Source organism: Protopterus annectens, chromosome 1.part0, assembly GCF_019279795.1.
Source record: "Protopterus annectens isolate FY-2018-M chromosome 1.part0, PAN1.0, whole genome shotgun sequence".
In the NCBI taxonomy this organism is placed as follows: domain Eukaryota; kingdom Metazoa; phylum Chordata; order Ceratodontiformes; family Protopteridae; genus Protopterus; species Protopterus annectens.
In genome coordinates, this window is record NC_056725.1 from 1,103,245,115 (window position 1) to 1,103,317,203 (window position 72,089).

The following is a 72,089-nucleotide window of genomic DNA, read 5'->3' on the forward strand; positions in this document are numbered from 1 at the left end:
CTCATCCCTGAAATAAAACTGTAGGAACTGCTGGATTTACAAGATAAGTGTTAAACCTGGAGTGTATTGTATAGTAATATGAAGGATTGGCATATTCTTGCATATTGTTACTTGGTAATATAAGAAGGTTTTGGGGGATTCAGATGCCTGAGTGCCATAGTCCTAGGTATCCTAAAACATAGCAGAAGGATAATACACATAAGCATCACATAGCTACAACATAACTGTTCCCTGATAAAACAGAAAAGGTAACATTTCAGTATTACCCACTGCAGAAACATAAAACAGTCTAGAAATATGAAATATGAACAACAGGCTAGATGCCAAAAAGGGAGTGTAACAATAGCAACATCTCCTTGTTTGTGCCATAAGAAAAATGCAGCTTTGCTCCCCACCCCTAAATTGAACAGGCAAATGACACATTTTGCTAACAAACCATCATTGAAATGCTAAAAGTGCTGTCAAATGAAATGTCCCTGAAAAATGTATACAGATTTTACCAAGCACATTCCATTTTAAGGCATTGCCAATCATGTATACCAGTGAAATGCCCTGGTAAACATCTTTGCCATCAGTACACTTCTAATTACTGCATACAGGTAAAAGTGTATCATTTGATAATCAAAATACATATATAAATATTAAACAGATTTTTCTGAATGACATTTCAGCATATACAGTATATAGCTGGAAAATGCAAGTATACCTTCTCTAGTTCAATAATCTTCTGTGCAGATATATGCCGAAGTAATAGTCTCTTTTCTGTGTTCTCCACATAAACAAGTCTCCTCACCTTCAGGTTCCCTAGCTACATGGTTGCCTTTTTATGGTGTAGATTTAGGGCTGTCAGCATGGTTAAGATGGAAACGAGGTGTGACCTCATTAGAATTGCTGAATCCCAAATACTTGGCTCCATGTAAGAAATGCAAACATAACGTAGGCACTTGCTCAGTGTTTGTTGCTAATGGATTGCAACAATGAATGATTACTGGTAGGGAGAATGAAAACACAACAGCAATGCAGACTGCCCTACCTCCAGTAGGTGTGCTAGGTTAGACTTACAAAGTGTATCTAAGTCATTTTATCAAGGTTAGAAATGTAAGTAAGTAGCACACAATTCACAGGTTCTGTTCATTAATATCCACCCTCCCCTTCATTTGTTGACAACTGTATTTTATTACCATGAAATATTCTCACACATTTTAATGCCAAGAATAAAGATTGCCTTATAGACTACATGTCTCAGATTACTGGTCAGACAAGGCAAGCATGTGCAACAAACACAGCGAGGTAAGACACAGCTGCATTTTTTAAATCAATAGTCATAAATGGTTGTGTGATCACTCAGTGCACTACATCCAAAATTAATACATGTACAAATAACTGTTATATGGTTTGTTAGTAACGTGGATGATGTTGCAGTTGGTTGTATGCAGAATCATTTCAGTTCCCTGCTGCAAAGCTGATTGTATAGAAAAGAGAGATGAGGCACCTTTACTGTGTTCTGAAAGTTCATTGAAGTGAGAGTTCAAATCCAGACCGATGTAGAAATAGTTCATATGCACTAACAGACATTTTGTAGTGTTTGTTTTATAGATTGCTTTTCTTCATTTGAATTACTCTCCCCTTTAATTAATTAATGTATTTATTTATTTATTTAACACCAGTGTTTGCACAGTGTGCAGCTTAGTACAACTAAGGGAAATGGAGAAAAATGAATGTCAGGTTTGGCTGTGCTTATCTCATTTGTGCGATGCTTAGCAGTGCACAAACTGGACTAGTGAGCCACAGAGGAGGCAGACAGAATACCTGCAGAACACCTGCAGGCAGGGCATCTGTAAAAGTTCAAAGGTCAAAAACAATGCATTTTTTGCAATTTTTGCTTTCCATCATACAATATCACTAACCAGAGTTGTGCAGTGGTTAGCAAGATTCCCCAAAATCTGCAGTCATAGAACACCTGCTGACAGACAATAACTGGAAACTGATGCATTCAATTAATTCTGTTAGGCACTGAGAAAATAGAGTAAGAAGTGTTGTGCAGTGGTTAACATTAGAATCTTAAGAATGAGTAAGACATTATGGAAATGTTATGTAACTAGTCCAGTGGCAGTAGGTATAAGTGTAAGGTTTGAGTAGAGATGGTCCTGGGTTCTAGTATAGGCTGTGCAACCTATTTCTACTGCTGTGATAGTGTAGTTAATAGCAGTGAACAGAAAAATAAATGTGTCATTTCAACATTCTTGTGGCAGCTGGTGTAAGTGTAGGACTGCCATACACATGGTCCTTGGTTCTAATACAGGATATTTCAGACATTTTTTACTGTTGTTCCACTTCCCAATATATTCAGCCTCACTTGTAACACTTTAGATAGTGGAACTGATATGACTTATATGTATAAGGGATAATACACCCTTATTGTGTTTTAAGATGTATGACTGAAGGTATACTGCCTACTGTAGTTATGTAAGTATACTTCTGCTATTTGGATTTGCATGACCTTCACAATTACATAAGACATATACATGACTGGATGCATATACAAGAATCTTGTCAAGTCACACATATGCATGTGTAACACCTCAAACTGTCAGCTATATTTATGAATGATTCCTGACTGTGTCTGAGCAGCACTTCTTCAGTGGCAAAGATGGAAAATCAATGCTGTGAAAGAAAATGTTTTGTCCCTTATGTCTAGGGTTTGAATCCCACACTTTAAAAATCACATTTCTCAGTGTATAAAACTGAAAACAAATGTACCAGGTCATGACATTTATGTGCCCAGTGCATGTCTGCAAACTTATCTCACCTAACAGTTACCTACCAATTTTTCAGTATATATATATATATATATATATATATATATATATATATATATATATATATATATGTGTGTGTGTGTGTGTGTGTGTGTGGGTCTACTTCAGTAGACTGAAAGACCACATTGTTGACATTTAAAACACAGAGCCCTAAACAATGAAACCACACAACACCAAAATGTAAAAAACCCGACTGCCACAACACCAATGCACACATACAAGTATCCCACACACAGTGCAATAACACACTACCACAAAACACTCCAAACACCCTCAATAATCACAAAAACACACCCCACAACCTCCACTACACCATTTACTCTCATTTGTCTCAAACTAAGCTAAATTAAAAACCTTACCTACTACATTCTCACACAAACAACACAAACTAAAATACAGCTACAACTTCGAAACAGCTGCTTAAAATGGAAGACCCTACACCACCATGATTCACCAAATTAACATATCCCAGGCATCCAAACTAACAAAAGCACATACACAACACCTACCACAAATAAATAAAATTACACTAAGTACAGTTAATCCATTCCTAGTTTTGTGAGGGGGGGGCTGTGCCCCCCCCGCTAATTATATATACTAACTCCGAGATCACACTACAGTGAGGAAAGGGCATATTGTCCTATCCTTATTGTAGCACGATCTGACTTAAACTCCTAACCTGCTGTTTGCACTGACAAGGAAGACTTTCACACATGCTCTGTTCCACTGCTGCACGGAGGTGAAGTGATGATCAAATGGCTCCTTGCTCATGTGAAACGTCGGTGTTCTGCACGTTCATTCATGTGGGCTCGGTATTTTGACTGACAGTAATGTGGTCTTTCGGTCTTCTGAAGTAGACCCATGTATATCTATATATATATATATATATATATATATATATATATATATATATATATATATATATATCCAAGCTACAGCAGCAGACACCCCTCATACTAAGTTCAAGTGTCAGATTAACCTTCATATTTCAAGTATTTATGTCATTACTGCTTGGCACTGCTGCTCTCCATTTAACATCATGCAAAAACAGTTGGCATCATTGCTCCAGTTTGTGCACTACCAGTAAATATGATAAATAGAATTGGAGGGAAAGCATCATTTTCCATTGCTCTAGGTGAAATGTTAGACATGGCTGGAGTTAGTGAGGAATCTGTCAAGTTTAGAGTGCAGAGGTAGGGTGTCCAGGAGTCCAGGATATTTACTGGATTCATGGTAAAGTGCCACAACCAAAGGCTTCTGCTGGGGGACTATTCTGCCTCCCAGTACAAGTCTGAAACATGGAGTAGTTTAGCTCAGGCTGTATCCTGTGCTACTGGCATCCTGCACACTAGATAACAGTGTAGGCATCATTTTAATGACCTGTGTAGGTGTAAAAGGGATACCCTCAACCATTGGTTGACTGAATTTGAGACTGTGGACATCCTACAGTGGTGTCAGTATGATAATAAGAGAGAATTTGTAATAAATAGATAAATGTAGACTAGACTTGTATGCATAATGCTATTCTGTTCTTTTCTGTTCTTTCTGCAACATAGACTTCAACATACGGGCTCATGTTGCTCAACTAGAGAGACTGAGGATAGCAGGTGGTATTTATGAGCACAAGAGAAGTATTATTGTGGCTTTAAAAGTTAAAGATAGATTTTGGGATTTTTTATGCAGTTGCAACAAACTGAGCATGCATATCCTAACTGTAGCAGCAAGTATGCATGCATTAGTTTGTAGTACAAACCAACTTTAGGAGTCAAATATAAGACTTTATTCACAGGTTATGGGTTAAATACCACAAGAAATAAATATACAGTACTGGATTTCTTTCATAAATATTTATATTAATTTAAACTCTATCCAAACGATATAAATGCCCTGCTGTTAACTGTAATCCATATAATTGGAACATGCATATGTGCAATATATATACACATTTCAAAGATTGCTTCAACAATCTGTATTTATAGTGTGTATTTCTTAGTATGCGTACTTAAATGTAATACTTCAGATAAAATAGTGGTCTACTACTGTTAATTCACTGAAAGTCACATATGATGGTATTAATTTTATTTATTTTTTTCACTCATCTCAACCCTTATCTTTCTTTTTTTTATTTTATATTATGTGTCATCAAAAAGTCTCCATGTCATCCACCTGTACCAAATCACTAAATGCTACACACCACAGGGAGGTAGGCCAGCCTCCATGGGTCAGTCTGCCCCCACTCCACCAGCTCCATCACCAATGTCTAGCATGTCTGGGACCCAACCTGGCAGCACTGCATATGCTGCCCCTGCACTACCTGAGCCCTCAGGTAGTACTGCCCTGGCAGCTGATGCAGTAGTAACCTCTGGTAGCAGTGGCAGAGGTGGTGATTTCATCACCTGCTGGGAGATGCCAGGGCTGGTGTGTAAGGTCATGCACCACACCATTGCTGTAAACCTATGCTGGATGGAGAGCTTGGTCTCCCTCGTGGTCTGTAGGAGGAGAAGGTGTCTACTTCTATATCCCAAAAAAGCCACAATACTGAATACTGGATGATCCAGATGAGAAGGACAAAACTCACAATCACAAATCGTGTAAGTATTCCCTGGGAGAGTGAATACTTGCCCAAAACAACAGCAATTTACAGTCCATCAACTAAAACCCACCTAGGTGGGGGTTGTGCCCCCACAACCCCCTAAATATATATACCAACTCTGGGATTGCACTACAGTGGAGAAAGGGCATAATTCCCCCTGTAGACAAGTATTTACTTGCCCTAGGAATACTTACAAGGTTCATGATTTTGAGTTTTGTCATTCGCATCTCAATCTTCTGGTCTTCAGTGTTGTGGCTTTTCAGGATATAGAAGTAGACCCAGAGAAGACATCAAGCACTCCAGCCACCAGTGGAGTAAGGGGACAAGGATGACAGTCCAGTGGGTGAAGACTCAATTCTCACCATCTCCATGTTTGACAGGCATGAGCCTTTGGTGTCCCCTCCCTCACCCGAATCATGGTGTCCACAAAACGTTTGTGCCCCTCACCATCCCTGTCTCTTGTTTTATTTGTTTTGTGTGTTTGCATTTTCTTCCTCACCTACCTAACTTGCCTGCTTCAGAAATGCTACACTCCTTACCCAGCATTCCTCTCTTACTGAATTAAAAAAGAAAAATGGGCACCTGCCCTAAAAAATATATATATATCGGGACATACATAGCTCTCCATTTTGCACATGTATCTTCTTGACACACTTGAGTCTGTCCAATTGGATATACAGCATAATTATGTTGTTGTCACTCCTCTTTCTCTGGAGGTGACAATCCAAATTCAACTAATATTCTGCACATATTATCAATTTTTACTGTTGAAGAAATGGATAGCTATGGTTCTTACCTTCCTCCCTCCTGCACATTCCTGTATTGCTTTCCCTTTGTTCTCCACCCTGTTTGTTTCCATTTCACCACTTTCTTATCTCCCCCATTTTAACATCTATAATCTGATAAAAAAATAAAATCACACATAACACACATAAGTAGTAGAAAAAGCAATGGAACCCTTCACTTTTTGGTCTCTGTGTTTGCATGGAGTTTAGCATCATGCACCAATGCCAAGTGATGGTGAGTGGCTCTGTAATGCTGTAGTTACCTCTGTTCAGTGCTGCTTAACCCTGCTGTGCTATGACAGCACACAGTAATAGATGCTGAATGTACTACAAGGAATAATGCCATTGCATTATTACTATTTATTTAAAAGCATTAGATACACATGGATTCAAATCCAGAATCATCTGGGTTCAAAAAGAAACATGTTAATGCATTTATACCTACTGCTACAGAGTAAGCTAAGCAGTATGTGTGTTGCATACACTCAATACTAACTCTCAGAATTTTAGCAATGCAGCTCATGTTTGCATATTTCTTACCTATAAGCAAACAGGGAAAATTTAATGGAAATGTGTATCTCACTTGCTCAAACAGTTTGCCAACCATTGAGCAAACCCGCTTCTCACTGCTGTGCTATGCTAAGGCAACTCTAGCATGTATTAGTCCTGTTTACTGTCTATTTTACTCTTTATGCCATGAAACTACATGTGGAAACTTAAACTGAACAATATGTCACATATTTACAATGAAGACATGTGTTACCTCCCCCACGTGCACTGCAACCCTGGTGTCTCCACTACGTTTTAACAAATATATCAACTACACTACATATATTAATATCAAATGTTGTGTGATATGTAATGCACAACAATCTGGTAACATGCAGAAGTAGAACTATCTTCACAGTTGAACACGCCTAAACATCCATCAACTGACTCAGAGAGCTACTGACCCATAATCCTAACCAGCCTTATCTGCAAGGCTATAGAAAGATTAAACATGGATCTTATCCACAGGGACATAAGTGACCTTCAACACTCTTAACCCGACCCATATTGATTTTGTCAAGGGTAGATCTTGCTTTTTAAACCTAGTGGACTTCTTTGATAATGTCACCAAAGCCCTGGATGAGGGAAAACAGGACATACCACCTATCTTGATTTAGCTAAGCCCTTTGACATAATCCCCTATTCAGGTATCATAGACAAACTCTCCCATCTGGGGATTAATACATCCATACATTACTAGATGGCTCACTGACAAAATGCACAATGTCAAAGTTGGGGAGTCCACCTCCTCCAGAAAACCATTTATCAATGGAGTACTAGAAGGATCTGTGCTGGGTCCTCTAATGTTGGGAAAATATTTCTCTGAAGTCCAGTTGTAGGTAGATTGTCTGTGACTTGGCAAGTTTGCGGATGACTGTCAACTAGGTGCAATCATTTAGAGTCATTCAACATTATACAAAGGCCTGACACAGACAAATGATTGGTGCCAAACTCATGGACTGAAACTTAACACAAGAAAATTCCTCATTTTTGGAAAAAAAAAAAGTAGCCATGCTAATTATGTTATACACAACACACCTCCAAACTCAAAGTCAGTGGTGTGAGACTTGAGAGCACAGGTTGATGGTAATTTAAACTTCAATCACTATGAGTCCATATTGGTAGGTACTAGGCTATTGGCCCTAGGGCTTATATAAGCCTAGCCAAAAATGTACCCTGGCTTTCCCCACCCCAAAAAAAATATTTTCCTGTGCCCCTGTCGAGCAGAGGCACAGAAGTGATCCCGGGGTGAATTTCCTATCTCCCATCTAATCATCAAGATTTTTCTTGAAGAGTGCTAATGAGGAGCTTTGTTTGATATAGATAGGCAGTTTGTTCCAGAGTATGGGAAGTCTCTGGGACAGGAATCTATCCCTCCAGCATGTTCTGTTTATTGTGGTGACAAGATTTAGGTCCCTAGAGCATGTAGCTTGGAGGGATTGGGATTTCTTTAAGTGGAGCATGTCCAACAGCTCTGGGTTTGACATAGCTTTGTATGTTAGGCAGAGAGTAGGCAATATGCGATGGAGTAAAGCTGGAGTTTTTTGAGATGGTCTGTGCAGGGCATCTGTTTGAGGCTGGTAATCCTCTTTGTGAGGTATTCCTGTGGCCTTTTTCGTTGTTGTAGATGTCTTGTGAGGTACATACCATAAGGGGCATTGTACTCTATAATGGGTCTAATGAGTGGTAAGAAACACATTCTCCATTGCCCACCTCATAACTAAGGGCATCTCATCCAAGACAAGGGAGGTCATAGCTCTGCTGTACTTGACCCTTATCAGACCACAAATTGAGTACAATCCTCCCTTCTCTGTGTATCTCACCAAACACCTGCGGCAACTAGAGAGACCACAGAGGTTTCTCAGCAAGAGAATCCAGGGCTTTCATAACATGACATATATAGAAAGACTGAAAGCCCTGTCACTGTACTCATTATCATGCAGGCTGCTGAAAGGTGACCTGTGTCTGGCCTACAGAGCAGTCTAGGACCCTGCCCTAATGTAAATGATGGAGAGCTGCAAATCAAATGGGAGAAGAATAACTTTCTCCAGGGATCTCAACCTGGCCTGTGACATAAGCAGAACATGCTGGAGAGACATATATATCTCCCAGCAATTGACACTCCTCTGTATTAGGCTCCCACTGCATGTGAAGCAGTGCTCCTCAATGGCCCTATTCAAGTGCAAATTTGAGAACTGGTTGGGTCATTATAAACTGAACCTAGGGGTGGTATCTATGTCTCTTATGGATAGGGCCAGTCAGTGCTGATCAAAAAAATAACTCTACTAACAATGAGCATCTGACTATGCTGAAGGCTTGTAAAGGCCCTAGGACCATTAACTTAGTAACCTCCTAGGAACTTATGAAGCTATGAACCTATGCAGGCCTCCCATTATCTTCTCTCCTACATCCAGTGCTGATGTAATGTACTATAAGTTATCCAGCTGCCTTATAAAAATTAGACCTGTGCAGTAGTACTTGCATAAAGTATTGAGTTCTGTAGTCTGTGTACTTAGATAGGTAGGGGTTCTATTCTCACTGCAGTCAAGTGTGTGTGTGTGTGTGTGTGTGTGTGTGTGTGTGTGTGTGTGTGCATGCTCGTGTGTGTGTGTGTGTGTGTGTGTGTGTGTGTGTGTGCTCATATGTGTGTGTGTGTGTGTGTGTGTGTGTGTGTGTGTGTGTGTGTGTGTGTGTGTGTGTGTGTGTATGTGTGTGTGTGTGTGTGTGTGTGTTTGCATATGTGTGTGCACTTGCTTGACATTACAGAGAGCCTTTTACATCAGCATATGGGACACTGTTATTGCCATATTCTCCTCACCAGACACTGCTCTTGTCATCAGCTATATATGATTTGTGGATGTGCACTATTCCCATTAAGGCGGAGGCCAGGGAAAGGTCACCTTATCCTATACAATACAGATTACAGTGACATGTATTTCAGTCTATCCATATACATCATGGCATGCTTTGTAGGCACTGTGTTTTCTTGGTGAGTAACCCCTGTGGTCTCTCCAGCTGCTGCATGTGTCTGGTGAGACACATGGAAAAGAGAGCATTATACTTTATAGTGGTGTTCTGATAAGGTTCGAGTACAGTGTTGTAATATAATCCTAAAATTGGAATATGATGGTGTGACTCATGATGTGCATAACATAGACTTCCAATGATGTGCATAACATAGGCTTTCAATACCAATGTGGACACTTGGTGGTCGAAGTTCAGATTATGTATGTGTGTTCCCAGTGCTTGCGTCACTGGGTTTCAGCATAGCGGGACTGTTTTCAATGCTGTAATTAGCAGGGAATTCCACTTTGCAGAAGGACAAAATAGAAACACATTTTTGCATTTATTTGTAGACTGTGTGGCTTTGTCACCAGTCATATGTCTATGTTAACCCCTCCTGTATTATGTTATCATCATATGTGGACTCAATGATTCTACCCAGTATGCAAGAATCAGTGAACACAATAAGCAAAAGGTCATATAATTTAGCCTGATCTGTCGAGAGATAGATTCCAAACAGTAAGGGGCCAAGCACAGATCCCTGGAGCATGCCAGAGTTGACAGTTCTACTGGTACAGGTTGATCCACCAACTTTTACAGTATGTGTTCTGTCGGTGAGCCAGTTGTTTACCCATCTAGTGATGCAAGGTTCAATCTTCAGCTAGGAGAGTTTCTCAATGATGCCTGCATGGCGGATTGTGTTCAGTTGAGGATAGTCAGTATGTACTACTGTCATACCTTCATCCAGGCCTATCACACAGAATCAATCGGCTATGACAAAAATCACAGATCACCTATCACATGACTCATCAAATACACCTTCCTGACATGGTTGAATACACACTTCAACACACCCTCCACACAGACTATGTTCCTGTATAATGGTGTATATCAACATGCATCTGTCTGATTTGGGGGGAACAGCACCCGATGTATGAGTGTATAGACACATCCTGACTCTCCTTATATGTGAGGTAGACCAGCATGTCATCATGGACCTTTTCTAAATGGACACTAGTGATATCCTGACTGTATGCAACAGACCTGTGCGAGTTGTTAATGCTACGTTATGTCTGTTACATCTGTTAGATGTCCTCAACGAGGTCATCAAGGGCATGCATGATGACAACACTATCATCCTTTTGAATTTGACAAGCCTAAGGCACTTGACACAAATCCACAATGAGGTATTCACTCAACACTGTCAGATGTGGCCATATACACCTATATCACCAAGTGGGTGGACCACTGTATCACATACAGTACGTGGCATCTAAATATGTTGAAATCTATAAAGTGATCTATACCTCACATCCAGTGCTCAGGTCCATACATCAGGACTGTCTGCTAGGCCCTTTCCTGTTCATTATTTAAGTGACAGACATCTCAGATGTGTGGGCAATCATTGACTCCAACTGTGATATTAGTATAATACAGACAGTATCAACACACACCAAAGACTGCTGCTACAGACATGACAAAACCTGGAATGGCATGAAAACATGGGGGGGGGGACTTGTTATGTCAGGAAAACAAGCACAGAACTCAAGTATAATGTAGATATCACACCATATAATCAGACCAATAGGTATGTGACCTGTATCATGGAATAGATGGTAAGGTGAAACATCCGCCAGCATGTGGTTACAGTGCTGACTACTCACTTGTATGTAACACAACTACTGAGTATGTGAAGGGCATCCACATGACAGACCACAATATCTCCATAGTTCACAGCCTTCATCATACCAATAACTGAGTACAGTGCACTCTTCTTCATGTACTTCCCCTACACATCTTCCAGTGAGGTGAAACTGAAGTGTACCACCTTTGTCACAGTGAGCTGTCACACATTTTATTGTCCATACCTAGGTATTCTTTTTGTGGCATAAACATTACTCTCTGATGGTGTGGAATCCCCCATCAAGTTGTTACACCTGATGCATGTGTGCTACCTGTTCCAGTGATGCACACAGTACATACATAGCTGTTTGACAACATTAATGTCATGTGCAACATTCATGACAGTGTGGATTGTACCATATATATCTGGTATGCAGACTAGTCAACAAGCCTGTATTGATCATAATGTCACATACAGGTATAGCAGTGTCCCTCCTAACACCTCCAGCAGATGTTACGGTGCCAGGACAGTGTGTGTGATTACCCTGATAAGAGTGTGGACATGTCATAATAGTTGTACAAGTGTGTTTGTGCAGAATCATCTCTGTTCACTGTAAATCACATATCTTATGTCAGTGACATGGGATTACTGGTGATATTATTCTGATATTGTCCATTATTGTGCATGCTTCTTTTAATGTTGTCCATGAGCCTTTACCTGTGTCTCACTGGCTGGAGACCTCTGCTGAGATTACACTCATATTCAGGCAAATCTTTTTGCAGAGCTTCACAATATGCACCCTACCCCAATTGTATATAACATCCCTGATAGATATCCTTTGCATTGTTCAGGTAAGTATGCTTATCTCACACAGACATCTTCCCCATTGTTATGTCACCTTGTGTGGCAGTCACATAATACACATTTTCACTGTGCAGTCCCTACTTTATCATATTGATATGTGATTGGTGTTGCTGCTGCAACTATATCCCACTGACATGCCCTTATCTGCTGTACATTAGTTCTTTTCACCTGGCCTCTTGCCCTGTGTTCATTCCTACAATTCATCCGTGTGTCCCTATTCCCCATACAACACACACACAGTCCATGTACTCTTACAGATCATTTACACAACCTCAGTACAGAATGCCAGGAATGAAATTTTACAATACTCTGCACTGTGTAAACTGTCCTGTACTGTGTTTGAACCATGTACATAATTATCATACTTCTCAACTGTCCAGATTTTCACAGAATGTCTAGATTTTTCCTTATATATCTTTTGGTGTGCTTCTTATCAAATTTGTGGATTTCTGCCATATCACCGGGATGATCTTAGGACTGATGTGACTCAATAATTACATGCATTTGAGTTTCAGACTTCAAATCCTTCAGAAAATGAATCTTAACACAAATCTCTTGCTATTCTGACATATTTCTAAATAGCAAATATGTCAAATCTGTCCCTATTTCTGGGTGATTGTCACCCCATTGTGTTGGGCTTTGTCCAGATGTCTTACACTAAGAGACTGAGAGCTAAGAAAACTATAATCTGTTAAGCCCTGATGATTATTGTGGTACTCTGTGCAAAACCGCGGACCTTCTGTGCTCTGACTTAAGCAGGATTGCTACACTTGTTGGCTTACATGATTTCCTGGTTTGCAACACTGTTGCCAGCCATGAAACCACACTTATTTACTTTTGGGTGCACAACATAAATATGCAATGAGTGCTGCTGCTCATCGCGCAACATCATGCACACATGTAAACTCCATGTAAGCTTTGTGCAAAGCCTACACAGAGTTTATTGAATCCTAGGGGTAGTGTATATGAAGATTTAAAACAAATGAAAGTATGGACTAAAACATGAATCCTAGTTGCATAGCTGAGGATTAGCTCTGGATACCGGTTAATACTAATATGAGTTACTCTACATTGTGCAGGGTGTTGTACATTATGTATTCATTACAAAGACTAGAATGGCTCAAGAGAAAAAATACTTGCAACACACAAGAAAGGAACTAATAAGAAATGAACAAATAAACTAAAGCATTTTAAATTGCCACATCATGATACAATTTGGGCAGCTGAAAAAATACTAATGTGGAGCACTGGATTTAATTTTACAATGACATCTGTTGTTCAGCTTGTATGGCTGAGAAATCAGTAAATAGACACAGATGAAAAAAAAAGATTTTTGCCACATTGGATTAAAAGGCATGATGACTCTGCTAAAAAAATACACATACACACACACACACACACACACACACACACACACACACACATACAAAAGTGTGCGTGCACACACACACACACACACACACACACACACACACGCGCGCGCGGGCGCGTGCGCGCGTGTGCACATGCGCACATATGCAAACACACACACACATAAGCACATGGCATACTGAAAAAGAGCATCAAATCAACAAAGATAAACAAATCAACCATGAAATACTCTAATTTTCTTAGCTGAGAAAAATTATCTGTAGTACACTGACTTCAGTTTTATACTGCTATGACCTGGAACAGTTGGAAAAAAAAGATTGATAAAACATTGTATTATGTGTAATAGTGTTGTAGGATCTCCTGGTTTGTGTGGCTGAATGTATAGAAAATTGAGCTTAGCTTTCCTATAGAATTGTACTTTGTGTGGCTAAATAAATGCAGTGACTGCCAACATGGCATTGGCCAAAAGTGACTTTAACAGTAGAAAAGGAAATGAATAAATCTATGAGTTTAACACTAAATAAAATAACATCAGACAATAATCTTCCAAGATACTGAGGTTTGCAGTTGCTTCCAGCATTACTGAATGCATTTTATTTAGATTAGCTGATATTTTTATTTAGTATTTGGCTGTGTAGAATCATAAATGAGATGAAAGTGATAGCAGAGGAAATATCAACACTGAAGGTCTAGCTGTATAGGCAGTAATATATTACATAGCGAGCTGAATCAAAATGAAAAGAAAGTGATGTAATAGGAATAAGAGCAATATAGAAAGAATTGTTCAATTTACCTTTTTAAGAAACAAAAGTGCATTGATCTGAAAATAAGATATAATATGTATAAGTGGAATACTGTATGGCAGTATAATCTTGGATTTAGTATATGCTTCCATTTGTCTACATTTATTCCTAATGTTCTGAGGATGACAAAAGATGCTATTATTCCTTCAGTATTAACTCCTGGTATAAGCATTTGCTGGGTGCAGTCCTGTAGTAGAAGGGAGAACATAACATAGCACATGCATTAGGTAAGATATTCAAAGCTATGCTAAAGCAGGGCTATGCCTTCAACATTTGCTGGATGCATCTCTATGGAATCCTGATTAGTCAAGATACTACTTGTAATAAAAAGTGAGCTTAAAACAAGCATCTGATTACAGAGAGCATACATGTTTGTTAACTGTGACAAGATGCAATACTTTAGGCCGGTGACAAGTTCTTAGAAGCATTAGGCTATACCTGGCATGACACCTGTTTTGTATGTTCTGTTTGCTGTACTTCATTAGAAGGGCAGGCCTTCTTCTCAAAGAAAGATAAGCCATTGTGCAAGAAACATGCCCATGGTGGTAACATTTAATGGACATCAGCGTAATGGAAGAAGAGTCAACAGGAGTGAAAATAGCCATTTTACCTGTTGTTTTATTATGATACAATTATGCAATTTAATATTTATATAGATTTTTAAAGAAAGGAAATACTGATGTCTGGGGAGATTTGTGCCATTCAGAATAATTTGTTTAACTGAAGCACCATGTTGTTGTGAGCTAATGTGTGCTTGCCAGTAGGTATATTTTTCCTGAGTAATTCCTAACCTTAGCTTAGTGGAATGTATCTGTAAAGACATTCTGGGAAACAAAATGTCATGTATCGGGGGACTACAGCAATAATTGTGGTCATCATAAACTTCAAGATTTACCTTTATGCTACTGAGACTGTACTTTTGTTATATGCAGCAAGAAACTATAGTACTTGTGCTCCATGCATCCTCAGCTCATATAACAAGAGTAACCAACTTGTGAGATGCATCCAGATGTGCAGGCAGTTACTGAATTCAGCACTGTTCCATTGTTTATAGACAGGACCTGACACTATATTCATCAGTTTAGACTTGTGGGGATCTGAGTCCTCATAAAGTAAACAGCAGGCACAAGATATGCATCATCCCTGGATAACTGGAGGTGGGAGGTTGGCATAACGGTTAAGGTATTTACCTTATATGAGCACAAGGTGCAGAGTTTGATTCTCACATAGGGCAATTGGCTAGGCTTAAAATGGCCCTAAAGGGTAGCTAGCCTAGTACTAATCTATGAACCTATAATCTATAGTACACCTCACATCATTAATGTATTGTATGTTCCTAGAGCATCACCTGAAGCATGTGAACTCTGCAGTCAAACAAAATGTGCTTGGTGAACTGTGCAAAGGGAAAGGAACATTGCACTATTCTACAACAAAAAAAGTATTACTTTGTAATACCAAACTGAGGGTGCAGACAAGAGAATGAAAATGTAATGTGGTGCACTGTGTAATGAGAAAGCAACGTAGCAGCATTTTGTGATAGCAAGAACTAAGTGGACTGTCACACCCCATACCAGAGTTGTGGAATGAGGTAGTATTCTGACAGTGCAATTCATTGTATAATGTTCTGGAACTAATATAAATATCTGTTGTGCAACGTTAAACAAGACAATCAGGAACTTTTTTGGTGAACTGCATAATGAGAAAGAAAGATAATTCTATTTTGTGGTTAAATACCATTATTTTCTGATAACTGCTTGTGGAGATCTAGGTGGTATATAAGTAAAATATTTTCTTTCACTGTGTAAGAAAAAAGCATTATAATTCTGTGCACTATTCATTGATGCATGATTTGAGAGAGTACATGGAATAGCATGCAGACAATATATTAAATAAACTGCACTAATACATATGCTGTAATGTTAATTTTTTTTCTTGAATTTAGACAGTGGATAGTGAAAGCAGCACTTTTGTGCCCAATAATATAGTAATGCTTGTGGAGATTGGGGAATATTTTGTTATGCCAAGCTGTGGCATTTTTTTTCCTTGCTCATTATGATAATTGAAAAAGATACAGCACATTAAAATGATTACATAAAAAAATCATAGCTATCATTGTACCACTGAATAAAAAAGAAAAAATGAATATAAAGTCTGGTTGTAATATGTTTCTAATGTGAAGTCAAAGCATAATGTAAGAAATACTACCGACAGCGTGGCAGCTGAGAAAGCTACTGTAATGTTGACAATGATGTTGTAATTTGAAATTTAGGGCAATCAGCTGAGCAACCATCATTAATTCCATGTGAGATTATCAGTACACTAAGGAGCCATGTTCAGCTTTTAATAGAGAGTGATTCAAATGAGGCCAAGCTAATCATTGGCTGTGGGTATGCACATTTAGAAAGAAAGGACAAAAAATACTGGAAGTAAAAGAAACCAGAAAATTAAATGACGATTCAAATGGCAGTGTGTTCAATATTCAAAATTAACATTTTACAAGAAATACTTTGTTTATAACCACTATTGCTTTGTGATATGTATGCACAATTGTATCACAAAACTTAAAAAACAGTCAACAAAGACAGAAAAGCAAGTCACTGTCCTGAAAATATTTCAAATTAGATATTGAACCAAGTTTATCATCATTAAAGAGACTTCATTTAAGCAATTAAGCTTGAGACATTTGTTGTCTGTCTAACTCCATTGCTGATTTAATCTTAGTAACAAATGAAACAATTTAGTCAAATTATGTTGTGTATACAAAGACAAAAAGTACAATTTATTGTTTCAAGTCATATCTGCTCAGCAGCCTCCCATGTAAGACACATCTATGTGAAAAGTGATTCAATGGAGTCACAGTATGCAAATGCAAGAGCAGTGTACTACAGATTCAGTGCCAGAATTAAATGGTCCACATAGTTATATAGTTGTAGAATCAATGATTTACATGTTCTTACAGGCACTAATTCATGCAGTGCAAAATGTAAACCTCAGAAAAGGAGTGCATTTGAACAGTAATGTTGGATCACAAAGCAATTCTCAAACAGCGTCTGCTGATTCATTGCAAACTCACCCCTCCATGAGCATTATTGTAACAGCATAGAAAGAGACAAATGGCAACTCATAAAACAATATTCTAACCTAGTGTTAGGATTCAAATTCAACAACCTACTACAACTCCAGACATGTATTCCCGATGCAGCTAAACATCATGAAAAAAATATCCTCATATAACCTGATAAACTACCCATAAGCTACAACAGCTCCCATTACCCCTATAACCAAATTTCACAGTACTACACATGAATTCTCCTCTGAGACATCTATTTTTTGGCAAGCTTTCCCCATCAAACTAAAGGAAACCACTTACTCCAGATTCAGAATTCAACTCATAATGCACCTATTCATCCAAGTCAATTGCGTTTGTTTCAACACAGGACATATCAGCTAACAGCTTACCTCTTTCTCCTTTACACTGCTGTTCTCTCCCAGAATTACTGTAGGCTGACACACTTTAAAAAATAATGTAAAGATTATGCTTGCTCACTATAATGTACATATTCAGTTTTTCTCATGTAACTAATCTTTAATACTCTATTGTTGCTTACATTTCTGTCTTCATTATTTCAGAAATGTTTTAAATTTCACACAGGCTGAGCCTGAAACTGGTCAGTATTGACCAGTACTCTAACCAATTAACAAATACACGCACACATATATATATATATATATATATATATATATATATATATATATATATGGTTCTACCTGACATAATCAAACCACACAACACCGAACCACACATCACCGACACCACATATTGACACAGTCCCATAAAAACCACAAACACACACAACCGAAAACGGTACACAACAACACAAACGAAACCCCACACCACACACCACCCACACAACAAATAAAACAAAACACAACACCCCACACCCACACAACACACACCACACACAATATATATATATATATATATATATATATTCCTGAATAGTATGCTGATTTGTTCAAGGAAGTAAGTTGCATGACATAGATTAAAAATCATTCCAGAGGTGCCAAATCTTTTCCATCAAGAAAAGTGGTAGGACACTGAGGCAAAGAATCATCAGTTATAATATATGCAGGACTTGGGAGTAATAGCCAAACAATCTGTGACCACACAAATGGTCAATAGCATGGTGACTGTCACAATACTGAGAGAATATTCTATGCTAAAAACTATGGCAGAAATGGACTTCCTGATGCTAAGGGAAACTTTGTTTCAGTTCTTTTTTTGTCTGGCAAGGACATTGACTGAAAAAAAATGTCAGATCTGGACATTTCCTCACTGTGTATTTTTGGCAACAGTCCTAGATAGTATAGATTTCTCAGAACGCCCTTTGAAATTTTATTTGCCCCAGTATTTACAGTGTAGAGTAGTTTAAATCACTGTAGGCTTAAAAGATAGAGTTTTAGCTAATGGACTTAACTTCATGCCTCCCAGAAGAGGAGATATAGTTATGGTATGTCACTCAACTCTTTTTTCATGAGTATATATACAAACTGAATTTAACTTTGCTGCAAGCACAACAAGGTAAGGCTTCATTCCTGGTGATGCTATGGGTTTTAAAAAAAACTGAGTTTATACAGTCCACCCTTATCTTCAGAATCAGTGACCTTTTTGAACATTTGTGAGACTGAGATGATTGCTAATGTCATAAGTGATGGCTTAATAACCATGTTTCTTGTTTAAAAAAAGGGTCAGAAATTAAATAATTTAAATAATGCTGCTTAGGTTATGTGATATAGAACATTATATGTGAAGTATAATGTTTGTTAATGTTAATTTGTTAATGCATTTTGATTACTTTTGTATAAATGCAAATCATTGTATAAATCACAAGTGATAATTTAATAAAGGTGTTTAAAAAAGAGACCACCAGGTAAGCTAACCACTGAAAAACAAATGTTATAATCTAACTATTGAGGAGAAGCAAGCGACGCTTAATTTGAGAAGCAATAACAATACTAAAATCTTAAAAGTGGATAAAGGATTCCATAATGGTTTTGGGAACAGATGACTACTGCAGTAAATGTTAAAATGCTGATGATTATGACAAACCAGCTCGAAAGCTATACAGTGAGCCTTTACATGTTTTGATTTTTGTTTATTGAAGATTGCTTGCTTGAGGGCTTAGTGGATGAGGCCACCGCTAATTATTTAAAAGCTGATAATGTATGAGTTTCTTTTGTTTTTGGTTTCCCAAAAGTGTATAAAAAGTTGTTAAGTCCACTGTGTCGGCTAATAGTTCCTAGCAAAGGAGCCAAAACTGAACTGATAGCTGGATTTTTAGAAAAGAGCACATCAGTCATCATGTACAGAAAGTTAAATCCTACTTGAAAGACTCTTGACTTTATTCAAAAAGGTTAGGAAAATAATTTGGGGTGCTTTGCTATTTTACTTACTATTGATGTTTTCTCCTTATAGTCAGTTATTCTAAAAGACTAGGGTTTAGAAAGGGTTTCTAATTATTTGTATGTCAAGTCCTCATTACAAGTGAGTAAAACAAAATTACTAACAGAAATGTTTGCTGTCATTTTAACTTATACGTTTGTTATATTAGATGCTGAAATATGCAAAGAAAGGCTTAGGGTAACTATAGGAGTAGCCATGGCACCATGTTATACCAACTTGTTTATGACAGTTTAGGATGAAGAGAACATTTTCTGCATATATTATATGACATGCATCAAACTCTTCAAGCATTTTATTGATGATAGTTTTAATATGGACAGGATCAGTGAATAAGCTGTTTTTTTTTAAATAATTAAATCAGATAGAGTACTTTATGAAGTTTACTGTGAAGTCTAATTTGGAGCAAATCTTTTGGCTATGTTTTTGAGGAAAATTTGAGGGAAGTTTATTATCAGCATTGCTAGGAAGCTAGAATAAGAAAGGGTCTCACTTAGTGATGAATGTCCCAACCCACCAAATGTAATTTTCACAATTTGAACAATCATCTCAACTGTCAGTAATTTTTAAAAATGGACCACCAGGAAGCCAAGATAATAAATAAAAATGAATTTAATCAATCAAGATTAAAAACATAGCACAGTACCAAAAAAAAAAAAAAAAAAAAAAAAAAAAAAAATACACCACTCTAATAAGGTTGAGCGCTTTTCTGCCTAGGGTTGGAACTTCTTTAAAGTCTTTGAATAATAAAACTAAATCACTTATATAGCAATCAATCATGTGGCATAATTAAAGATTCATTAACATAATTAACAAAATCAAGTTAATTTCAAATTAAATAAAAAATGTTTAGAACGTTCGTAAAAAGCATTTTTAAAACATTCTGAAAATATAGGTGGATTACAACATAACAAAGTAATTAATGTTGAGCTGCTCTAAGTTTGAGCACTGCAGAAATTGATATCTGTTTATTCAAACCCAGTCGTTCTGAGGCATTTGGTCTCAATTGCCAAACCAGCTCCCTAAGTCTATTTTAGTTTCCCATGACCCTCCTTGAAAGTCTTTAGGAAGAACATCCAGTAAACCAAACTTAAATTTAGAAAACTTGGAACAATTCAATGCATGTTTGAACAAAGAATTATTGCCATTACCCTTTGATATAGTGTAGTTGTGTTCATAAATCCTCATGCAAGATTGTCCCTCGGTTTTGCCTACATAAAAACTGGAACAACCAGAACATAGGGGTATATAAATCACTCTATTTGAACCACAATTCCCATCTGCAAGGGGAATAGTGTGTGAGGATGCCCTAAAGTTATCTCTCTTTCTTCCAATATATAATTAGACTGATTACAGGCCCTGCATCTTCTCGTACCAATATGTTGCTTCATAGTGATAGTATACATTTGATGTTCAAAAAATGTCTTAAATTCATGTTTGTTTTATATACAAATCTAGGTGTGTTGCCAGTTGTTTTATGGATGTATTCATTAACCTTAAAAATGTACCAGTTTCTACTGATGACATTTTTCGCTTCTCTAATTTGTGGACCAAATTTTATCCTTAGGCTGTTGACGTACAAGAGTTTCTTCAAAGGGCAGTTTGTCTGGACAGGGGACAGTACACTGTCCCAATCTGAACCTAATAAGGGTTTAAATTTCACCCCCAATCTTTTATTAATTCATCCTTAATGGTATTCAATAAGTTTGAAGGATATCCTCTGTCCAAGAACATTTGTGTTATATTATTGGCTTCATTGTTGAAAATATTAAAGTCAGAACACATTCTTGCTTTGTGAACCAACTGTTCTTTAAAGATGTTTGTCTTAACGTACATTGGATGAGAAGTATTGCAGTCTAGATAACTATTAGAAAAAGTGTCTTTTCTAAAAAATTTAGAATCAAAACTTTTGTTAACTTTATCCTTAAAGATTGTAGCATCCAAGTAATCAATATTGTTGACTGAATGGTTGTATGTAAACCTGAGAAATGAAGTAGTGCTGCGGTTGTGGTATGCTACAAATTCTTCAATGTGATCTGATGAATCTTTTCATAGAAAAAAATATCATCCAGGTAATGGAGGTATAAATGCCAATAGTTATTGTAAACTGAGTTGGTAACATACGATTCTCCCAAATGTAAAGGAGTAAATTGGCATAAATGGGTGCACAGTTGGCACCCATTGCTACTCCATTAACCTGACAAAAAAATTATCCTTCAAAGGTAAAGAAGTTGTTAAAGAAAATTACCTCCATGATGTATTTAAGAAAATTAATAATACTATTCTCAAGGGTGGTCAGTTCAATGACTGCTGTGTGAAATAATTCCAAAACTATTTGGTGGGAGATATAAGTGAATAAATCAACTGCATCTACTGCAGAAAAACTGCAGGATTTACTGTGAAAACACTGTTTAATTTTTGTGAGGAAATTCCATGAAACTTTCAAAATATAGTCCTCTGAACACATAGAGTTTGTTATCAAGTGGTCTACAAAGACTGCTAATAGGTACGTTTTTGAGTTTTGTGCCACAATGATCAAACGGTAAAGAGGGTGAAATGATAGCTTTCAAAATATAGTCCACCGGATGCATAGAGTTCTTTATCAAGTGCTCTACAAAGACCAATTAACAGCAATATTTTCCTGGCATACTCCAGTATATACCCTTGTGGGTCAAAAAGAATATTATAAAGGGGCAGATGATGAGCACTAGCTGGCTTACTAGAAATGAAGAGGATTTTATACAAGAAACAAGATTTTTTTGAAAAGTAAATTTAGGCAGGGGGTAATCCTGCTTAGTTGGTTAAGATAGACTCTGTTGGGATTTTAAATTAAAGGTCTGGTAAATATAAACTCTTTATCTTACATGAGAGAGATTATAGTGGGTATTAAAATCCTACAGTTTTTTCAGACAAATAAGAGGTCATGAAAATTATGAAATTGGTTGATGCAGTACACATTAACAGGATTCTTTAAAATAACTGAAAGATTTTATAATGCTATCCAGAGGTAGTTAAAATCTTGGGAGATACACCTAAATTTGTTTTTAACAGAATAATGCTAAAGGAACTTTTTGAAAAAAAAAAAAAAAAAAAAACATGCCTTAGGTTGTGCAGCCAAAAGATTAAATGACTATTTGAAACTTGTAATCACTGCTGCCATCTATTAACATGTTGTATTAGTGTCAGTTTCAGAGTTATTACTTGAAATATTCTGAGGCACCTTATCTTGCAGTTCTAAGAATGCTGTGTATGCAGCTTCTAACTCTAAAGCTGCAGTAAGAACTATGCCATCCTACCTGAAACAAAAAATAGTAAATAATAAGTTACAGCATGCCTGAATATGGGGGTCGGGGATCACATGACTAAATTCTGTTTGACTAGTACAGACAAGAATGTTAGCAATAGAATGTGAAAAATGGATATGCTACAAATTAATCAAAATAACTGCCAAGTGGGCTAAAAGTTCGCCAATAATTCCAAATCCAGCCCAACAAAAAGGTGAAGCATTAAAGCTCTGAGAGGACAATATTAGACCACAAGTTTAATGCACAAATACCATAAACGCTCACAGAAATACGTTTTCGTTTAACATACAGTTAACATAACAGTTAACTCAAGTCTGCATCTGATGAAGTGTATGTTAAACAAAAATGCATTTCTGTGAGCGTTTATGGTGTCTGTGCATTAAACATTTGGTCTAATATTGTCCTCTTAGAGCTTTATTGCTTCACCTTTTTGTTGGGCTGGGTTTGGAATTAATGCTACAAATGAAATTGCTCCTGTGAAAAATAATAAATATACAGCCAGAATAATGGTGTCTACCTTATATCACTGTGTTGCAACCAGGCTAGAGAAATATACTGCAGTTTTGAGAAGAACAATTTTCAGGCCCACCATAATTAGCACTGCCAATTGACCCCTGAAATGTAAGCATCAGATTAATAACATGCAAAGAGTGGATGCAATATGCATTCATAGTGATAGGAAGGGATATACACTCAGACACAAATAAACTCAAACAGCTTTAGGAATGCTGTTATAACCTGTAGCTATAACACATATGAAATGTGAAATTGGAGAGGCAACAATAAAATGCTGTAAATTCAAAACTTCAGTTTTGGCTACAGTGTTAATTCAATTTAAAATAAACATGTTTCATTTTATACTACTGCTAAAGGTTGGAAATTGCATCACTATTTACTAAAAATCATGTCTAGTCATTTTGCATTCTGACATACAACACAGCCTGTAGCAGCATATCATTACTACATGAGTCCAAAGCATATAGCCATCATCTAATAACTGTACTGCATGTTGGGTGTGTGGATTACGCTGCAATATACACAGTACCCTACATCTGGTTATTTGAGCTTGTCCTTGGAACCAAACCTGAGCAGAATTGTGTATATCACAGTATATCCCACATCCTGAACTAGTAATATTACTGTAGAAGTACAACCATGAGGAGCGCCATGGGACTCATAGTGTAACGGACAAGACTTTTAAGAAGTTTCATGAAGTATGCAATGAAGGTAAATGTCTGATCCCAGGAGCTGCATGGTAGAATTAATGTTAATCTGTCATTATGTTTTCAAGGTTAACAATTTACTGAGCTGTGTATGTAATGTGGCAAGCCTGGCCAAAGCTCTTTTAATGTGCACCAGAATTAGAAGCTAATTTGTATGCTCTGCTTACCTGGCAAGAGTAATTCTTTGACATAATCTCAGACTCGAAAAAGTCAAATAATGGAAGGATGTAATTGAAAATGTATCCGAAGAGATGTTCAGCACAACTCTGTTGAGCAGGTAATAATTAAAAATGAAAACACTGCTGCCATACAAAAGAATAAGGAATATAAATTCAAGTTCTTTATTATCAAAGGCATTCACTTTTCAAGAAATAATTTTCCATAACTGTAGCATTTGTAATACTGTTCATAAATCTGAATGACAAAGCCTGTCAGCAGAATTGTTAAACATTCTATGAAATTTTCACAAATGGAAAAATCTGTGTTATCTTATAAAAAATCCAAATTCTAGTATGAATGCATATTCTTATCTGCCAAAAATACTACTTATCAAAGGAGCTGCAGTTAAAATATATTTAGTTTCCACTCAGTAATTGAAATTACTACTCCTTTTAAAACCTCAAGCAAAAAGCTTTCAGAAAACATCTGACTAATGGTAAAAGAAAGAGAAAGCATTTTAAATCAGACAGGACTAAAGACCAGATAGTAAAAAAATGCAATTCCTGTAGCAAATCTGCCAGTGTAAACTGCACAACTAAGGAAAAAGTGTGCAAGTTTTTCAAGCTACACCAAAATCTGTATGCTCATATATGAAAGATACATGCTTGTCTGTTTTTGCAAGACTTTAATAATTAGTATATTTAATGTGATATTCTAAATATAGACAACTGCTGCAGTTGCCTTATACAGTAAATATGGGTTATATCCTGGCTAGGATGTAAAGGCCAGCCAGCTTATAAAGGTTCAGGGCATCTTCCACATACCCAAACTGTCAAGCAGCTCAAGTTGAGCTGACTAAAACACAATTTGGGCACAAAGCCTTTCAGAGGTTTCCTGCTGCCTAACATTATGCTCCTCTGAGGCTTTTGATGATCTCCTGCCAGCTTATACTTTCCTTTGCTGAGTAGTTAAGTTCCCTTTGGGGGGGGGGGGTGTTCCATTTTCTTGTATTTATTGATCTTTTATTACTTTCCTCTTCAGGAAAGTTATTTTATAACTAGGAGCATTGTACCGTTTGAGACTGTAATGCACTTTAAAAGTGTTCTCCTCATCAAGTTTTGGCAAAAACAGAATAAAAAGTCTGAACAGAATTCAGGTAAACAGAAGTTTAAAAGTAAGTGGCAAGGAGGTTCCAAAAAGAAGTCTCACACCTCCCAAAACCAAGGACAATCCAAGAAGTCTGAGTGACTGTTCAAGAGACCTTGAGACCCCCTCCTACCCTGGCCCAGTTTCTCTTCCAGAAAGTCTGACTCTTCATGTTTTTTCTTTGGCAATACATTATTTCAGACAAACTGGTTCTGAAAATCATTCATCAGGGATACAGATGGAAGTGGGAGGAAATTCCTATTTTCCAGGGGGGCGCTACTCATCCTACAGATCAGACTCCTCCATTTCCACCTGTTCTTCATCACATGCTGTTGCAAGGACTGATAGAACCACTTTCTCCTTCCCAAGTGGGGAAGAGGTTTTATTCAAGGATGTTCCTAGTGCCAAAGAAAGAACATGATTGGAGACCAGTTCTGGATCTTTCTTCCCTAAACCTGCTTGTGATAGTGTTCAGATTCAAAATGATGTCCTTTCACAACCTGATACGTCTTCTTCCTCTTTGAAATTTGTTGGTAACACTAGACTTAAAAGATGTTTATCATCACATCCCTATTCATCCAGACTTCAGAAATGTCTTAAGGTTTTATGTATATGTATCACATTATCAGTTCTCTGCTTACCCTTTAGACTATCCATTGCACCACAAGTGCTCATAAAGTGTCTACATCCTATTATAGCTCATTGCAGGCTACATGGTATCCATATTGTTCAGTATTTATATGACTTGCTTATCTTTGCAGAGTCTTTCAAAATGTCAGAAATCTCTCTCTCTTGGGTGAGAGACCTCTTGCACAAGCCTGGATTCTAGGAGAACTTTCAAAAGTCTTTCTTGATTGCTCACATGGGATTGGGTTCCTTGGATGTCAGCTAGATACTTCAGTTCAAAGAGGTTTTCTTTCACAGGAAAAAAAATAGATCTTTATTTAGATCTATTCTAATGTTTTTCACACAAACTTCTGTCACTGCGAGGGAATACCACAGGATTTTGGATCTATGATTCTCATGATACTCCTTAGAAGACTCCACACGAGAAGGATACAGGGCATCTGAAATTTCCTTTGTTCTAGCATCAACACCCTTTACCTTTTCAGATACCAGTACTGGAGTTTGCCAGAAGAGAAATCTTTTGGTGGAGACAACAGATATCCTTAAATCCATGTCTCCTCTTCTCTCTCCCTGCTCAAAAGCTGTTAGTCACCACAGGTGCTTCAGACTTTGCTTGGGGAGTAGTTTCAGAAGGGATAAAAGTGCAGGCAGTTTGTGACATCATGGGCAGATGCAAGCACATAAATATAAAGGAGATGCTTGCCCTGATCAACACATGCATTGCTCTGAGCCATCTTTGGTCCCTGGGACCTATTCAGGTAGTTAACAAGAATATCACAACCATGTAGTACATCAACAAGAAAGGGGGAGCCAGGTTGTATCCCCTTTGTCAACTAGCTGTGTTAGCCAACACAGTCTCACTCTACAGGTATCCTACATTCTGTCAGAGCAAAACTGTGTGGCAGACAAGCTGAACAGGGCGAGGGCAGACCCTCATGAATAGAAACTAGATCCAGGGACTTCCAAAATTTGATCCATCGGGTCTATATTATCATATCACACACTCAGAAGAGTGAAAGACAGATAATCGACACCATGTAAGTGAAAGCTTACAATGTCGAAACTTCAGAACAGCGATTATTTTCCAATGGAAAACAATTGCTGTTCCGAAAACAAAACAAAACAAAAAAAAACCAACAGTAAAACATTTCTCAACATGGGGGTCTTTGCCCCCCCACACCCCCAGACATATGGGGCTGTGCCCCCCACACACACCCCTACTTAAATATACTGACTCTGAGATCGCACTACAGTGCTGAAAAGGCAAAGTAGCGAAAGTGGCCAGATTAATTATTTCCCAGGGAAAGAATTCGCTAACCAGCCGCTTCTCTATTTTGCCTTTTGGCGCTTTACTGTTTGACAAAGACACATTCGACAACCTGTGTCCATGACAGCATAATAGGGAACCGATCCATCTATGGAGAATTCCTTTAGTAGACCTTTTTGCCTCTTCTCTAAACAATCATCTGGCAAAATACTGTCCCTGGAGTCTATGCAAGAAGACCTGGAAAACAGATACCTTTTTTTTGTTTGGACAGGAATGCTCCTGTATGCCTTTTTATCAATATCCAGGGTACTTCTGAAGATTCAGAAGAATCTCCCACTATCATTGCGGTGACTCCCTTCTGACCCAGACAACCATGGTTCTCCCTTCTTTTGGAAATGGGCAGAGACAATTGCCACAAGCTACCTCACAGACTGGATCTACCCACACAAGAGCAGGGGTCCTTTATACACCTTGACATAGATCATCTTCAGTTGACTGTCTGAATTATAGGGTCTTTATTCCTTTTACATGCCTATTTTCTGAGGATGTGCAGTAGGTACTAATGGAGATAGAAAGCCTGCTACTAGAAAATCATATATTAGCAAATTTCTAGTTGGTGCCAACAACTTAAGTAGCATCCATTCAGGGTTAGTTATACTTTGGTTTTACAATATTTGTCTGAGTTACTATCTTATGGCCTTTCTCATTCCTATACCAAGATTTATTTATCAGCCATTACAGCATGTCTGCCCATGGATCCTTCTCATTCAAGGCAGTCTCATGTCATAAATGTTCTTGCATAAGAGGCCTCCAAGTAAACTGATGACCTCTACTTGGGATCTTAATTTTGTGTTAGAGAAGAACTTGAACTAACTAATCTGGCTGTCTTGAGGTTCTTCACATGGAAAATATTTTTACTGATTGCTCTGACCTCTGCAAAAAGTGTATTTGTGTTGCAAACACATATGGTGAGAAATCCTACCTCATTTTCCATAGGGACTGAAGTTCTTTGAAAACTAATCCTTATTTTATCCTAAAGTGGTATCTGAGTTGACTTTAAGATAAACTTTCCATCTCCTGGTTTTATTTCCTGAACATAAAAATGTAGGAGTAATGATACCCTGAACCTTGGATGTACATAGATAACTCAGGTACAATCTTGACAGAACTAAATCTTTCCAATCGTTAGAGCAATTGTTAATTTCTTGTGAAGGTGATAAGGAGTGATGCCATGTGTCAAAAAAGACTATTTCCAAGTAATTGTCTAAGGCTATTAACTTATGTTATACTCACCATGACAAATCTGTTCAAGGCAGGATCAAGGCTCACTCTGCTAGGGCTTTAGTTTCATCTATGACTTTTTGGAAAAGGTTGGATTCTAGAAATATTCTAGAAGCTGCTACTTGGTCCTCTATACATACTTTTACAAACCACTATAAGCTCCATTCCTTATCTGCAGTAGCCACTTCCTCCCTCCATTCCCCTTGTTTTTTTTTTTGTTTGTTTTAATGCCAGGGTGTGGACATTTATTTTTTTTTCCTAGCCTTGTCCTTTCAGGGTTTAGCCTCCCTCCCTCTACTGGCAGTTAAGCTCTCAAGGACTATGCACCCAAATTTGTCTTTTAGTCTGTTCAACTTGAGCTGTTTGACAGTTTGGGTGTGTGGGATATGCCCTGAAGCTTTAGAAGCTGGCTGGCTGTTATATCCGTAGCAGGATATGACCCATATAACTAAGGCTACTGAAGCAGTCATCATTCAAACATTATAATTTCAGCTTATACAACCATGCCTTCCATTGCACAATTACCAATAGTTTGAAATGGCTCAACAATTGAATTTATGCTGGCCATTTTGCATATCATGCACACACCAACACACACACAAATATAGATAGGTAGATAGATAGATATAGATAGATAGGTAGATACAGATGTGTTCAGGTGCAAGAGTGTATATACTTGCGTGTGCAGGAGCGGCCTTAGGTCAACTGGTGCCCTAGGCAAAAGGGCTCCACGGCGCCCCACCACCACTCCACCCGGTGCCCTATCCTGGTCTATTTACATCAAATAAATACTGTAAAAGTGCCCCTGCTAGAGTGGCGCCCTAGGCGGCCGCCTAGTTGGCCTATCCCTAAGGCCGGCTATGTGCGTGTGTGTGTGAGTGTGTGTGTGTGTGTGTGTGTGTGTGTGTGTGTGTGTGTGTGTGTGCGTGTGTGTGTGTGTGTGAATTTGTTTGTGTGTTTGTGTGTGTGTGTGTGTGTGTGTGTGTGTGTGTGTGTGTGTGTGTGTGTGTGTGTGTGTGTGTGTGTATGCCAAGTAATAGTTTATTACTGTATATACCGACAAAACTGTATTCTGTGTTTAACCCTTTTTTTCCCACAGACATAGAACTGTATAGCCCCAATTTCATGACTGCTAAGATACTTTTGTATAGGGATGCAAGCAAACAGTCTGAAAAATTTTTCAGTCATCCAAATTATGTAATGCTTAACTCATTAAAAATAACAGTAAATAATCTAGGAAAAATACCCAGTTTCACAAGTGTATTCTGAAAGATTTATATTTAATGATGATGTCACTGACAAAACAACTGAGATATTGTTACCCAAAGTTTACTGCAATGATTCTGGATATTAATTCTATTTGTCAGGTTTCTGAGCTAGATGGAAACAATACTGTGTCTATCTTGGAAATAAATAGCTGTTTTAATGTTTGTATCCCCCTACAAATGATGGAATAGTGTGACTGAGAGAGCTAGAGATTTCCTTGTGAGGTTCTGCACAACTATAGACTAAGGTAGCAGAAATCACAACTTTATTTTCTTTTGAATGCATTGATTATTGTCTGCATTCCTAAAACTAGACCATTTAGAGTATAATGTAACTAGGAAAAGGATCTATTGAAAAGAATGTAGCTTACAGAAATAAGATCATATTCGATAGTGTGGTATGTATATTCATAGCCGGCCTTAGGCATAGGCCAACTAGGTGGCCACCTAGGGTGCCACTCTAGCAGGGGCGCTTTTTCAGTAATCTGGATGGTATAGGTAGACTAGGATGGGGGCATAGGGTGGTGTTAGGGGCACTGTGGAGACCTTTTGCCTAGGGCACCAGTTGACCAAAGGCTGGTCCTGTGTGCATTATCCAGTTTTATGGGTGGGTATTATGTGCAAATTGAATGTCTATACAAGAGTTCCTCAGTGAAGCAAGATCTGAAGAGTGGGTGTGGCTGCATTAAAATTACTGTCTTTGAACATGTGAGAAATTAGTCAGTGCACAAAGACACAATATAGGAATGCTGAGCACGTTGTAATCCATAGAAAAGACTCAGAAGAAATAGAACACAGAACTAAGTATGAATGTTTTAATTTAGTGGGGCTCACTGACAGAGGAATGCTTACCTTTTAACTGCCAGTGGCTTTGGAGAATGTTCCTGAGCCTATCTGATATTTTTACTATGTTCGAAAACACAATAGGTCCCAGAAATCCACACCAACAGCTCCAAGAGTACCTTTTATTAAAACACAATTACTCATGAATCAATTAAATTCAGCATTTCCATGTTCTAATTTGAGATTCAGCAATGTGTTCATGAGTAATTGTTCATAGTATTTAAAATATTTTAATTAATTTGTGTGTCTGTTCTGATGAAGTCTCTTCTCTTTGAGATGAAAGGGCTCAATACTATGTGTGTTTTAATAAAAGATACTCTTGGAGCTGTTGCTGTGGATTTCTGGGACCTATTGTGTTTTTCTTCTACAGTTTTTGTTGGCTACAGTGCTTTTTATTTTTACTATGTTCCCCAATAAATATTCAGCTTTTTGGTAACGCACTGAATATTACAGTCAGCCAGCAATGGCAGACAGTAAAGCTTCATACTTCTTATTGTTCAGATAAAGTATGATAATGTAAAACCTGCTGTTTTGCTAACTTTTTTGGTGAATTGGGGCAATATTTAAAAAACAAATCTCTGATTTTAGGCTTTTGTCCTCTGCCCACTGTTATCTTTGTCTTTGTCAAGAATTCCTGAGTGAAAAAGTTGAGAAGTATGGGTGAATGGGAGGAAATACCATTATATTAATGAATATTTATTGCAGATGTGTAACAAAATCAAAATGTGCAGGTGTGTAGCAAAATTAAAAATGCATGATCTTTACCAATGAAAAAGTAGACACACTTGGATAAAAATGACCTGCTAGGTAGGAAGCCTCTGAAATGAATTATTATCTGTCATGGCAATAGGGCAAAGCAATGGTTGTTGTCATATATTCCATATATATCTCTAACTGATATTAAGCATGCTGTAGGAAGGTACATGTTATATTGCGTACATTATGTGAAGATCTCAGTCTGAATAAAGGTTTCATGGAGGATAGCCACCATCCACAGTCTCTGTCTGTTGTTTACTCACTATAATGAGAGCCTCCGAGATATCATCTTGTGACAGAGTAGAGAAATATATTTGCAGAAGTGAAGAACTATCTATTCTCAGGAATTTAAAGTTCTGAAGTAAAAAAAATATAATTTACAATTGAAAAATGGTTAACCTGCTACAAGAAAAATCCCTTCAAGTCAAGGAAAATTAGTAATAATGGAACACTTTAAGAAATTAGATTTATTTCTTACTATAAATGTGATGTCTGAATAGACAAAAAAGTGCAGCGTTCAACATTCCTGGGTATCACAGAGGGGGAAAAAACACCTAACCATTTCACTTTTTATACAGGAAAGAGAATAGCTGTAGTAAGATACAGAGGCTCATGAATTAAGACAATAAAACAATTTTGCAGGTTGCCTTTTTGTGTTGGCAGAAGTTCATGCAGAGGTTATAGTTGCTCATGTTACTTACTCAAAGAACACAACCAAAGGCCATAAATTTATTGTGTTCCATAAGAAATTATGAAACAAGTGATTACCTATTATGTGAAATAGGTGTGACCTTATTAATGTTGTGGATATGTGCAGAGCTAATGAAATTAAAGGCATAATTTAAAAAGAACTAACAGAGAAAAGAGATATATGAAAGATAATGTATGCCAAATAATAAAGCAAAAATGAAAAAAAAGAAAACAAAATAAATTACATTTTGCAACAGCATGTATCAACAAAATACTGGAGACAAGAGAAAATATTTTGTAATTGAAATTCCAGCCATATGTAGTACATGTGGCTGCATGGAAGACAAGATATATTGCCCTGGTCGTAATAATTCTTTTAGAATTTTTGCTAATTAAGGTCATTTTCCATGACAGTGACTATGTTGACAAGTTTTTTGTCACCGAGCAAAAATATACAATATGGCATTTGTTGGCACTACTGAAGTAAAATATTCCATACAATGAAGTCTGCAAATGCATCTTAGGTAATGAGGTGAGAATGCAAGTCAAATATGTGGCAAGGAGTGTTGAGAATTAATAAGCAATATGTCAGGTTTAAACTAGAACAGGTGAAGAGTGTGATATTGTGGCTGCTGATACCTTTGAGGCACTGAGGATCTAACTTACTGAATAGACAGCTGTGTGCAGAATGTTAACACATTCCGGTGACTGTATTCAAATTATTGACAGCAAAGGTGAATTTTGCATGGCAGGACAAATGAAAAAGTACAATTCTGCTGTATTGTCTGGTCCACTCATACAGGTGCACAACCTATCTATGTGACAATACTCTGTGTCTGTGAATACCCCTGCCCATCTCCCAGTAGCTCAGTTGTAAAAGGTTGGAAGGCTACAAAGATCACCTACTTCAACTACATAGCAGATGCCATAAAATCAATACAAAGTGAATAAAATGTTGAAAATAAGTCAACAGAGACAGAAGTACTATTAATACAAACTGCAGAAGGTTACCAGATTTAATGAATTCTCAGAAAGCAGTACAGTTTTTGTGGTCATAAAACTGCCAGTACTAGAGCTCTCCATTCATAACCAAGTTGTACTATATTATCATACTGGATGTCAAGATCCACCTTTTGAGCTTTGCTTCTGTCTGCTGTTGAGGTGAGTTTCATAACATCTATGTCTCCAGCATGTAATAACTAGCTTATAATCACAGACCCAATAATGGTCTTATGTACTACCAGCCTTCCTGTCATAATGTTGTTGTGTAACAAAGTAACGCAGCCATCATTTGTATGGGGGTCATAAACTGGAAACTGCTATTTATCTAGGCTTCCCTGCCTATGCCTGAGGCAAAATTACTTCAGTGTCAGTATCCTTCAGAAATAAAAAGACAAATGGCATAACGCCAAATGCTTTTTCCAATAGGAAATTATTGTCATTGAATTTTCTAATAAGACACCAGCAATGATTCACTTCTTTAGAGAGATTTCTCTCTTCTTTGCGTTGGCATATCCAAGGAGTAGGTATATATAAGTTTAGGGCATATGGGGGGGGGGGCTTGCCCTCCCCTACATTGGGGATGCAGGGGGGATTGCCCCCTGTAAAAAACAAACAAAATATCTATACACACACACACACACACACACACACACACACACACATATATATATATATATATATATATATATATATATATATATATATATATATATATATATATATATATCTCCCCCTTTTGGATTTTGGGCATTTTTTTTTTTCATTCTTTTGGAACTTGGACTTTCAAGAATTTGATGTTTCATAGTAGAAACATTTATCCAAGTGGAAAATATCCATAATAATAGAATCTATTTAATTTAATTTACAATTCCTTCTAAGGAAAACATATTTTTCAGATCTTGGGCCTGGGCAACAAAAATATTCAGTGAGATAGAGTTAAGTTTATACCTCAACATCTGAGAATATGGAATTGGTGTTAACACCTTTTTAGGGTAAGCACTTTCTGTATGAACTTAACAAGGTTGAGATGTTGGTTTCATATGTCTTAGTAACAATATTTTCTCCAGGATGCTGACATCTGAGAAACAGTTCCTTTGCATGTAATCTATATGTATATTTGAATCAAAACACTTTAGGATTTAACCATTTTACAAAGTTAGTGTAGGCAGTTCCTGTATTCATCAAGACACAAAACATCAATTATGTGCCATAGTGATAACCATAAACACTCCTCAAAAGGATTAACATTAAGCTGAAATACACAGTCTTCCACTTAGATTCCTACAACTGTGGCCCCCATTAATAGACCACTGAACTATAAAAAAATTGTCAAATCCAAAATAAGTACTTTTTAAAACAAAACTTAATACTGCCAACCCACATTAGTATTTGGGGAAATGGCTATGTGTGGATAAAAATTCAAAGCACAGTTTTCCAATTTTATTTAATACTACTGTATGATGACATAATGCCTTTGTAAAATAGTTTATAATTTTCCTTAATTTCGGTATCACATATTAAAACAATATACATAACTCAAGCTGAAGGCTATAAATCAAAGTGGAAAGGGAAGACAATGAAAAAAGGTAGGCCTTGAGAAATAAGGAGAGGGTGATGGATTTTGGATGCGGGTCCTTAAGAAAAATAACAACCACCTTACAAAACATATGCATAAAGTAGCTAAAAGTAGTCTGAAAATTAAAATAAATTAATAACATCTAATACTAATTCCCAACATAAAAATATCCTCTAGAACTGTACTCACTTGAAGCACTTCTCACATTGGAAGATGCTGATGCCCTGCACAGTCACTGAGACATGATTCAAAGCCTCAGATAGTACTCTGGCCATACAATGTTATAATGCCTTCCACATGTTCAGACCACAAAACAAATGCACAAAAAACAATGGAGGAGGAGCATCCATCTTCATTAAAGACAAATACACCTCAAGACTGGTTAAACAGTACTACTGCCTAGAGTTACTCCAAGTCCAACTAACTGTAGGAAAGACCTCCTTCATGTCATTGTTAGGTATAGGTCCCCCACCATGAACCACGAAAACTACACAACCTACCTCGACCTACTTGAGTCACTCACAGTACTGCAAAATACTCTGGTCATGGGTGACTTTAACTATACTTCTGTCTATTGGGTAACATATATAAGCATAAACACATTCACCCAAAGGTTCCTGGACTTTGTTAACACAAATGCTCTGGAGCAGTTAGTCAGCACCCCTACAAGGGGCTCTAACATCCTTGGCATAGTGCTCCCCAACATGGCTGCACTACCCTTTGTGTGGGGTCTTCCCTGGTAATGTCTGATCATAAATCAGTCTCATTTGAATTAACAATCATACCTCACCCACCCTCGGGAGCAAAAAGGTTAATAAAAAATTTCTCCAAAGCAAACTATAGCCCACGGAGTAATAGCATCAATAGTTTAAACCTCCTGCCAAAACTGACAGTAATGACGCCTATACTGAGGTGTACACAAATGCCCTGTATAAACACCTATATAAATGTATAGACTCAGCAGTACCAGAATGGATCAAATCAAAATCCTTACGAAAAACTTAACCACCATGGTGGACATCCAGCATAAATGTGTTAGACAATAACAGAAAGAAACTGCTGTCAAAAAAACAAGAGAGAACAGTCCCAGCAGAGGAAGAACTCCCTCTAAAGCATAAACAAGCAGATACAAGTCCTCTAAAGCTAATTAAGAAACCAAATTAGCATCCCTACCCAAGGAAAATCACAAAGCATTCTTTAGCTACATCGAAAATCTGAAAGTCCCTAGCCACTACATTTGAAATACATGAATCAAAACAACTTCTAAGATCTAATTCCCCAAAACTTATTAAATTGCACAAACCACACATCCAGCTGGGAATCACCTAATGTCCTTCTCACTTGCATGCCTCTGAAATTCTCTACCATCTCCTATCCACATCACCAGCAGTCTCTCCTCATTTAAAACTTTGCTGCACTTACATCTAACTTCACAGTTGAAGTGCTCCTGTTCCCATCCTACCTAATCCTTCTAATACCACTTCCTACTCTACTAGAAGTAAATACACCATCACTGCCTCCTATAGTTCCACAGCTCTATTGAACTTTTTGACCAACTACTTAACAGTTACCGTATGCTGCTACTTTTGTAAAAAATAAATAAATAAGTAAATAAAAGTGTTTTTTATTGCTGTTTTACAAAGTATACTGATGCATTCTATCATTGTTAACCTTTTCTTATCATATTTACTTTGTATTCCTATGAGATAATCTGTAATGTAAATGTGCAATGTGTACTATGTATTTGTATTTTTCTGGAGCTTTTCTCCCCAGGACTCCTTTGAAAATGGGCTCCTTGTGGTCCAATGGACTATCCTGGCAAACAAACTGCAAATAAATAAATAAAATAAATAAATAAGTGAAGGCCCAGCTTTTTGCCAAACTACTAGTGGACGGTACCAATCATACTGAAAGTGAGGACATTGCCAACCTGCTAGTGGACAGGTTTGATGAAAACTTCAACCCCCCTGTCCCCACCAATCATAATCCTCAAAAAACACATAGAGCACTGCTGTAGCTGCCAAGTTTTCTTTATTAACACATTCTGGTACCTCGTTCCCACCAGCCCCACCGGCCTTCAATGGAATGAATACATATAAATAAGGCAGCTTTTTATAGTCCATCACCACACTCAATTCCACAAATAAATTCATTAATCAATTAGAAAACATTAATTAACTTTGCTTGGATACACTTCATTATAAAACAGAGATGTGCCCCCCACACAATATACACTCATACTTCATCATTAACAAAATAGCAAAAGTGAACTATAAACCAGTTTAATTCATAAAAAATATATATACAATCTTACACAGTGCATTACCAAAATTCCTATAATAAATTTATTTATTGAATAATTTCATCAATTTATTTAGATTAAATACTGGTAAAGACATACACAATTCATTAAAAAAATATATAAATTGCAATCTCCCTAAGCCCTGTTATACTAAATAATAACTTGAATATTTTCTTTTGTAAACATGTTTGCATTAATAGATATGCTGTACTAGTTCTCCTTAATATATTATTTCATTAATCTATATATAAAATATTGTGCAATGAAACCTTAGTCATATCATAAATAACAAATAAATACTTAATACCCAACTCTGTTTCTAGATTTAAACCTTTCGGCAACAAAGTACCAAACTAAACTATTAATTTAGATTCCAACTGAACTAATTTCCTTTTAAATTCATCACCCCCCCCCAAATTTTGTTCATAATATGGCTTTGCCAGTACACTAAAGAAAAAACTATCTATGTGACCTCCATGTGTACTGCAAAAGTGCTGTGCCACTGGACTATCCAGTCTCTTATTTCTAACATCACCTAGATGTTCTAAGATTCTGAGTTTAACCTTTCTCTTTGTCTGGCGCACATACCATTTACATGGTGTGAATCCACATCCAATGATGTAGACCACACCACACGAATTACAATTAAACTAATTTTTTACAAAGAATTTCTTCCCATTGATAGTCGATCCATCAACATTTTTTATTTTTCCGCACACCTTGCAACCCCCACATAGAAATGCACCCTTCCTTTCTACTATTTCAGTTTTATTTCTCATCCTCAATAGTTCTCTCAAATTATTAAACCTCCCATATGAAAAAACAACCTTCTCAGGGAACAAATTGCCTACTACTTCATCACCACAAATGATGGGCCAAAGATCATTAACTAACTTTCTGAGTGCCCCAGACAAAGGGGAAAATTTGCTAACAAAAAACAGGGGTTCAGCTTTCAATTCATGCAGATTATTATCAATAACTTTCCTACCTTGAACTGACTTTCCATTTGATCTCTTGAATCCCCTTTTATTTCCCAATTTTTCTAGGGCCTCATTAATACATTCCATGTTGTAACCACGTTTTAACAACCTATCCTTGACCAATGCAAACTCCCTCTCTAAAATGTTTACATCAGAGGTATTAGTTTGTATTCTTTTGAATTCCCCATATGGTAGTGACTTGATCAAATGATCAGGGTGAGCACTACTTGCTGCCAGAAAACTGTCCGCTGCAGTTTCTTTATAGAACGGTTTGTACTGCAGCAAGCCATTGCCATCAACATAAAATTCAACATCCAGGAATTGCATACATTTTCTATTTGCTCTATAGGTAAATTGTAAACCAAATGTATTACAGCCTAACAAATCCATAAACTGATCAAATTCACCAATATCTCCACTGCATACAAAAATCAAATCATCAATAAATCTTTTAAACATAACAACATTGTTTTTGAAAAAATCAGTTCCATAAATAAACATATTTTCAAAATATGACATAAATATGATTGCATATGAAGGGGCAAAAGCAGCTCCCATTGCAGTCCCTTCCAATTGTAAATAAAATTTCCCTCAAAAACAAAATAATTATGCATCAAAGCAAATTCTAAAATTTGACAAATGTATGTAGTTTTGGGTCCTTCTCCCAACATTCTCATAACTGCTTCCAGACCCATTCTGATATTGATATTGGTGTATAATGAATTAACATCCACACAGGCAAAGTACAGGTGAGGGTTCCATTGGATTTTCTTAACTTCTTCCATCACATGAGCCGTATTTTTGATGTAGGATTGTATCCTTGGGAGATATGGTTTTAACTAGGAATCCAGAAAAATCCCAACATTTTGTAAAAACAAACTGACCCCCAAGACTATAGGTCTACCAGGGGGGTTTTCTAGACACTTGTGAATTTTTGGAATAACAAAAAACATAGCATCTTTGGGAAATTTCACATACAACTTTTTAACATCTCCACCAGAAAAAATCTCAGTCTCTCTTTCCCCTTTCCAAAAGTTCTAACAAGGAACTATTAAATTCCTTTACTGGATTGCAGCTCAATTTTTGATACACCGTAACATCTGTTAACAAATCCAAGGCCATGTTGCTGTAATCCTTTTTATTCAAAATTACCCAAATTCCCTCCCTTATCTACTGTGTGAATGCAAACTGATCAGTCACAGCTCGAAGTTGTTTCAGAGCTATCCATTGAGCTTTATCCAAATTCCATGATTTTGACCCAGACAAACATCTGTGGTATGCAAGTTCCACCTGTTTACATAATACACTTTCAAAAACATTAATAACATGAGTGCTTCTTCGGGGGCATGAAAGGACTAACATATGGCACTTTGGGTACTGTTAATTTACTATACCCAGTTAAAAAAAACTTAATTTGTTTTAGTTTCATCCTCTGAATCTTCACTTTCCTCATCCCAAAAAATTAAAAGGGTTTTCATGCACTGAAATATCTAACAAAGAATTATCCTCAGTTTCAATATTAACATCAGTTGATACACACACACATCACTTTCTAAACAAACATTTTGTTTTTTAACACCAAAAAACACCCTCATATTTAGCTTCCTACAGAAAACTTTGATGTAATTTATTATATTCACCAGTGAAGGAAAAAAATGTAGGCACATATTTCATGCCTTTGACCAAAACACTTTCCATTGCTTTAGTTAAAACTGAATCCGATAAATTAACAAGGTTCATCATTTCTTACTTGATTCACATTTTCTAACATTACATCTGAATCAAATTGCTTAAACATAGAGCCAACAGGTTGACTAAAATTAAAGTTCATCTTCTGCTGTGAAGTGTAGGTGCCATGGTACTTGGGGAGATTCAAGTCTATTAAATGTTTAAAACATACCTCTGGCTTTCTCTGACGACAGTTTAGTTCTTTCTCCCCTTTCCCTGGAAACTTCTTCCCTTGCCTCTTCCCTCAATTCTGGTCTTCCGTTGAGTCGCTCTCTGCCATGGATAAAACCTCCTCTGAAGCCCTTCTCACATCCTCAAAGGATACACTTTTCCATCCATTAGATACAAACTCCACAGATGATGTGGACAACTCACGAGATGAAGGCCCCGAATGTGATCTTCCTCTTTTAAAGCTTCCTAGCTTGAAACACCCCCTAAGCTGTTTGCATTGCCATGAGAAGATGATACAACTACTGTAGTCCGTGACATCATGTGCTAGCTTGCGTTTCTTCCTAGCAACAACCTCAATCTCTATTTTGGCCACGCCCACCTTGATTTCAAGCAATTTGCTTGAAAAGCTGGATTCAGAGGTGTCATTAATTAAAGTCTCTTGCAAATCCATTATGTTGTTCCGTATTTTACTGTGAGCACGAGTATTTCTTTTGATAAGAATTTTTAACCAACTTAAAGTACATGCAAGGGAAATGGACTTCCATTCCTCCAAGAGGTCTATTTCATCCTCTGTAAATTCATAAGCTGGAAGCCTGTCAACTCTCAATCCCCTGGGTGTGATATTCATATCAACATATTTTTGTAACAGTTTTATATCATAATATAATGGCACCTCCTTTTTTAACAAATTCTCCAGCTGCTCATACCTCTCATCTCTTCGATGGTCCCTCCCCATAGACCAAGGATCATTTTCCAAATTAATGATAATTCCTGTTTTTTCAGTTTGGAGGTAGCAGTTTTTGTATTTCCCACCAATCATACCCCATAACACACCTGACACCAGTCCTCTACCTAATATCTCCAGAGTGCAGGTCATAGCTGTACTCTCCAAGGCCAAAAACACAGCCTCTATGGGAATGAACAACATCTCAGGCTGCTTATTAAATGGTCTAAAACAGGGGTTAGTGGAACCACTGAGCATGTTCTTCAATTTCAGTGTAAGCACTGGCATTGTCACAGCTGAGTGGAAAACAGCAACTGTAATCCCCTTACACAAAGGGGGGGGCATCAACCAACCCTGGGAACTATAGTCCCATAAACCTAAGCAATCTTATCTCCAAGGCCATGTAGAGAATCATCATGGACCTTATCAACAAAGATATCGGTGACCTTCAAACTCTTGACCCAATCCCGTATGGGTTCATTAAGGGCAGACCTTGCCTGCTAAAACTGGTAAACCTCTTTGAGAATGTCAACAAAGCCCTGGGTAAAGGCAAAAGAAAATTCTTGCTGCCTATCTCAACCTAGCCAAGGACTTGGACACAATCCCTCACTCAGGTATTATTGAGAAACTCACCCAGCTGCAGATTAACCCTTACTTCACTAGATGGATTGCCAACTGCTTCACAAACAGAACACATACAGTCAAAATTGGGGATGCCATCTTTTCTAGCAGGCCTTTTACCAGTGGTGTTCCACAAGGATCTGTTCCAGGCCCCCTACTGTCTATCAATTTTTCAGATGTCCAGGTGAAAACAGATGACCTATGGCTTACCAAGTTTGCTGATGACTGCAAACTGGGTGCAATCATTGAATCTTTCATAGATGTCAACATACTACAAAATGGGCTTACACTGACAAATGATTGGTGTCAGAACCATGGACTTAAATTAAATGCAAAAACATGAATTATCACCCCCTTTGGCAAAAGAGAAATGCATGTTGATTACAACATTAATAATATCCCCATAAGTTGAAACCCAGTGGTGAGGGATTTAGGAAAGCAAGTTGATAGCAGCCTTAACATTGATCATCAGGTGTCCACAGTAGTAAGGAAGGCCTTCTACATTGAATAGCATCCAAAGCTAAGGAGGTTATAACTCCCTCTCCCTGTACTTGACACTCTTCAGATCAATAATAGAGTACAATGCTCCTTTCTGTATGTACCTCACCAGATATCTGCAGCAACTGGAGAAACCTCAGAGGTTTCTTGCCAAGAAAATTCAGGGCCTAAAACACATGACCTACACGGACAGACTGAAGGCCTTATCACTTTACTCAGTATCATATAGACTGCTTAGAGGTGACTTTTGCTTGGCCTACAGAGCAGTCTCAGACCCTGCCTTGATGAAGCTGCTGCACATATGCAAATCCAATGGGACAAGATTCACTCACTCTAAGGACCTTCATCTAGCCTGTGATATTAACAGGACATGTTGGAGAGACAGATATGTCTCCCAGAGGTTCCCACTCTTCTGGAACAAACTCCCAATTCATGTAAAACAGAGCTCCTCAATAACCCTATTTAAGTGTAACCTGGACAATTGGATGGGAAACCACAAATTTACAATGGAGGGTTTACCTATGTCCCTCTTAGACAGGGGCAGCTGATGCTGATCTTAGATTTGCACACAAACCTAGACTATATATATATATTGGTCTATAAGGGACCAAGGGTATAACATGGCTAGGCTTGTAGATGCCTAGGGGCCAATAGCCTAGTAACCTCCTATGATCCTATGATCCATCAGAAGAAAAGTGATTTCTTAGACTTTTTTTTACTTGCAGCCTTTCCGTGGCTTTTCACATTTCCTGTTATATTTTTAATATGTTTTATATTGAAATTTTCTGAATAATAAAATGTAAAATAACAGTAAATAACAAGATTAAGAAAAAACTAAGAAAAAGACTTAGTGAACAATAAAACAATAGCAAGCAAAACCATGACAACTATTTACATAAATATACATGGCTCAGTAATACTATTGCCTTACAATGATACAGATCAGTAGCACATAAAATTAAGCCAATATCCATCCCTTACAATGGACAGTGAAGATTTTAACTCTCAAATATATCCAAAAATGTAGCCACTGGTGTGGAATACTCTGTGATGCATCATCACATTTAAAAGAATATACAATTTTCCCTATGAATTGATGCAAGAGATTATCCAAGTGCACTAGAGAAGGAGTCAGTCTTTGCTTCCAAGCTCTTGCACTTATCAATTTGACTACACTAGCTAGATCCCATGCCATCTCTAAAGCAGACGAGTTATCAGTCTCACCAATGGGCCTAACCACAAAAATCCAAAATTTCCAATCTAGCATAAGAATTAAATCAAAGATTTTATCTAACCTTTGATAGAGGAAGTCTCAATGAACTCTAATAACTGGTCAGTCCAAGAACATACGAAGGTTATCAGCACCCTCCATATCATATCATCAACACTTATTGTCCGTCCTGAATCTTGTCTGCATTTGCTTCAGGGAGTAACATATCAATGGTAAATAAGACACGATTGCTGGTCATGATACTTGTCATCTATTGAGTTTCCTTATCACTGTCCACACCTCCTGTTGAGACTGTATCAATTTCACCTGTTCTTGTCTCTTCCAATGACTGCAAATTAGGCATTAATACAGTCACATTATAATACCATAGGTCCTTGCATATCATCCCTACTCACCCAGAATGAGCAGCTCTCAACCACTTACCTCAGGGAAGGACCTTCTTATCTTTTTTCTGAGAATTTTATTACATTGACCCATATCCATCCTATTTGGTGGTACTGAAACTACTTGTAGCCATCTAACTGGACTTCTGCAATAAAACAGTCATAGTTTTCAGAGAGGGTGCAGGCCCTAAGTTAATTAATTATTTCCATTCTTGTATAACTTTCAAGGCCCAACTGTACTATATCCTGTCTGCTTAAAATATGACCGACTTAAGGGTGTTACCAGATTATGTTAGTAGGCCCCTTACCTCAGATTAGGGAACTGATAGAAGCACAAGCTCTGTGCAGCTGGTATAACCATTTTTACAGTGCATCCAAAGGAGGACCATAACACATATACTCATTATTGGGTTCCCCTGCTGTTTCCTGCACAATTGTCTTCAAGAGTGCACCAAGCAAAGAAAAAAATCACATATGAGCGCAGGAGGGAAATATCAATAGATACATGTATGCATGTCTATACACACACACACACTCACACACACACACAAATATATATATATATATATATATATATATATATATATATATATATATGCATATATATATATATATATATATATATATATATATATATATATATATGTATATATATATATATATATATATATATATATATATATATATATATATGGGGCTACTTCAGAAGTCTGACAAACCAAAAGACTGAATCCAAAAACACTGAAAATTCAAAATACTGAACACATTTTTAATGCAGGGAGTAAGCTCCCCTGCATCACTCATTCCCTACTAGCTATATATATATATATCTATATATATATATATATATATATATATATATATATATATATATATATATTTATATACACACACATATATATATATATATATATATATATATATATATATATAGATATATATATATAGATATATATATATATATTTATACACACCAACTCCAAGATCGCACAACAGTGGAGAAGGGGCAAATTCCATCATTTAGTATTTTGAATTTTCAGCCTTTTGGGCTGAAGCTCGAGTTTTCAGAAACTAGAAATTCATATTGTCGAGATGATATGATCAAGTTTCTGAAAACTTGAAGCATCTAAATGGAGATCACGGTATAGTGAGAATCTGGAAAGTTACCATTTTCCCCGCTGTAGTGCGATTTTGAAGTTGGTATATATAATATGCAGGGGGTGCAAGGAGGCTTGCCACCTTGCAAAAACATAGAAAGAGGTAGATTTTTGTTGTTTTTAGAAGTCTGAGTTTTCGGAAACTCGATCATATTGTCTCGACAATATGAATTTTGAGTTTCTGAAAACTTCTGACAAGGTATGCTTTTCATGAGGAAAATGTGAAGCTTTATTTGATGAATCATAGCCATTAATGTAAGATAAATATACACACACACACACACACACACACACACACACACACACACACACACACACACACACACACACTCACACACACACAGACAAAAAATCAAAAGTGTCACAACCAGTCATATTGCAGAAAAACAGAGACTATGATATCTGTGATGGTCAGGCACTGCAGAGAGAGAGAGATAGGTTCATAGGTTCATAGGTTCATACTAGGCTATCTGCCCGAGGGCATTTACAAGCCTAGCCCATAGTTTTGTGGCTTACGCCACCCCTTTAGTATGGGGAACTATACCCATTATTTTGCTGTGCCTCTGTTGAGCAGTGACACTGAGGTAATCCCTGGGGTATATCTGCGATCTCCCATCCATTGGTCAAGATTTCTCTTGAACAAGGCCAGCGAGGTGCTCTGCCTCACATATACCGGGATTTTATTCCACAGCATAGGGAGTCTTTGGGTGATGAATCTATCCCTCCAGCACGTCCTATTAATAGCCGTGTCGAGGTTTAAGTCTCCCGCCCTTGTGGCTCTGACGGATCTAGATTTTTGAGGTGAAGCATATTCATCAAATCTGGGTTTGACATGGCCTTGTATGTTAGGCAAAGGTCACCTCTGAGCAAGCGGTGGCGACTGAATAGAGCTGGAGTTCTTTCAGTCGGGCAGCATAGGACAGATGTTTGAGACCCTTTATCCTTTTGGTGAGGAACTTTTGTGGCCTCTCCAGCTGCTGCAAGTGTCGGGTCAGATACATTCGAATGGGGCATTGTACTCAATCATTGGTCTGATGAGTGATGAGTATAGGGAGACTATGACCTCCCTTGATCTAGATGAGAATCCCTTCATGATAAGGTGGGCAATGTAGAAGGTCTTCCTAACTACTTTAGCTACATGGGTGTCGAATGACAGACTACTATCAACCTGGGTCCCCAGGTCCCTGATAACTTCTTCTGTACTCAGTGGATTGCCACCTATTTGGTAGCTAGGGGTAACCTTGTTTTTCCCGAAGGGTATGACTATGCATTTAGAAAGTCTACTGTAGTATACCAAAAGATATAGAAAGTCTACTGTAGTATACCAAAAGATGTGCCAAAAGAAAACTCAAAGGTTCAGAAAGAACATCCTTCTTAAATATTCTACATATGGAAAGTCATTAAGAAACTATAGACTGTCTAAACATTGGAATTAAAATGGATTTCTAAGGGCTGAGCATCTACATTTTTAAATTAGGGCAAAAAACGTTACTTGCCATGCATAGTATGATGTTAACATTAATTTAAAACGATCAGTATAAAATAATGCATTATGCCTCACAGATGCATATAATATGAATTTTAAAACATAAATGGGGGATTTAATATACAAGATATATAGGTTCATAGGTAAATACTAGGCTATCAGTCTACAGACTATTACAAGCCTAGTCAATAACCAGAGGTCGGAATCAAACCTTGTACCTTAATTACTAAAAATGCAAATGCTCATGAATAACATGTAGGAAGCTGCATATCATCCCATCATAGGGTAACAGATTCTTTCGAGTGCTCAGTCTGATTAAAGACCACATGCAGTTTAGTCACTGTCTGCTATGTCACACAGACATTGTAATTGGTAGACTATACTACAGCATACAGATTGGTGTTAGTGAGGGGAGTAAATGTGGTGCAGAGATCAATTCTCATCTATAGCAAGTTGAGGTCTTACAGTGACCGTACAATGAAAAGACATAAAATCAAATGTTTCCTCCGAGTTGGAAGGTGAGATGTTTTATAAGCTACAAGTAAAGAAGGCTCATGTCATGAATGCTAGTTTTATATATATAGTGTAGCGGAGAGAATGAAAATATAAGGGGCAGGAAGGAGGAGGCCAATTCAATTTAATACTCTACTGAATCCAGATAAGAATAAAGGAATTCTATATGCTGCAGATGTAGCCCCCAAAATCAGTGTCAAATAACGGATGTAAATGTGGGGGTACAATTCTGGTCTTTTTTTTTTTTTTTTTTTTTTTTTTTTACTTAAGAGAAAAATGCACTTATAGTATAAAATGACAGCCTTTTGATAAACCCCAGCATAAACCACAAGACCTGAAGAGGTCTAACAAATGTAGGTGGACAAAGAGATTAGGAATGCTAAGGAGGAAAAAAAAAAGTGATTATGATGAATACAATGATGGGCATGCTGTGTATATGCTTGAAGAAGAGAAAAAAGTAGAAAGGCATATGGCCAGGAGAGGGTTTGTATGGGAACGGACAAAGAGTGACACTGATGCAATGATTTCCTAGGATAAACAAGAAGTAACTTGGAATAGTTAAAGTGAAATGTTTGATACCCATACCTGGTTCCAAAGTCTATATTTATAAACTAACCTTTGGATAATGATTAGTTCTGGGTGCGATAATGATTATATCTAGGGAATACCATTGGATATTTATAGGGGCCATATTGTAGGAAGAGCATTTAAGTGCTGCCTCTGACAATATGTAGTACGGGGGGATGTTATTGGGGTATATTTCCTCATTCCCTTTCACAGAAATATTTCACTTATTATTCTCAATTGTCAGTTATTTTACATGATACATATGCATTTCCTACCATAGCAGTGGAAATATTAAAGATTATTTAGTTTTGTAGAAAGGTTTAAAATATTAAACATTATTTATCTCGTGGTAGCTGTAGGAGTCATAATGATTGAATATGTTGTTTATTACATAATCACAGGGATACTATCCTCTGTGATTCATGCTGTTGCTGTTTTAATGGCATTAAAAACGTAACTTTCTCTTTAATTTTAGTAAAGAATAGTAATACATCAGTCATATTTTCAGAGACTGAATTTTCATTAGTTCTTTTACAAATGTATCAAAAAACATGAGTATCGTCTGTTTTTTTTTTTGTTTCTTCTCAACTTATGGAATGTACATTACAGCTTTTTGTTGTTTTAGCACAGTCTTTTTATAGTTATTTTTGCCCCATGTCTATGCACTATTAAGCTTTTCTTAATGAGACTTGAGTCCATTCTTATCCCTGTACCAGGAATCGCCAGTGCATACTTGGGAATTGACTAGAGTTCCTTAATCCAGCCAGCCATTTAAGTGCTTTGTTCTCTTCCTATGTCCCCACATCCTCCTACTTGTTGCAGGGGAAGGACACCCTCATCTCACTGACTATGTTAGTCTGGCTTACTTCCACAGAATGGATCCCCTACATTATCTACCTTGCTGCAGAGGAAGGGCACCCTCATCTCATTGGCCATGTTAGTCTAGCTTCCCTCCCTTGACCATAGCCTTCAGAACAGCATACAGTGATTGTCTATGGTAAGAGAACTACATAGCTGACCCCTTGCCTCACTCTGCAGCATACATGATAAAATTTACAGTAAATGGAGGCATTTTGTTAAAGCCCTAACCCCTGCACTAGTGGTTGATATAATCACCCATGTCACCACAAGGCCTCTTATTCCTTTCACTGATATATATGTGCTTCAGTTCACAGACCCCCCCCCCCCCCAAGGTCTACCATCACTGGCTTGGGACTGTCAGGCTTATGTCCTCCCAGTTGTCTACTGTACAGTTGTTAAAACATTTACATCACAAATTAATCAACATGAATCAATCAAAAACACCCAGAACAAAAATAGTAGACTTTACAGTGTATCCAGACTACAACATTAAAACAGTATGACTCAAAAAAAAAAAAGGAAAATATTCCAAAGATTAGCATAATCATTTGTACAAGCTTTGGCTTACACTAACTAACCTTGAGAATTAGTACTCCTCTGCAGGATTTATAAGTAAGCATAAGCTGTTCAATTTCTATCCTTCCTTTCCTGACTTTTGGAGTTACAGTCAAAGTTTTAACCTTCTATGGCACAGAGCTGGGGTATTTATTACTGTTCTGAGATTCAATGTAAACAATAAAGTAAATCTTATCTATTTGTTTTGCTTGTATTACTTTTTTAATGGGAATGTTTTTTTTTTACCTGCAGAACTGCAGTAGAATAATTGCCTTAAAACAGATGTGATATTCTGCAGCAGTACTTTACATACATACAAATATTTGAAACACGGGCATTAATGCCCTTCTAGCTTGCCAATATACCAAAACACTTGTTCCCATAATAAGTGTCCCTACCTATGGAATCAATAAACTCTCTTATATGTCTTCTTTTTTATACATGGAAAAGTGCATTGCTACAGCTCTAGGTTTGGCACCAACTTGAGGTACAGCGGTCATAGGGGGTCTTTACGATGTGCATGCATTTGACTCTGAGTTGCTGCAGGTCTTGGTTTTAGGTATGATGATGGATCAGTGTTTCAGTGGTACAATCTTTGTCTCATAGCTCCAGAGTTTGAGACTCAGGCCTGAACTCTGGTCATTATGGAGTTTTGTTTGTTATCCCCATAACTGCAGTTTTGTTCAGATTATCTGGTTTCATCCCACGTGCCAAAACAATACAGGTTAATGGGCTACACTCATATGTATATACTACATTTACCCTCGCCCTTGTGATCAGTGTCATGACTGACAATGGTCCATGGACCTATCTACTTAGCCGGTTAACAAATTATAAAAATTTCAATTTCAATTAAGAATTCTCTACAAGCCAGAAAATGTATTCTGACAGGTGGTTTTATATCTGGGCTGTACACAAACACACTCAAGCATATTGCAAACATTGTTGCAAGCCTATATTCATTTTCTGAATTATCAATCTTCTCAGTCTGTGACTCACTCTCAGTAATGGGCTGCTCTCAAATGATTTATTTGTGAAAACCAAGCAGCTTGCACTTCTTGGTGTGTTTGTTTTAAGACTTATTTCCAAATCATATATATTCTCATTCTAAACCATTGACTTTCCTTCGCAACTGTCAGCAAAGATAGATGTATTTCTTTACTTCCAGACTCAGAATTAATTGTACTTTTGTCACATTATAGCATGTTCTGTCTTAAACCCCATTTCAAGATTCTCCAGGTTTTCAGATTAAAGAGCTGTTCTTTATGTCATAAGTTGCTGATGATAGCCTGCTGCAACAACCTATTCTGTGTATTGCCTTATTCTCCTTCTAAGGTCACTTTCCTTGTCTAGGGTCTGTGTTTCCCTTGTATATATTTATCTAATACTCAGTTTCTTATCAATTTCCTAACAATTTTCCTGTTGAGATATCCATTTAATTTAAAAAAAAAACTTACAGAAGCACTCTTTTCACGATATGACTAAGTCTTTATGTGTGCTATAGAATCAGATTTTATGTTGCCTATCCAGCAGACTTTTAAGTGCAGGTTAACTTGTTGCTTTTCTCTGTCTGTCTATCTGTGTGTCTGTCTCTCTGTCTTTCACACTCTGTCTTTCCTAGCTCCATGTCTGCTCTTTTTTATCTCCTGCTTGATAACTCATTAACTATGATGTAAATTGGTTGTTAAATTGACTCATACATTTCCTAAGGGCAAGAGCCTTATGGTATGGGAAATTCATTTCTTTAAGGTGACAGCAAAGCAAACTAGAAGATCGAGCCATCATCCTTCTGTAAAGGTTCAGTTCCCCCTCCATCTAACCCCTCAACATCATGTCTTGTGAGCTATATGGCTGATACTTCTAAAGGGTACATATATGCTGCCTCACACTCGAACCCTCCCGTAGGTAGTGTCCCTGCACCAGTATAGGCCTGCTAGGTTTATTGTTCTGGGCGATACAGCTGTACTGATGCAGGAGGCATGAGCTGGTATTTTATGCCCTCTCCTATCACTCCCCCTTTTCCTGTATCATGCAAGCTGCTATGAGCATGGGTTATCTGGGTGGAATCAGGGCTTTATCCCAACATGCAATTGAGCTAGGCTGTAATTGTACATACTTTGGTTGCTGCACTGAATAGTAAAACTTTCATATTTGAAGGTGAAGATGAGATTAGTAATTCCTTCATTTTCTCCAGCACGAGGCCTACTAATCAAACTAAGATCACAACTGGCACAGAAAGACATGGTGACCCTATGTGAAAGGACAATAATTTCATCTGATTGTTTGTACAAGACATAACAAAATTTTCCTTTCTATATCTGTTTACCTCTTTATTCTTCCTGCACTCAAACTTCACAGGTTATCAAATGCAGTACCGAGAAAGGCTCGATTCACTCATATAATGTATTCAGCAGACACACTTTTAGTTCAGGTAATTCTAAGTGATGCAAAATTGCATCACTTTTCATTTCAGCAACTACAATGTACTTTAGCATCCTAAAGAAATTGGAGAAGATAATAGTTGGTGGTGTTCTACAAATTCTCATATATGATTAGTCTTTGGAGACACTGAAAGAAGTATAGAAACATAGTAACTGTAGCATCCACAAATAAAAGTTGAAACAAACTGATGCAAAAAACTATAGAGTTGTCATTTTAATGTTCTGACAAGTTCAACATTACTGGTGAGATAAAAATGCCAGTACTTTGCATAATATGGAAAAGCAGCTTTTCACTGAGAAGGGCAACTGTCAATCTCACGCAAATCATACTTAAGTTTTTAACTCCATTAAAATGATTTTTGAGGAAGGTCAACAGATATAATATAGCTAAAGTAGAGAAATTATTTTACCACTGTGTTATGTTGAAAGTTAAGTAAGGCAGAAAGTACAAGAAGTTGCAGGGCATTACATACCTTTGGCGCAGAAGGCTGTGGGTTCTATTCTCATAGTGGGAAAATGGATTGCTGACACTGAAGTGCAGTATAATGGGGTTGCTGCACTCCTGAATGTGTTGTCCTTGAATGAGATGTTAAACTAAGGCACCATCTGCCTGAGTTGGTGGTAGCTCAGGTGGGTGTAAAAGATCCGATGGCACTTATTAAAAAGAGTAAGAGTCCTTTATTCATATACAAAAAAAGCTCATATTTAAAAATATGCAGATATACAAATATATTTACACACATTCATAATTTTCCTACAGTCATACTACAGTTTCATCCCTAATAGACCCACCCTCCTTTTTCTATAACCACCATCTCATTTTACTTAATATTGTTGTTAAAATCTATTTAGCATTAAACACAATTTCATTTATTCTTTCCTTCTGTATAATCCATCTGACATAAAATAATGCTTTATCTGTTCTTTTAACATAGTCTTTCCTTTTATTTTTATAATATCCATATTTAATAATATCTATGTTTATTTTATCCACTTCTTTTATATCTTTGAAAAAAAAAACTTTACATATTTTTCCACATAACTTTATTACCCTTTTAAATTTCAGCAACAAACGCCAGATTCTATAAAGTTGATGGAAGCTATTTGAGGACAAAGCAGCATACCGAAGGAAGACTTCAGCAAACCTGGTGTGGATTCCAGAAGAAATGCTAAAGGTGGGCTAAGTACTTAAGAGTCCACTCAACTTAAATATGACAAACAGCCACACTGAGTCCATTTCTGAAATCTTCGGAGCATACTTTATGTACCCCAAGGATTTCAAGTGAATACTATGGATTATGGCAAAATCTAACATCAAAAATATATATAAAAATGCACCGTGCTGTTAATGAATTGCAAAAGCTGCAATTATGCAAGTCAAAAATGAGGCTGTGGCTGTGCATTTTAGAAGGTGACCAGCTAGAGTCAGAGCAAGGCTGCAGCTGTATCAGTTGTCAGACCAGCAAGTAATCAACAGGTATCATATAGACAGCCAACTGGTTTAGGCTGACTGCAACATATGTCACCACACGTCTGTGCAGACCCTGTGAGGAAATCCTGTCCCCCTGAAAATTAAAGTGTGTCTCAGCCTGGGTGTACTTGAATCTGGGACAATCCAGAGACACATTGGGGATGCTGTAGGAGCATCACAGAGAGCTTCCAGTCGTATCCTACCAAAATTCCTGGAAGCAATGTGCAGCAAGGTGAATGACTACATACACTTTCCATCCATTCTCTTAGGGTGGAGAACATGTAATGCACCAGTTGTATAACACTGCAAACTTACCGGATAGACTCAGTGTAATAGATTGCACACACATGCCTATTAAGACACAAGTACATCCTGAAGCAGACTGATACATAAACAGAAAGGGCTGGCCATCCATCAACTGCCAGGTTTTGTGTACAGCAGGTGGCAGCATAGCAAATATCATGGCAACACATCCTGGAAGTGTCCGTGATGCAGCCATTTGCATGGAAAGTGAACTGAGGACTGAATTCCAGTAAGGTGAAATATCTGAGGGACTGGTACTGGTCAAACAGAGAAACACAGCTAGGTTGCAAGTTAAGGATACCCCTCACAACAATATCCATTCCAACCAAAACTGTTTTATTCTCCACAACAGGTGACTCTGGTTATCCTCTTGAGCCATGGCTAATGCTCCATACCATGAACTATCAAACCCTGTACAGGAGGCCTACAATAGGGCATATGCAACAATGAATAGCACCATAGATAATGTATTTGTTGTATTGAAAGCTAGGTTCTGGTATATGTACACATCTGGGGTGCACTGCAATACACGCATGAAAAGGCAGTAAAAATGATAACAGTGTGCCCCATGCTGCACAACATGCTAACCAGAGCACATGAAGGCCTTCCAGCTGCAGATGTTGGTGAACTACTCCAAGAACCCCAAATGGCTGAAGAAGCCATCTCAGAGGTATTCAAGTAGGAGCAGGAAGACACAGGAGACAGAAGTCACAGGCATAGGCAACATAGGGTGTGACCACAAGTGCAGGCCCAGGCTGCACTGCAGCATCTGACCAAAATATTTGAGTCATGATAAGCCACACATACATAAGTACACAGCTTGAACATTAATGTTCAAGTGTTGCCTCACCACAGCAACACAGATTGCATCTAATGGCAATTACCCACTAGATGTATACACTGAGCATTACACATACCATAGTCATAACATATTTAAGCATGAACACGTGCAAATGTGTCATAACAAGGATCATCAACTAAGGGCACAACTAACAGAGGTATGCATATACACTCAGATTGTTGTATTACTGTGTGTTAAACAATAAGGGACATGCATCAGTGCTACACTTACATATATCTATAATATAATAACATGACAAAATATAAACCACGCAGGACATAATGCAGAATTTTTAATTTCAGAAGACATTTCACAGTGCAGTGGAATTTCAGTAATATGAGCCAGCTATATGTACTACTGTATTGGTCACACTCTAATGCAGTCTAGGGCAAACTCTCTGATGTTTCACACCACAGTCCATTCTGCCCTGACCATGTACAGACACATCTTGTCCTAGTTGCTCCACAGAGGAGATGTATGGGGTTACAACACCATGCTGAGATAAAGGAGCATGACTGCAAGTTGAAGGCCTTATGACTGGCAGAGCTGCAGCAGATGGGCCAGCAGTTGAACTTTTTGCAGGTTGGACCATAGACAGTGATTCTCAATGGCCAGTGGTGGTTCTGCAAACAGGTTGCCTACTTCTCACTCTGCTGTGCATAGTCATGGACTGCAGAATTCTGCTGGTAGTATGACAATGCTGTAGTGCCATAGAGGCCAGGATATCTACTGACCAGGACACATCTAGCAGACTCTCATTCTAAGCAGCCAATATAGCCATAATCTCACTGTGTTGGTGATCTTGTTCTTCATGCATGACATGTAGCTGGTGTGCCATACGATCTGTGACATGGGAACGTGGACAGACATCTGAACAATGCTGTTGCTGTGACTGTTCATTTGCCTGCAGCAGGAGGTGGACACTGTCTGGTACCTGGCCATATACAATATCTGCTCACCTACATCTCCTGCAATGTCCTGTTCCTGGTTGGGTTGCTGTGTTGAACTTCCAGCAGCAGCACTTGCAGCTGTGGTGAGTTGGTCAATGGCCTCAGTCTGTTCAGCATCCACTGTGGCAGCATCTGCTGAATGGCTAGACAAGTGGACCTACACATATGAAGCTATATTTGCTGCAACATCACTGGCAGCCTCATGGATGGGCTGTCCAGATAACACAAGGTCGTCTGTGTCAGGATTCATACTACCATATCTTGAAGACCATCATGATCACTGGACGGGCTGCTGGATTATAGAGATAGTTGTTGTGCAACAAGATACACAAACACAGACCAGGACAATGTGCCTACATCAGAAGATGGATATCATCTAACACATATGGCATATATATCTCACTGCAATGTTACAAATAATAATGACTTTACATGAGGTCTACTGTATGAATGTTTCAAGGAATCGGCATAAAATGAAGTATGTAATCAGTTTACATGGCTAGTATACATGACATATGTGATGAATAAAAAACAAAACAAAACACACACATACCTTACAACAACATACATAATACATAAACAGAAAGGTATGATCATCCAACAACTCATGGGAAGATGGTGGTGTTGAACAAGGATGAACTTCAACTAGTGTAGGAAATAAAACGGCATGAGTATTCACATCATTTACACCATTAAGGAATGAACACAGTTAAAACATACAGAATGTGGGGCATACACATACCAGTCATAAGTGCACTTGAGGATGTTTATGCAGACTGGTCTAGGAATGGTAAAAAGGACACAGTATTAATGGAGGTTAACTATAGGATTAACAGCAAGGACAGGTAAGAAACATACTTAAGCACATACCATTGACTGATTCCTGTTTTATAGAGGTTGTGGGTTGTACTGTGGATCCTGCAGTGGGAAAGTAAAGAGAAAGAAAACACAGTCATATATTTAGCAAAATGAATACTGACAGCATCACATATACAACACAATAACATTTGCTACAATTACTCACGTGATGGACATTGCAATAGTACATCACATGTACCTTTTGAAATGACTAACTTTAGGAGACCTTCCAATCACCAAAACAGAAATGCTACCAATTGTCAATATACCTCTCACTTTAAATCAAAGAATCAAAGTGTACCTTGTGAACATCCACCTTTAAGTACCATTTGCACCATACATAATTAATGAGGTTCATTAAAATTTAATTTTTTTGGAATCCCATTCATGCACATTCACGCAAATTGGCTTCATGTGCCGAAACACTCAGGTACACTGGCTAAACACATAACAGGTATCGATAAATGGTACCATGTGTGGCACGTGTCCATTAGCCTCCAACGATCTGACAACATGACATCAGCACCACTTTCAAACATTGATTTTAATACATTTAACAATCAGACCATTGCTAACTGCAAACTGAGAGGTACCTCAGAGATTATTTCTCTGTGTTTGTATTTTCCAGACTTCTTCAACTTGAGGATCATGATGACTACTTTGAGGAGGCTGAGATATGTCTGTGTACCCAACCAGACTGACAGGAAGATGACCCAGATGTTGACTATGTATAGAGGATCACAGCCAGACCCAGGAACTTCTTCCTGATAGAGATATGGAACTGGTTGCGAGGGAGCATCAACAAAGGATAATGATCTACTGCACTGGAATGCAAGTTCATCACCACAATGATGATCTGCATCAGTGGGACTCAGATGATCTTTGAAGGAGGGTTGCCAAGGTGCAGAGGTACCCTATAGATCCCTAAATTAAGTGTTAATATTCTACATATACCTGAACATTGCTACGGATTTTTCAGATATTTCTCTTTCATCAGAGATATATATATATATATATATATATATATATATATATATATATATATATATATATATGAGACAGATTTTTTTTATTATGATGTAGTAGCTGCTGTAATAATTAGCTCATGGAGATAATTAAGTGAACTTGGTTAGTACTGTCCTATTAACTTTGGGGTTGATTCCAAAGCTGTTGATATATTCAATAATGTATATAATATACATAATTATGTCCTTTGTAGATGTACATATGTTTATAACATCTAATTACATAATTTCATATAGCTACTTTCCTTGTGCATCACAGACACCTATAGCACCTAGGCTGTGTATGACCTCACACTTTGTTGTTTTCTGTTATAATCCCACAGTTTCACCTACTGCACCATTATACATTGAAATAAAAATATGGATATAATTTAATTTCATCATTCCTAATATGAAATTAAAAAGACACATTTATTTAATCTAAACAGGAATGCCTGTCTGGCTGCTTGCGCATATGTTTTCAATTATGTGTTGAAAGTTGTTATTGCTTTAGAATTAAAGGTCAAGTAACTGTTTGCATTTCCATATTCATCCGTTCTCTGCAAGACTTCTAATAAACACCTGCAGTACTTATTTTCTAAAATGAAATCATTGCTCAATGTTAGGTTGGCCTGAAAAGCCAACGGCCAACATGTCTAAGCGTTGGCATGTTGTGGGTTCCAATCCACACAGGGGAAACATATATTTGTACCTGTTACCTTGGTTAAATTCACCATCGCATTTTTGGGAGAACCATATTCCAATACTTTATTTTAACACTTATGTAGTGCATGGTTATGACTCACTGAGTTAGTGTTTGAATTTCTATGAATATGGGCACAATCCATAATCCTCTAATAACATCAGCTTTCTAACAACAAGGCTTGTACAGAAGTATTGGCTTGTTTAAAAATAGTATATGTTGATTGGCAGCTCAGATTGTATAGAAACAGATATCGGTTTGTTTAAAAATAGTATATGTTGATTGGCAGCTCAGATTGTATAGAAACAGACCATCATGTCTACATTTTGGCATGCTGTGTCTTCAAATCCTTATATATGAAACTGTTATCATGCTTTAATATACCTATAGCATTTATTTATAGAAGCATATTACACTTCTTGATATTAATGTATATTTTGGGCATAACTGCAAATAGCTCGGTTATTCATTGAATTCCTACTAATATATCTGCAATCCATAAAGTTCCATTATCATCAGCTATTTAACAGCAGGGGCAGTAAATCTTGTTAAATCCTGTTATATGTCTGAACAATTCTTTGGTTAATATTGTATACATTGTAAAAGTGCTATGAAGGTCTATTTTACCATGAACTATTAAATCCTTATTAGTAGACCATCCCCCATCCAGATGATGTCATAACATAAAAAAAAAAAGTTTTCTCTGTATGCAAAAGGTGTCTTTCATTTAAGATGTGTTGGGTAGGCAGATAACTCTCAATGTTAGAGTTTGGATGTAGATTGTGGCTGCAAGTTTGAATCTCATGTCTTCCAATCTGTTTTAATACCTGAATGCAAAAATGTCAGTTGTGTATTGTGATTATCTAATGTTCTTCAGAAATAAGATTCTATAAACTGTGCTGAGAAATGTATAACAGTGTTATTTTAGGACTACATTACGCATGCATTCTCTTTTTTTATTTCAGGCAGGAGGGTTGCAGCTGGAACAGAGCCAAGTGTATCAAGTGAATGTACAGGCTTGAGGATCATTGGAGGGAGAGAAATATTTATTTTACCTGTTTCATGAACTGAAATGCATCTTCCCCTGTTTACAGGCCTGTATTTTTCACAATAACCTGTATATTGATTAGAATGCAAGAACACCCGTCATGCATCAGTAAGGTAAGTGAAATCATCACACGTCAGCTGTGCATACAGCTGTGAATAAAATCTAGCGATGTTTATATTTTATGCATCTTTAAGCCATTGTTTCAGTACACATTTTATGAAATGTACTCCACAACCTAAATAACAGTTGGCTTGATATATCTGTCACACATCTGTTTAGGTGGGTGTTTCCTGTTGATTGATTTGTTGGGTATAGCTTGCCTGTTCCCAGAGTGAATGGGTGTTTGCTGTGTCAGTGTTTGCACTGCTGTTTGCAGAATAAGTGGGGTGTCATTCAGTTTATCATTGATATTGCATCTGCCTAAACACACCTTGGATGTTTTTGTAGAAATGCAAGGTTACTTGACACTTGAGCACATACCCATTTGACTGCAGCACTTCATATTCAGTACACTTTGTAGGTCAACATTTGTATTTAATTTGTCTTCAACCTCTTGGGTATGTTTGTAGAAACACAGTTATAGCCTAGGTTTTCTAACACTTGAGCAGATACACATTTGATTACAGCAGTTTATAGTCAGCACACCTTGCAGGTCAACATTGATATTCTATCTCTAACCCCTTGGGTGTTTCATAGAAAACCAATTGTAGCCTAGGATTACTAACACTTGAGCAGATACCCATTTGATTACAGCAGTTCAATATCAGCAAGCATATTCATAATGTTTTGATTTTTCAGGTTAGTGATTGATAGTTGTTTTGACAGATAATGAATACAGCTATACATATACAACACAGTTAGTAACATACATATTAGATTCTCATATGTCAACAGCTGTGTTGACTGAACATATCACATTGTTTTTGCTATTGTACTCATTATATTGATGCGTGTTCAGAAAATTATTATGCTGCATGTCTCAGATATTTGTTATCTGGCTTGCCTATTGTACACAAGTTTGTCATATCACTCTCTCATTTTAACAATAACACTTTGTGGCTGCTCGTTTAAATCACCGAATGCAGACAGTAAAATCTGTTGATCTGAGCATTCATACATTCTTACAAAGCAATGACCTGTGTAGGTGTGTCTAACATTAAAGAATTGTTCAGAAAATAATATTGACATCCTTTTTATGAATAGGACATATAAAGCCATAAGTAACTCTGTCCATAATGGACACTTGTCAGTCCCTGATAGTCATGGGACTCTTCTGCATGATAGACATTTGCTTTTCTTTTCTGTTGTGTTTTGCAATTAATCTTTATAGAGCATAAGATCTTGGACAGTCTCCGACCTGAATACAAATGAGTAGCACACGAGAGACCACTGCCAGAGTCTTCTGAGGATGATAGTGATGATGATGTTGATGATGATGACAATGATGATGTCAACTAACCTGGACCTGCTCATGTCTGAGCTATCCTACCTACACCCTGTAGCAGATATCAACATGACTGGAATCAATTTAATTATCTGAAGAAGATTCAGTAGGTCATGACTGAAACATTCTGAGCACAGATGAGGGACATGATAGGGTCCTTCTTTGAGGACAAGGCATGGACTATACATGATTCACTCAGGGCAATAGCTAGGGAGGTCATTCGGGAGTCTAAGCCCCATCAGCCTGGTCCCTCCAGTCCATACGTATTGTCTGTGAGCTTCACCTGTGTTATGCTGCAAACATGGTGATTGCCATTTCACTGATTGGGCTGTACATACACTCTTGTGCATGCATCCCATGTATCTGTCATGATTATGTGTTATTGTCATGTGGCATTTACTTCAGTTTCAATGTGTGCATGCCACACATTAACACATTACGTTTTCCACACACATTCAGTTGCACTAGTGCATTGTGTGCTGAGCTATTCTGAGTTTTTTATCTTATATTTGTATATTACAATGTAATCCACAAGTTTCACACTAATATTGGAGTGAGGCACTGAAGCCTGTGTGCATTACTGGTCCCTCATGTTCAGTAGTTTCTTCTTCTTGACAATATAAACTAGGACAGCTAGTAGATGTAGCATAATCCAGATACAGGCTAGCTGCTTCTGGAACTGCTTTTAGTGGTCTGTTTGTTCCAAGCCTGTTTTCCAAGACATCTTGGATTGGAAGGGGCCAATCTGCACCTTTGTGAAGGAATTGTGCTGATTGTGACCTGTCTGGTAAATGGAGCCCAGTCTAGGGCTTGAAATAAGCATCCTCGTTGGTCCTTTTGTATCTTTTTAAAGTTTTTTTCAAGTTCTTAACTTCTGGTATTTAGGCCCTGCATTTGAGTAGGTTTCTGCTTAGTTGTACCAAGCTGAACTGAGGTGGGCTACCAGCCACAACTCTGAGCTGAGATACCAGATGATTAGAGACTTCTGAGCTTCCAAAACACAAGTTGTATGTTTTTTTTTTTTTTTTTGCTTATTTATACTATATACTGCACTTTTTTATTGCCTGTCTACTTGTATACTGTATTTACTGTATACTAAACTACACTGTTGTACTGCAACTGTCTGCTTTATTGTGCCTGTTAAATTTTATTGCTGTTTTCACTGTTTACAAAACTTTTTTGTTAGTTTCACTGTTTAAGAATTTACTGGTACTTTTCACTGTTTTAAGCTATCCGATCTGCTTGTTCTGGTTTGTTTTTCGAACAAGCAGTGGTTAAATAACTGATCTGTTAACTATTTAAAACATTCTTTAGAGCCTCATTGCTGAGTTTTTGCTATTTTAAACATTTTTAGTGATCACTGCTATTTTTCTGCTGTTTTAAACACTCTCTAATGTTTTCCTACTGAAACTAGGGTAGCTAGTAGCTGTAGCATAGTCCAGATACAGGCTTGTTGCTTCTGGAACTGTTTGTATTGGTTTTCTTTGTTCTGAACACATTTGCCAGACTATCTTGGATTGGAAGGGGCCTATCTGCACCTTTGTGAGAATTGTGCTGATCGGGACCCGTCTGGTAAATGGAGGCCAGTTTGGGTTTGGAATAAGCATCATCATTGGTCCTTTTGAATCTTTTTATATTTTTTTTAAGTTCTTAGCTTCTGGCATTTAGGCACTGCTTTTTAGCAGGTTTCTGCTTGCTTGTATGTTGTGCAGCACCATGCACTGTCATGTAATTGTGCCCCAAAGCTGAACAGGTAAATTTTAACAAATTTTCCCTAATACCTTAGTAGAAATATTCATCCACTGAGCTCCTCAGTGATTGATTATGAATAACTACCAGTAGTGACAACAGTCTTCAACATAGCATTATGGACAGTTGGACTACCATTGTTTCTCCCGCCAACCTTGTTGACTTGGGTCTCTTAAGGCAGTGTAGCAATTGCCTTATGTACACAGACAACCTTCTACTAATAACACACTCTAGTACAGAGTATGAGAGATGTATTTACACCAAGAACATAAAATCCATGCTCTCTCTCACTCAAAACAGTAACACGGAGGAGGATGTCAATTCACCCACAACTACATATCATATACATGCTCATAGTACCACTACTCATACATATAGTACGCATCAAACATGTAAATCCACATACGCGGAGGTTCTCTTGAAAACCTTACTGAAACACCAGAGACTTCCAAAACACAAGACTGCTACAGCTAACATAGTTCCCACAGCACCCATGACAAATAGCAACACTAGTGTCTCACCCACCAAGCCAGTAAGGTGTAACACTCAAAAAACATTTTTTTTGTCATTGGAGACTCAGTAGTAAGACACACGGATGTCTCACTCACCAGGCTGGGCAAGGAGAAAGGCATGGTCAGTTGTCTGTCTGCTGCCAAGATTTGTCAGATTATGCATGCACTCAGGTATCTCAGCAACAAGTACCATTATGACTTTGTCATAGTTCATGTTGTTGTGAATAACCTGAGATGCACCTCACTGGACTATATGAAGACAGACATGGTTTATATTTCCCAGGCAGGAACATCCCTAGCCTTGAGCAGCATACTACCCTCACCTAGAATGAGGCCAGAGTATAAACAAAAAATGATTGAGTTCAATAACTGGCTCAGTTTTTGGTGTCATTCAAATGGGATCCAGTTCCTGTCAACCTAGGAAGCTATGGTCAACAAACCTTGCTGCTTTACCAGAGATGGTTTGCACCTGGCACCTCTAGACTTTCAGTTACTGGCAAAAACTCTTGCCTCCCCATAGTGCCTTTTTTAGGCAAGGTCTCAAAAACAATATTGCTGACATGAAATTAACCAATCAGAACAAAATAAGGGCCATGCTGCTAAATGCTAGGAGCTTAAACCAAAAACTGCACTCCCTGGAAGCACTTCTGTCACTAGAAGATGTAGATGTTTGTGCAGTCACAGAAACCTGATTCAATGCCTCAGACAGTACCCTGGACTTGGAAGGCTACAATGCCTTCCACACCTTTAGGCCACAAATGAAAGTGTGAAAACCAAAGGAATCAGTGTTTCAATCTATATTAGAGATAAATTCACCTGCAGTCTAGTTAGAGTGGACAACTTCATGAAGTTACTCCAGTCCAGGTTACAGTTAGTAAGACCCCCCCCCCCACACTTTCAAGTCATAACCCATTATAGATCCACCTCCATGGCTCATGATGCCCACAAAGCCTTCTTGACAAAACTGGAGACAATCCAAATTTTATGGAAAAGACTGATGATGGGGGATTTCAATTATCCCATCATCAACTGGGAAATCTACACTAGCCTTAACTCATTAGCACAAAAGATTCTTGACTTTGTTAACTCAAAATCCCTGGAAAACAATTGTCCATACACCAACAAGGGGAACAAACATTATGGATCTGGTCCTCACCAACAAGTCAAAACTGACCACAAATCAGTCACCTTCAAGCTGGCACTAACACCAGGACTCACAAAGGGTGAAATCAGACTAAAACACCTTCCCCAAGGCAAACTATATCCTCCTAGGTAAAGGTATAAAGGCATTCCAAGACCCACCCCAAGCTGAAAGTGGTAACTACATCAAAGTTTACACTAAAGCCCTGTACAATCACTTGCATAAGTGTATAAACTTGGCCATATGAGAAAGAATCAAAGCCAGAGGCCCACATAAAAACAAGCTGCCATGGAAGACATCCAGCATCAATAAACATTACAATAAATGCAAAAGGTTGCTGTCCAAAAATATAAAAACAAGGCCCCAATAATGGAAAAGCACTCTCCTCAGTCTCAACAGACAAATAAGGCAACTTGTCATATCCTCCAAGGGTTGCTTTGAGAAAACCTTAGCAAGTACAGCCAAGGATAATCATAAGGCCTTTTAGAGCTACATACATAATCTAAAGGGTAAGACCCAAATATGTGCAGAACTAATGGTCAACAGTACCACAAACACTGGCCCCACAGTCGTGGCAAGCCTGATATGGGTAGGTTTGGTGAAAATTGTATCCCTTATTCTTTCCTAACTTACAATAAAACTTCCCCCAAACTCCCCCCCCACCCTACATATCTGAAGTGCAGGTCCTCAAAGCCTTGTCCAAGGCAAAAAATACAGCCTCTATGGGACCAAACAACATCCCAGGCTGTCTTCTAAACAGCCTAAAACATAAACTAGCATCACCACTAAGTACCCTTTTCAATCATAGCCTAACCACAGGCTTTGTTCCTGCAGAACTGGGAACAACACCACTTATTTCCCTCCGCAAAGGTGACCTAGCAACAGACCAGGGGAATTACAGACCCATAAGCCTGACCAGTCTCATCAGTAAGGCTATGGAACGTATCATTATGGACCTCATAAATAAAGACATGTGTGACTTCCAAACTCTGGATCCTACCCAATTCAGCTTCATGAAGAGCAGATCCTTTCTGATAAATGTGGTGGCTTCATTTGAAAATGTGACCAAGGCCATTGATGAGGGAAAATCTGTGCACACAGCATACCTTGACCTGCCAAAGGCTTTCAACACAATCCCACATTCAGACATTACCAATAAACTTAGCAAACTGAATGCAAATCCCTTCATTGTAAGATGGGGTGCCAACTGGCTCACAAACTGGACACACACTATCATAGTGGGTGACTCCACATCTAGCAGCAGACCTGTTACCTGTGGGGTGCCATAGGGTCACTGCTGGGCCCCTACTGTTTGGTGTATACTTCTTAGAAGTTTAGGTCAAAACTAAGGGGTTGGGCTGACCAAGTTTGCAGGTGACTGCAAACTAGGTGCAATCATTGAATCCCCAAATGATGTCAGTATATTCCAGGAGGGTCTCATGCAGACCAATGACTGATGTATTAGTCACAGTCTCAAACTGAGTGCAAAGAAATGCATCATCATTCCTTTCAGCACAAACAATGTCCCCTCACACTATCAAATCAACAACAATCCCCTAAGTATCCATGAAGTGGTAAGTGCCCTGAGATCACATGTTGACTTTGACCTTAACTTCAAACATCATGTGTCTACTGTAGTAAGTTTTCTACATGGTACACTTGATTAGTAAAGGCATCGCCTTGAAAACAGAAGAAGTTATAATCCACCTATCCTCAGCACTTATCTGGCCCATAATTGAGTATAATGGCTTGTTTGGCATGTACTGTACTAAGCACCTACAGCAATTTGAAAGACCTCAGAAGTTTCTAGCAAAGAAGATCAAGGGGTTCCATCAAGTGCCCTACACCGACTGACTAAAGTCCCTGTAACTATACTCTGTATCGTATAGACTTCTTGGGAAGACTTATGCCAGGAATACAGAGGAATCCAAGACCCAAATCCAATGAACTTGCTGTATATCCATAAATCAAATGGGACTAGGGTTACCCATTCCATGGACCTAAATATGGCCTGCAACTAAAATTGGACATGCTGGAGAGACAGATTTATCTCCCAGTAACTGTTGCATCTTTGGATCAGGCTATCAATTCATGTGAAATAGAGCATCTCTATGACACTGTTCAAGAAGATCCTGGACGAGTGGCTGGGACACCATAAATTTTTACCAGGGATAGATCCCACAACCCTCCTGGACATGGGTGGTCATCATTAAATGCAGTCTTGGGTATTGGCTAGCATTTATATGGTATTACATTGGGATGAAATGGCAAGATTTAAAATGACCTCCGGGTAAATAGCCTAGTAATCTCCTATGATCCTATGATCCTACATTCTATCACTTTTCTTTTTATATGGCATGTTTCATTTTACTGGTAATTTATCTATTACCAGTCTTCATAAAAAATGTTGACTTTCTATTTTCTTATTACACCATTTGCTTTTTATATTTATAGCTTTATTTTTTTTAATTTGTAAGATTTTTTCCATTGTTTTACATAGTAATGTTTTATCCTAACATTCTTATACCATACTTTTCTTCTTTTTGCACATTAACAATTTTTATTTTTCACATATATTTTTTTCTCTTGGTAATATTTTATTTCTAAATTAATACACTCTGTTTCACTTTTATGCTTTTTTACATATCCCCAAATTTATCACACATATTTATACACTTTTACTGCTAATTTCTCATCTTTTTCATTATTCACTTTAATACTTTGCATAAATTTAATAAAGCAGCACATACCACTGGGTTAATTAATGCTAAACCGGGTCTATATTATAACATCGAATTTTATAAACTTCAAATGTTATAATATCGAACCAGTTTTGTCGAACGCTGAAGACAGCAAAAGTGCAGGACACCGAATTCTTTCACAGGGAAAGAATTTGGTGGGCCGTTGCTGTGGCTTTGCTGTTTTCAGCATTCGATATGTTAGAGTGTTATGGGTAGGGTTCAGGTAAGTGTGCGATTGTGTGTAGGTTAGGGTTAGGGGGCAGGTTAGGTGAGTTAGGGTTAGGGAGCGGGTCAGGTAAGTGTGCAATTGTGTGTAGGTTAGGGTTAGGGGATGGGTTAGGTGAGTTAGGGTTAGGGAACGGGTGAGGTGAGTTTGCGATAGTGACGGACCTTAGGGTTAGGGTCGGGTTAAGGTAAGTGGATAGCTAGTAGTGTATGTAAAGTTTAGTTTAGGTGTAGGATTTTAAGTGTATGTGAGTGGATTGCTGTTTTATGTGTGTGTTTGTGTTGTGTGTATGTTTCTCGGATTAGCGATTTTTTTCCCTGGGAAAAAATCCTATCCTGAATGTTCGATGTTTGCGAATTTGATGTTTAGGGTTCTATATTATAACATTCGATCTTTGTAGATTTCAATGTTATAATATAGACCCCTCTAAACATCCTTCCTCTTTATTAATATACAAAACTCCTCTTTTTAATGGGTTTAATCTAGAACCAAATATAAATGAAAACAATTATCTGCAATCATTATTTTACAAATACTGTTGGCAACATAAATGCTTTCTAAGTATGCCATTTTTCTATCAGTACTGAATTTATCAAATAAACCTTTTTTTCTAAATGATAATTTATATGTTCTCCAGAAAAGACAGTTTTTTTTTTTTTTCTATTGTTTTGGCCACTGAATTCTACTAAAATCTTTATAGCCAAATTGTATAAACACAGAAATGTAAGTCATTGTGAAATATGTTCCCCTTATCTTTTATATATAACCTAAACCTTTACTTTTCTCTTTATTTAAAATCATACATATCATCTCTAGACATGCATGCTGTGCAAATTATTACTTCATTTATCCAAATTTTGTTTTTTGCAATTATTATAATGCCATTTGCAGATGTTAACAGAACTGGAATTCTTATCAGGTGTTATATAACCAGCCTACTTTATTTTGTATTTATTCAACATATTATCACATTCATATCTAATGCAAAGAGTATACAAATTATTGGTTATCACTGTCTGACACAAATCTTCATATGCACCTTTTGGTTTAATCAGCCATTTACAAGTAGTTTTACTTTTTTATTACTATATGCTGGTATACATAATTTCCTTTCTCACTTATATTGCATTTTTTTCATTATTCCCCATACTATTTTATATCCAATTGAATGAAATGCCTTATTAAGGTCTCCTATTATGATTTGTCCTTCTTTTCTATTCACAACATCGTCCACAATTTCTTTGTCATTAATAATTCTTGACAACCCTCTCCCTATATACTATATATTACATCTTCCATAATGTTTTGCATTTTAGCTTCAAATCTCTTTTGTATTATTTTCGTAAAAATGTTATAATCATTATTATTCAATACTATTAGTATCCAGTTGTTTTAATTGCCTCCTATCTTCCTTCTTCCATATGAATGTAAGTATTCCACTACATAATTCTTTACACCAAAAAAAAAAAAAAAAAACTTAATTTAACCATTCATTCAAAATCTTCAAAAATATTTTTTGGCCAATTATCTTAATTTTTTAGATACTTCATACACCATTCCATCCTGTCCTGCAACCAAATCTATATTTACTTGTCCTAATATTTATCTAGCTCGTATAAGGAAATCTCATTTTCCAACACCTTATTTTCTTTTTCTGTTAACTTTTTTGCTTTCCATGTTTTTTTCACTATCTTCTTTTTTTCTTTAAACATTTCTGGTACGCATTGTACTTCATTAATCATAATTTTTTTTCTGAGTTATTTCTAGTTCTCCTTTTGCATTTTTCTGTTATTACACTACTATCTCCCTTCACTAATCTGCTTAAGTAACTTAATACTGCTCTTTTTCCTTGTACAAATATCTTTGCTTAAATTACAATTTTTGTATTTTGTCTGGATTTCTTTCATATAATTCTTTTTCTTTGTCAAAGAGCTTTCTATAATTATGGTCGAAATGCATAATTCTATGTTCTTTTATATTTTTTCTATCTTTATTTTCACATCATGTTGCCACTGTAAAAACACACACACACACACACACACACACACACACACACACATATATATATATATATATATATGGGTCTACTGGTTTTGGTCGAATTACATTTGGTCAAAAATACCTGCGGTGGTGGTGCTGCGGTAGCATTGTCGCCTCACAGTAAGATGCTGTCCGGTTCGATTCTCAGCTAGAGCGTCTTCTGCATGGAGACATGCGTGAATGGGCATACCTTCATTGAAGGTTGTGTATCAGGGCTGGCAACTCGGCACGTAAAAATCAACTACCAATCATTAGCAGACCAGAGTTCAGCTGTGGCGACCCCTAACCGGGAAAAGCCGAAAGACACAACAACATTTAGTCAAAAATGATTCCAGGCAACCCACTTCACTGAGAGCTCATTTGGTCAAAAATGGAATATTGCCCCTGCCCCACTGCAGTGCGACCCTGGAGTGAAAATATAAAGTTGGGGGGTGCATAGCCCTCCACATTTTGCAACTAGTTTTTACTGACGTTACATGTTTCAATGCATTTTTAATGGACACACAAGTATATCATAGTGAATACACTGCAATTATATGGGGGCTATGCCCCCACACCCCTAATGTGGGTGCCTGTGCCCCCCACACACCCCCAACTTTATATACATACTCCAGGGTTACACTGCAGTGGGGCAGGGGCTATATTCCATTTTCGACCAAATGGGTTTTCAGTGAAATGCATGTTCGGTGAAATGGGCTGCCTGGAATCATTTTCAACCAAATGTAATTCGACCAAAAGCAGTATATATATATATATATATATACAGATCTACTTCAGTAGATCGAACTTTTACAAGTTTGAACCACATATGGCTGAGTCCATATAACTGAACTTGTAAAAGTTCGAACACTGAATAAAAAAGAAAAAAAAAACAAAAAAACAAAATTAGACATCTATAGCAGGGGGGCTATGCCCCCTACACCCGCCCACATGGAGGACTGCACCCCCACACCCTCCTACTTAAATATAACAACTCTGAGATCGCACTACATTGCGGAAAAGGGAAATCTTCCCATTCTGCACTGTATGTGGATCTCCATTCAGTCCATTCAAACTTTTACAAGTTTGATCATATGGTCTCGGCCATATGAGCTTCAAACTTGTAAAAGTTCGATCTAATATCATCCACCATTCAGACCAGTTTTTTATAACATGGTCTCAAAATAATATGATGTTTTTGCATTACTAATCTCTTTCCTTCTTCCTTCCCCATTTGGCTACTTTATATATTCTTTATTTTCCTTTATCTCTGGATATACTGCACGATGATTACAAAATCATATTTCAATTACCCCCTTCTCTTATAACTAAACCTTTTAATATTATAAAATAATTTATTTCAGTTCTACACATACCCCTTTTGTAAGTCAATGAATTTATGTCCTAAAGTTTTAACTTGACACATCTTCTAACTTCTAACATTTTTCTTATATAATTTCCTTTGTTTTTGTATATCTCTCTTAAATCACAGCTAAATCACAGCTAAAGTCTGATGTTATTATAATATTAATAATTTTCACTATATAGTCTAGCATCTGAGGAAATAAACTTTCCCTTTCTTTACAATTAGCATAAGCATACAACGTTATAATTCTATATACTTGTTCTTTCCATTTTAAATCTACAATGGCTAATCTTTCCAGGCGGCCACAGTGGTGCAGCGGTTTGGGTTGTGGCCTCACAGCAAGAGGTACTCTGGTTTGATCCTTGGCTGGGGTGCCTTCTGTGTGGAGTCTGCATGTCCTCCTTGTGGTTGTGTGGGTTTCCTGCAGGTTTCCACATCCCAAAGACATGCTGTAGGTGGATTGGACACTCTAAATTGGCCCTAGGTGTGAGTGCGTGTGTGTGTGCCTTTTGTGAAAGGTTGGGCACCTGGCTGGCAATTCGACACTGTAAAACTCCACTGCCAATCATTATCGGACAGGTGATCTGCTGTGGTGACCCCTAACTGGGAAAAGCCAAAAAAAGAATGGTTAATCTTCCCATTGCTGCTAAACTTATATCTGATATCTTTTCTGTATTTCTGCAGAACACAGCATTCCAGAATATCTCTCATTTCCCATATTCCAGACCATCTTTTCTCCTTATAGTTTCTCTATTTGTAATCTTTCCCCATTTGTTAAAAAAACACGTGTCTTCTAATATAATTACATTTAAATCACATGTATTACTTCACTCCAAAATCCATATTCTTATTATTATATTCTTAATACTATTAGCATTTGCTTAAAACACTCTAAAATTTTTGTTTTCCCTTTTTCCTTAGATTCATGGTTTCATAAGATTATAGCTAATTACTGGGCTAGCTGCCTCAATGGTTCAATTCCCCTCACAAAGGTGAGAATCAAGCATTGCACCTTGTGTGTGTATTAAACATTTTAACCATTATACCAAATCCAAAACATTAGAAGTATATATATTTTTCTTCATCAATTTCCTTTTGTTTTTTGTTTTGCAGTTTTTCCTTTAAATTTTCTTTTTCTGTATTTTACCCTTTTACCAATAGGATTATTTTTTCTTTTACTATCTCCCAATGTATGTCTTTTTCATCACTTATTTCAGATCCTTCTTCTATGTCCTCTTTCTTATTTTTCATCATGTATTTTTTCTTCTATTTCTACTAATCTAAACCTTCTCTTTGCTCATTTTCTTCTCTTTCTTTTTCCTTGCTCCTGTTTTGATTTTTAAAATCCATCTATAAATGTCCAATTCTGTTACATTTATAACATTTCAATTCAGACTTTTTATATGATATCTCATTTCCCCACACATATAAGGTTTTCTTTTATCACAGTTACTTATCAGATGTCCTTTAGTTCCACACAAAAAAATTTTATGGGTTGTCCCCAGTTTTTGTGACACCATTATTCCACTCCAAGTTTATCATACCTGGTATATGTATATTTTCTATTTCTATTTTAACAAATATTACAATCCTATCCAGCGGTCTATGAATCCCTTTTTTCATAAACTTTTGCAATGTCTAGTACTTCTTTACATAAAGTTTTCAAATGTCCTTTCAAAGTTTTTTTCCACCTCTGTTCAAAATTGTACATTTATCTTTTTTTGTTTCTCTTTTTTGCATATTCTCCAAGAAAATTTCCATTAAAAAAAGTCTCAGATATAATGTCACAAAATGTCCCTTTGTTAATAAGAATAAATGTTTTTACCTTATGTGATTTTACACCCAAAGGAGCTATTAAATTTGTACATACGTCATACCTGTTCATTTCTTTGTCTTTTTTATTTTGAATCCTTAACACATATTTCTGTTTTTCATTTTCTTCTGCCTCTTTCTTTTCTTCTACTCCCTTTTTTCCCTTCTTTTACTTTCAAAGCATATGTTTTCTTTTCCATCTCACTACAATTTTTCAGAACTGACTCTGCATCCTCCTTTTGTATTTTCTCAATAATATCCCCCTAGACAAAAAATCTCCTTCATATTCTGGCTCACTCTGCAATACAATTTCTGTAAGTAAATTATCCAGCAAACCTCCTGATGAGAGAATTGTAATTATACATCCACCATTTGCTGACTTGTCTCCATTAAACAGATTTCTTTGAAACATCTCCTCAGAATCCTGCAAGCATTCTCTGATCTGGCTATTGGCTATCTCCTCCAGTTCTCTCACCACTACATTACTTCTTTCTCTCTTCATCTGCCTTCCTTTATCTCCAGGCCACCTTTATGCCTGGAACAGAAACAAGAAGTGCTCATGCAAAATGGAGCCAACTTACAAGAATGATAAGTAGAGGAAGTTCCCCAATACCCTGGCCAAATTAATCATAGTAGTATAAATATCACCTAGGGTTTACCCTGAAAATAGG